Here is a 72,089-nt window from a genome sequence, read left to right on the forward strand (position 1 = left end):
TTCTTAACAAAATATCATTTTTAATATATTAATCTCTTGTTCAGCACAAGTAATACAAAAACATTTTTTTAAAACACATATACACTTCACATAGTCATATACATGTTAAAATCACTCCACCTCACAGTATCGAAACACATATGCTGAAATATTCAATCAGCACACCACACTAATGGCAACTCAATAAATCTCATTTCCCATTGTGTGAATAAGCCCAACTTATATAAGTTTCTGTCCTCTGTGTTCAAAGTAACCGGACATTCATCAGGGGCAGAAGTAGTCCTGTGCTTAAGGTAGAATCTTCCTATTCATACACCAGTTGCTATCTCCTAGGATGTCCAAGCCGAAATTCTCCTGGACACAACAATAATCAAAGATGCGGCGACAAACAGTGTCCCCCTTGTGACTTCCTGTACGTCTTCAGGTGCCTATCTCAGGCTGTTCCAAAAACCCTCCAATATGCATTCAATACAGTGCCCGTAGAAATCAGACCTCTTCCCTCTATCAAACTGATAGACCTCTCGTTCTATTTAGGGATAGCTGTACTCTCCGCAAAAAATGCAAACCGCTGGGATCCATACGCGGCAACCAGCGGACACATCCACATCACAAACCATTAAGATCGCCTCAAGCCCTACACATTTCTGAAAATTGGACATTCTAGTGAATGCACTTGTCTTTGTCCCTTAAGATGTTTTAAAACTCGTGTTAAGGGATACGTGTGCTTCTACGTCTCTAGCACAAGGTACCCAGATTCCAGGCTTATGGAAATGGCCAGAGAGGCCACAACTGTTCAGTCTTACCTCCTCCGCTCTGCTGCTGCCGGCTGTGCTGGGGGGCCGGGCCGGCTGCCTGCGGCACTGGCTGCTGCTGCTGTGAGGGTGGCCTGAACGGAGTCACGAGGTGGCAGGTGCCCATTGCCAAGCAAGAACTTGGCGTGGCGGTGGCCGGACGGGTACTATTACTGTGCTCTGCTGCACCGTGCACACTCAGACTGCCTGCTGCTGCTGCTGCTTCGCCCTCCGTGTGCGGACGTCGGCTGGATGTGCGCTCAAAATCATGCCCAGCTCCAATATCCTCTCACCAGAGTCGTCACATCATGGAATTGACCCCACCTCCCATGGCGATGGCAGCGCAGAGTCTGTCTTTGTCCTGCAGGCTCCATTTTCATTGGCCCACCCACGCTTTCGTTTCCCGGCGGCGCCAAGCCCCAGGCACAAGTTGCTTTCAACTTTGCAAGTGCAACAAATTTGTTGTTGTTATTTTGTTACTTGGCACCTGCAAAGTTGAAGGCAACTTAAATGGAGAGTGAATTTATGTGCCGCATGTGCGATGGCCCAGCCCTGCAGGCTGCAGCCCAGTCACACTAGAGCCCAGCCCAGCAGGCAGTGACAGCCAGCGTTACAATTAGCACTTGTTGTCTCTCTGCTCGCAGAGGAGCGCAGCCTGACTGGCGCCAGCCACGCCGTCGCCGGATGCCCAGGCCACACTGAGGCAGGCAGAGCGAGCACTGCATGGCGGCCCCTGGAGTGGCGGCCCCTCTATGCATGAGGATACATGCATCATAAAAATCAACAAAGCAAGGTAACGTGTGTGTGTTACCTTGCTTTCATGAATGCTGACCCTGCCAGTTCCAGTACCGCTGCTGACTGCTACTGGCGAGATGCTCGATCCGCAGACCGCAGTGGCAGCCAGAAAGTTACAACAAACATAATTTCATTTTTAAAAAACACCAAAGAAAAATGGCCCAGGGGTGGCTTGGTGAAAAACCATGCCCCAGGTCCTCAAGGTCGTTCAACAAGTGGCCGAACGACCGATAGCCCAGTCTGACCCTGGCCCCTACACACGACTGGGTGTTCCCCGTCAAACCCCCCTGAGGCACTGGGCCTCCAACTAAAGTGCTGATGTGCATAGCACAGATGGGGTTGGCTTGATGCTAATAGCCAGCACCCATAACAGTCTCGTCAACATCCTAGTAGCATGTCTTTCATCTTGTAAAGCTCCACTTTACCTTTGTACAGCATTGCACTGCTTCCTAGCTAGGCTTACCAAACATAACAGGATTGTCCAACGCCAGGCCACGAGGGCCTTAAACCTGATGGGTTTTTAGGATAGCCCTCAGTAATATTCATGAGAAAAAATGTGCATACATTTAGAATCATTATATGCAAATTTATCTCATGAATATTAATGAGGGTTGTTCTGAAAATCTGACATGTTTCCGGCCCTCGAAGGCTGGAGTTAGCCAATCCTGATATATAACTACTATAAATAGATTCATAACAGCAGGACTGTGTCAAAGGAGAGACATTGAGGACATGTAGTGATCCTTGACCCTGAAAGATCTTCATCAGTCAAGGAAGTGGATGGAGATATTGTATCAGTGAATTAATTCAACACAATCACTGCACAGAGAGTCTTACCTGATGCATAGGCCGGGTCCTTTGAAATCCAATATGGTAGAAACCCTTTCCTATGTTCTTGATGCAATGAACCCATGATACGACATGCATGGTGAAATAAAAGACCTGCATTTGCTGCTCCATAAAGGCCAGAGCAGCATGGAGTCTTTCAGCCTTCTGGAATCTGTGTCATGCAAGAGAGAACACCAGAGGAGTAGAGGCATAACATGGAAAATCATTTGAAAGGACGCCACACAATTACAAAAACAAAAGATACCCTAATACGCTGGAGGAACAGCATTGGAAGAAAGGTGCTCCTTCCCCTGAATTGGAGGAGAAAGTAATTGCTGTGGGTATGTTCTTATTATCCTAAATCAGGGAAGGGAGTGGCACTTGAAGAGATCTATTTAGCATACTGACTTCGAGGAGAGAATAGCGCTGGATGAAGGGGTTCTCAGTATCCTGAATGTCTGGAAGAGGAAAATAACTCTTTGTGAGAGGCACTGAATAACATGAGGTAGTGCGTGATGGGATATGGTTAGAATCCTGAAGGAGGTGGAAATAGAACTTAGAGTGTGGTCCGACGTACTCTGACAGCATACATTGAATTCTGGAGCCGTAGTCAAAGTACCAAACATTCTATAAAAAAAGGATGTGAAATGATTGAGCAAAAAGTCTGTGAAATTAAAGAAAGACAAAAGTTACACAGTTATTCCTTTTTTTTAAAAAAAAAAAACAAAACATGGTTTTCCCCTTTATTGTGCACTTTGGCTATTAAACAAACCTTAAGCACAGTTACAAAATTAAATATAATTCAAATTAATTTCATTTAATTCTTAAATATAAAACTTCATTCATATAAAAACAATTTCTTCTGTCAACGAAAATCGAAACAAACAAAACATTAAAATAGCTGATTAACAACAACACAAAAACAAAAAAACTAAAAATATGCAACGTTCATACATAAAACTTGAAATAACCAGAGAGACACTAAGAAAATTCCCATTGATGACCATAATTATTTGCTACATTTTTAAGTTTGTCGTAATTTAAAATGAACTTCGATGCCTCTAACCAAATATGGTGAGCTGCTGTTGTTATAACAATTGATGTAGTACCATATGTAACACTCCAAAATTGGTCGGTTTCAATATGTTCGATCTGTTCAACAAAGTTTGTATTACCCTTTAAATAGCGGGTGTGTAGTGGCAAACAAAAAGTTAATATGTGTAGAACTGTCTCAATCCAATTCCCAAAAAGGCAACATGACCTGTCCTGATGGGCGATTTTTTTCCAATCCCCAATATAGTCCAAAATAGGAAGGATATTCAAATGCAAATACACGATAAATCGTCTTGTTGCAGAAGAACAAGATTTAGTTAAATAAATTTGGGGTGCATTCAAAGAAAAACTTTGGTGGGAGAACACATGATATGACAGTCAATATTATTAACTCTGTCATGAGCTCTCGATTTTTTCTTCAGTATATCTTCTATGTTTGGCACTTCAAGGACCTTTTCGTGGGATACTTCTCTGAGGAATTCGACCATCCGCACAGGGTGAGTGCGCTCACCTGGACTTTTTGATTTTTTTGATCAATGAAAATGTATGATGAGAGACCAACCTGTGAGAAATTAGTTTGGCCATTCCACACCCATTTCATCTGCTTCCCGCATCAGGCGCTGTCTTCCCCTGTCAGATTCAGCTGGAATTTGAGAGCCCTGGGTACATCAACGCATTCCAAGAAGGGGGAAGGCACACCTTCCTCCAACCATGAGCAGCCTAATTTAAATATCAAAGCCACCATGGATCTGCATTCCTTTTGTTATCCTGCTGGTGGCAGTGCATACTAATGAGAGATAATTGAAGTAAGCCTAGCGGAGGGGCTTGGTTGTCGGACAGACAACAGGAAGGCAGGAATAACACCCCTTTGGAATGCAATCTGTCAACTTGAAGCTAGTTCCCACCCCTCTGTATGAAAGGCAGTGTAATGCATGTCTGGGTCCACTTTTTTAACATAGGCAAACCTCTGCAGACTCTCAGTGATTTCAATCCGGCACTTCACCTAAGTCAACGCCTAGCGCGTAATGCAAAACTGAAATCCTTAGTTATTTGTGTCTAAAAGTTATTTTATTCTGAACGATGTACCACTCATATCACGCCCCTCTCTTGGAACCCCCGGACACACTGAACCAGGAATCAGTCTGGTTTTCAAAGTTAAAATACTTATTTATGTAGTTACAGTTAATCACACTATGTTTAATGGGTATACAATAATCACCAATGCGGTGATGTAACACTAAACAATCTCTTTAATCACAAGGAGTAATAGTGAGCAAAACAGTTCAGCACAGAAAAATACCTTTGTGTGTGTGTTCAGAACAGATAGCAGTGTGGTTAGTATTTCCCCCTGCACGCCCCTCAACCCTCAAAAAGGCAATGTAAAGAGATAGGAGGAGTGAGAGAGCAGGTATTCAGGAATGCAGAATTCAAAAAAGATATCAATCCCAATTTCTCCCCCAGCAACACAAGAGAAAAACAGAATTGATTGGTAAGCGGTCAGAATGGTTTTAAAGTTATCTGAGAATGGATTGGGTAAAAACACTAAATATTGTTTAAATTGCTGAAATTGTTTAAATTCGTATGGGAGCCGCTTTAGATAGTTGCAAACACTAGCAATGATTTGATACTAATAAGCAATGTGAAATCTTAAAATTGAGGTCGGAAGCAATCAAAAGCTGTTTTACACATGTCAGAATTTCCCTAAATGAAAATTTGCGGCAAACTTTTCCTTACGCGATAATCGCGATTACGGGAGAACTATATGTATTTTTAAAGTTATGGACGTTTTAGTGGAGGTCGTTTTTTTCTAAGATAGGCGCAAGAATGGGAAGCAGGAATGCACTTTAAAATGACAAAAAGGATTTCTTACACTAAAGGATGACTATGAAGAAACAAATACCACACGGAAGCACAGCCACTTGATCAGGGTGACTATCTGCTGAGGAGCTCAACTTCTTCAGATGAAAAATATCAGCACAAAGATAGTTTTAACAATACTAGTACAGGAGGAAGATAGGAGGGATAAGATAGAGAGTTTAGACAATTCAAAAAGATTTCTAACAATGCAGGTTCTGAAGACAAGATAGGATGGATTAAGATAGGGATTGGACTAAACCAGGTACATATGCTAGTGACACAGTTCTATTCTATAGATACTCACTAGATATTTTTTTAAACAGAACCGTCAGGGATTCTGGTCAGGGATTCTGGTCAGGAGGACTGGGTCTGTTCACAGCACAGCACTGAACTGGATTTGGGTCTGCAATGACTCTGGTCACAGCTCGACACAGGACTGGATTGGATCTCTTGGTTCTGATGATAATTATTTTCAGCAGGCAAGCAGTACAGCACAGCCCGGCTGTCTATTTCCCCTTAGGTTTCTGGGGTTCTGGTTCTGGAATTTTAAGGCCTAGCTGAAAATGGTTCAGCTATAGAATGGGCCGTTCTGCTTTCCAAGTTTCTGGAATCATGGAGCATTGAAGAGGGATGGATTTTCTGCAGGGTGCTCCGCCAGTAATCGGTTAGTGGGTGAATGTGTGTGTTTCTGAGTGCTGAGCTGTCTCTATTTATGCTTATGATAAAGGGGTGTGTGTGCTGGTTTATCCTAAGCACGCCCCTTTTCCAGGGATTCATCAGGGACGAGATAGGACGAGAAGAACAGGGTGTCACCATGATGATGTGGGTTTACGAGGCCTAGAGTCTACCACTAGCCTCTTGAACGCCAAATCTACTTTAGGTACAGTACATATTTCCATGTGTGTAACCTCTATAACAATCATATATATAGATTACATATTTTGTGTAGCAGATTCTCCTCCAAACACCGTCTCTGTAAGATCTTGTGTCTGCTTATCACAGAATGTTGCCCTTTTTGTCCGGAACACAATGTCCAATTTCGGAGCAAATTTCTACAATTGTGCGCATTAAATATGGGCATAAGCGTAGGAAGTTTCATGCTTCTATCAAAAATACATTTTGTGTAATATCACATTTTCCTGCCGTTTCTTCCTAGAACATGTCACAGAGTTCTGGCACTTTTTAAAATGTGCAGTCAATATTTCCATTAACAATGCTGTTATTTTTGTGTTTTTAACAATTTTACACACTAAGTTATACATTTTTTTAAAATGTGTCTTTGGTCCTTGTTAAGCAACAAATGGTTGTTTGTCTCCGTCTCCTATCACCCTGCAGCTCAGAAGCAGTCTCCTCCCAGTTCCTCCTGGACCCAGGCCATTTTACGACCCTTCACACTGGCAGTTCCTGTAGCTGGAGGATGTCCATTGTCTCCTTACCCGTGCAGACCAAATTCTCCCACCCTATAATCATCAGTTAGGTGTGATTTCCTGGTGGAGGGAAGTAGAAGGGAGAGGCCCTGGCCTCTGTGGGGGAAGCTGTTATACTGGTTTGGTTGCTTTTAGTCAGGCTTAAATTCAAATGTTATTCTGTTGCATTTGTCTTTGCTTAAAATAAACTTCTAATTTCAAACAAGCAGCTAGAACACTGATTCCAGATTCTAAACCATGGGATTAAACAGTTACAACATAGGTTACTCTCAGTAACAGGCCACTTAGATTTCAGACATTAGATTTCAGTTGTACAAGTTTACAATTTTAGTGCAGGCTTCTGACAGCGGTCATTCAGGTGGCCGAGGGTACTGCGCCCAGATTTTTGACAGATTTCACAGGCAGGCAACTTTTGCTGTGGATGTTTTTATGACAAATTCAGCTTTTCAGGATATTGTACATTCACAATATAATAATAATAATAATAATAATAATAATAATAATAATTTGTGTAGCATTACAAACCCTCAGGTATCTGAGCGCTGCTTATTATTACCCACGGTGTGTGGTGCTCATTTATCGACCTCGGAAGGATGAGTGGCTGAGTTTGGCCTTGCCGGGATTCGAACCTGCGTTAGCAAGCTCTGCAGGGGTGTCAAAGCGACCGCTCTACTCGCTGTGCCACTTGACCGCGATGATTGATTTCTTGAACTGAGTGAATTGTAGCACCCAGCAAGAATATTGGATGTTTGAGGGTGTTCTGTACCGGTATTCTGCAGTTTCAGCAACCAAGAAAGAAGGATTTAAAACAAGATTTTGGATTTCTTTCAGCAAATCACTGCTTTTCCCTCTGTGCTCCCTTTTTACTTGTTGCTAAGCCCTGAGGACCAAAGGGCTGTGGACTATACTGTTTGCTGTGGCGAGTGACTCTTATCCAGGAGGAAGAGGGAATTGAAGAGGTGCGTGTGCCTGTACCTTTAACAACTGACCCAGGAGTCAGGTCACCTGACCTAGGTCATCTGGTACGTAAGGCCGCCTCCAGCGCCCTTGCGGCGCTAAGCCCTGAGGACCAAAGGGCTGTGGACTATACTGTTTGCTGTTTGGCGAGTGGCGCAGGGCGCCGGGTCACTGTAATTTGGCCTGATGGATCTAGTTACACCAGCCTTGAGGACGAGAGCCCAAGTCAAACGCTTGGCAACATATGAGGACCACCCTGTCAAGCAGGCCCGCCAAGAACAGGTGAGCCAATACTATTCATGTGGCTCATTATCAGAAACTTGTGAGGATACGACAGCTGTGCTCATTGAAGAGGTTTTTGAAGACTCCCCGGGCGAGACATTACTAGCCAATGAGCTTTTACACTCATCTACTTTTTCCGCTTCCTTATCTCCGCCCCCGCCTCCTAATCTTACCCAACCCGCTGAGTTCATGACTCGGATGGGCATCGTTGATCACACGACGGGTAATGAGTTGATGGATAACATACTGGGTGATGCGCTTGCCCCTCCGTCCACCGCGGCGGACCCGCGGGCGCTGCCTGGAGATGGTGAGAGGAGCGCGGGCTTCGCGGGTTCGCCGCGGGAGGGTGCCGTGGAGATCCGGGCGTCTTCCATGGTGGCGCCGACTCCGGCCACGAGCGATGACGCAGGTGGGCGTGGCGGCATTGTGACCGATGCGGCCGCGAGTGATGACAGCACAGACGCGGAGGCTCGGCAGCGTCAGCTGGACTTGGAAGAGGCATGTCTGGATAGCAGACTAACCGTCCTTGCTGACGCGGTAGATCCTCCATCCGCGCCCTTTCGTGACTCACGGAAAGTTGGCATGACTAAAGTGATGAAAGTAACCAAAGCATGTACGAAGTCTCAGAGACAGAATGACGCAACCACGCACTTGCACTCGCATGGCACGCCACAAGCTGGTCAAGGCGTGGTCATGAATGCTCCATCAACATCTGAAAATGTTCCTGCTACCCCCTTAGATACAATGGATCCCTATTTGCCATTACTAGCACCAAACACATTACTACAAAGTGAATGTAGCCTAGGTGCGGTAAGTGATAATGTAAATTGTAACGATAGAAGGAACTCGTTGGAGGTGGTTTCTGCGGTCTTGCAAAATCTGATCGATTTAAATAAATCACGTTCATGCAATCTGTCGGTGATGGCTACCCCAGATCCAAATGTGACACAAAAATTTTCCCAGAGTAGTCAATGTAGAACCATGACCATTGACAATAGAGATTTATGGAGAGCTGGTAACTATAAAAAATTAAGAAGTGGATCCTCTGAGGAATCAGCTCAATCATCAGAGGAAAAGGTGGTTCACTCCCAGAAAAGATTGCCCTGTCATTCTACTGAAGGTCATGAGGTTGAGAGTCAACATCAAACACATCAATCACAGTTAAGTCTAAACTCAAATAGTGATAAGCCAGCCGAGCCAATGTCAAGAGATTCATCGTTTGTGGCGCGTCCATTCCCAAAAATAAGAGAACGCGCTCGGCTCTCACGATCTGCACGCGATGCGCAGCACATTTCTGGTGGCGGATCTGTAGCCCCGTGTGTACATGTACCATCGAATGACCTACTAATGGCCCTGACATCTGCGATGGCAATCTCCCTGACACCTTTTACTAAATTGTATGAAACATTAAACGAAAATGTGAAGGATGTTACAACACCGCTGGCTCTCGTGAACTCAAAACTCGTTCACCTAGAGTTAATGCACAGAGGCCAGGTGTCAAAACAAGAGGAGATAAACCAAAATATACTGGCAGGAATGGAAGCAGCTAATGAAGCCAAACGGAATGACATGATCGATAAAAAACTGTTTGCAGAGGTTGCAAAAGAAGCGTTGGCGCTCTTCCATAAACCAAACAAACACCTAAAAGGAGAGGAGATGGGCAGAGCAAGTAACATGGATCATGTGGACATGAATGAGCAGTCGACTCTTCTCTCACTTCCAATCACTATTGCAACGTCCACAGAGCATATCGGTCAGCAAACGCCATTATCCCATAGGAAAGATCAGTCCCCTCAAACCAACTTGAACCCGACAAGCCGGCAAATGGAATCAATTGGCTTGCCAAAAAGTTCAACTAACGATGCCGCTTTCCACGAGGCACCTGGTGAAGAAAATTCGAAGAACATCTGTGAAGAATCTGAAAAAGGCAAAGACCAGCTATGCTCACTGGAATGCTCGTTCCATTCAGCGTTCATGCAAACTAAAAATATTCAAACCCCGCCTTGCATGACGGTCAACAAGCATCTGGCTCGCTGTTTATACAACAGGCGGTGGATGATGATTCATGCCTGTATGAAGCGGCTGTTGACACGACAAAGCCTGCAGGCCTATTCCCCATTTTTGGAGGTACATTGGTAGAAGGCCAAAATAAAAACACTGGGGAAGTAAGAAAAAAAAATCCCTCTCAAGCGAAAAAAGAAAAGAACATGCCTGCTCGTAAGAAGTCGAAAAAAAAAGGGAGCCCGAAAATTTCTTCGCAACATCAACATGTTCCAACTGGTCGACAAAGCGATCACATCTAGTCTAAAATTAGCAGACACAATCAAGGTGAATAAACAAGCTGAGGTCGACTTGACAGGAACCATCACGCCACGATCCGAGGCTCTACAAGACGAATCCGAGCTGGACGATCAGGAGCTACTGGAATTATCAGTTTACGAGGATCCGATTGAAGAGGTCCCTGTGGTAATACCTCTTGTCGTGCCGGGTGATCAGAAAGCAGTCACGTTGCCTTCAAACTCAGGAAGGATTTGTGAGTTCAGAATGCCAGTAGTAGGCATTGCTAATTCTCACGACCAGTTGCCGGGAAAGCAACAAGCTCCACCTAATATCTCAACATCGGAGTCCCGTGACAGGGTATGTGTGATAGCCTTACCCGTAGGAGAGGTTGTAGAGGGGGAGCAAGGGCCTAAGAGCCCGGAGTTTGTCACCTTACAAGAAAAACGAGAGCGGCTGGCGAGAAGCGCGGCAACAATGAGTCAAAACGTTGGTGGCACAGGTGTGCCTCCCTTGATAAGGATAAACGCCGTAAAAGGAATAAGTGAGCTGGCCGCTGCACTGGAGGTTGATGATTTTCCCAGATCACGGAAAACCGAGTACCAGCAGCCTGAGGTGAAGGAGATCAAACTTAAATACAGGAACGGACACGACTCAGCCCAACCGGTAGGGTTAAGCCCCGTAATTAAATTGATGCTGGAGAGGTTGGAATGTGGTTCAAAATTAATTTTGAATCGATCAAATGTGCTAAGGCTGCTTCATCATGTACCAAGGCTACGATCCTTGTGCTCTAAAGATCTGCGTATTATTGAATTTCCGGAGGAGATACGCACGGATAAGGTGATCCTACATATAAATTCCAACATAATCGCAAACGTAATTTTGGAATCTGTTGAGGAGCTATTGTCTCTAGGTTTCGACACTTATAAATTATCGGATCCTGTAAGGTGCAAAAAAGTAGTGATGAAAGACGGAACCGCCCAAGCTCAGTTAACACAAAAAGGTAATTTAGGGGTCAAAGAAAGATTAAATAGAGCTGAATCCAGAGAACAAATCCAGCAGGAGCAACTTGTCGTGAACGAGCCGGCGTCTAGAGAGGGGTCATCAGTTTCTGCGCGAAGAAGTGTAAGCGCAGGCAATAAAGAAGAGATTGCGAGAACAAGTCCAATGGCGAAAATTAAAATCACCATAAACAACGGTGGCTCTGCAGACATGACTACTCCGACAATGGTAAATAGTCCATCGGACAGAGATACGACGCAGGACTGGAAGTGGTTGGCCTCGGCGCTGAACGTTAATACTCGCAGCTAATGCCTAAAGAACAGCGCGGTGCACTTATGTTCTTTTGCCTCATGGAACACGCGAGGGTTCATACATCTGCTAAAAAATGATTGGCTGCATGATTTACAATTGATTTGCCTGCAAGAAACGTGGTTGTGTGAAACGCCAGTTTCTTCTGAATTTGAGTGTGCGCTGAACCCCGCTATCAAAGCAGAAAAGGGACGCCCTATATCTGGTCTCTTAACGAGGATCAAACGATCTTCAGGTTACCGGTTATTAAATTCCGCCAATGTTACGCCTTATATTCAAGTTTGTGAGATTGGCAAAAGCAACGCAACACGACGAGTGGGGGAGGTGATCCATATAATTAATCTATATTGGAACCATTACCGGACTGGAACATACTCATTCATCGACCAGGTGACATTAATAATTGACAATTTACTGGAGTCAAACAAAGGGGGTTGCTTGTTAGTTTGTGGCGACTTAAATGTTGATATTTGCAAGCCACAGAATGCAATTAAGAGACAACTTGCGAATACCTGGGTAGAAGAACTGAATGTAAGAGGTCTATCAATGCTAAACGGATGTACACAAGGAGACATTCCAGCTCAGCCTACGTGGCGGCGTGAATGTCACTTTTCGACCATCGACTATATTTTTGCTTCAGATATCATGCAGGCGCGGGCAAAATCCTTGAAAATCCGTACCATGAGCAACAGCGACCACGATTTGTTGGAATTAACATTCCGTGACTCAAAAGAGGAACAAAACCAAAAATGGAAATCAAAAGTGCTGGTGGAATCAAATCGACTCAGGGTGAGACTTGATGACAGTGACATGGCCAACATATGCGCTCAATTCAGATCAACTCCCGAGGAGATTGAAAACGCGTCCATTCTGTCTCAATTCAAAGCTAAAAACATCAGGATGAAAAACTGGTCTTTCCAGAAGAAACATCGCTTCGACCTGTTGGTAATGCAGCGCAAAAGACTGATGAGGGCGGAAATCCGGAAAAACAAGCAAGGGCCAGTCCATGAAATAACAGCAAAAAATCGGATAACCAAACAATCCTACAAAAACTGGATAAAAAGTCACAAATGCATATTGCTTCAGCAAGACGCAGAGGCAATGTTGAAGATCCTAATCACTAAGAACAGTAGAGAGTTCTGGCGAACTATTAATCAAATGGAAACACCGCAAGAGGCCTTGCAAGTAAGTCTGATATCTGAATCTGAGTGGGTGCAGCATTTTTCTGCTGTATACCACAAACAGTTAGTTCCTACTACTTCAAGACTTAAATCAGTACCATGGGATTTATACTTTGCGAAGGATGAGATTCGAGAGGCAATCATGAGAGCTAAAAATTCCAGAGCACCAGGCCCTGATGGCCTGTCGAATTTCATGATTAAACAGTGCCCTGATCTCTGGACTGATTTTTGTTTCGACCTATTTGGAAGAATTAATACACTAAAACAAGTGCCAAATTCATGGAAAACTGGGATTATAGTCCCCATATTCAAAAAAGGAGATAGATTATCACCAAAAAACTATCGACCTGTGGCGCTGCTGGATGTCTTGGGTAAGATTTATGCATCGTTGCTGAAAACCAAATTGCTCAACTGGGCTATAACAGCAAAGAGAGTTGACGAAAGACAAGCCGGATTCGTAAAATCGGTCGGATGCTCATTGAACCTGCTGGTCCTAAACCTACTGAAGATGGAAGCCGTCTGCTCAAACACGAAGGTGTACCTAGCTTTCGTTGATTTCTCTAGCGCCTTCGACATGATTGATCGCGAGAAGCTGTGGCAGAAAATGGAGGAGTGGGGTTGTCCAGTGGGTCTATTAGCGGCGATTAAAGAGCTTCATACAGATACCTACATTACAATTCGCCTAGATCAATCAGGCTCCTTGTCGGCACAAATTAAGACACATAAGGGTGTCAAACAGGGATGTCCGTTGGCAGCAGCAATTTTTAGCCTCTCCATTTCTGATATCGGCGAGGCTATCTATTCCGTGAGAGCGTTTCCAGCTAAACTCAATTCTTCACGGATAAGTTGGCTGCTGTATGCCGACGATTTAGTAATCTTAGACGTAACCCCGATTGGCCTTCAACGGAAACTAGACGCAGTACAAAGTTATGTAAGCTCGAACAATCTCAAGATCAACGCAGCAAAGACAGAAATACTGGTGTTTGGGAACTCAAGAACCACTCAAACTGCAAATGCGACAAAGTACGTGTGGAAACTAGATCAAGTACAGCTAAAGGTTTCAAAAAGAGTGAAGTACCTAGGTATGATACTGAATTCTAGTATCTGTGATGAGCCCTGGGTAGTAGAATCCAAGAGGAAAGGTGGCCAGCTAGCTTGACAGGGTCTAGTGATACACAGAAAGTTTGGGCGTTTTTTGATGTACCCCCTGCGTAACTTTTATGAACAGAAAGCGGTACCTATCCTGATTTACAGTGCGAAAAATGCGTTTGGATGCTCGTCAAAGCATTGGGCATCCTTGGAGCACATGTTCTGGATGAAAGCGTTAAGTCTACCGATTGGGGTATCGACTGCTTGTATAGGATACAAACTGGCGTTAATATCATTGCATGCTCGAGTCAGCTGGAATCAACTAACCTTATTTCGGAAATCCAGAATAGAGGAAGGAATCTTGCAATTCAAGATATTACACCAGGCCTCAGTAAAAGGGTGTGACATTCTATCTCAGTGGGTGAAACGTTGTGAAGATCTGTTGGCACTATATAACATCAGTATCGAAACTCTTCTAGCAAATCCAACGGCAGCAAAGGAGAAGCTCTGGCGTGCCGACTGGATTTCCACATGTAGTGAGCGAAAGTCGGCTAGCGCCATGAAAGACTCTCCGGTCGAAGCAAGAGCCTTCAACGTGCCTCAAAAGTATTTGAATTGCTCTCTAACCTCGAAAGCAAGAAGACTGTTTATGTTATTTCGGTTAAATGCCTTCAAAACAAAGGAGAGGACCAGTCATTGGCCATGCAATGTAGGTGCTAATTCCACCTGTCGCCTTTGTGAAAAAGATCTGGAGTCACTTAAACATCTTGTGCTTTTCTGTCCAGCACTAAAAGACATAAGATCAATTCATATGAGCCAGTGGTATAATGTCCATCAGTCCATATGTGCGGAGGAATCATGGCAGATAATGTGTAATGGTTTGGATATGAAATTAATATTGCCTCTGACTTCCTTCTTGGCAGTAATTGAAGAGAGACTAAATGCTCTTGATAGGCTGTGAGCTAAAGAGGTTGTGTAAAGCCATGTTTGACTCAGTGACCTTAGATGTTATCTGAGTATGCTGGCATAAGAGGTCACTAGAAGTAAACAGGATAATGTTGGAATCATGATTTCGTTGAAAGGTTGTGTTAAATGTTTGTCTTATGTGTTTGTCGTAATATTTTAAAGGTTTGACCTAAAAAAAAAAAAAAAAAAAAAAAAAAAAAGAAGCCCAGTATCATGTTTCAGGAGTGAGATCTCTGTTCCACCACTGACAACATGCATGGTAGATTTGGCAGCCATCTTTTTGTGTTGCAATACGTGATTTCCATAGGTTTTGGAGCACACAAGGGTTTTGCGGCCATTTTGATATTTCTGGCACCATCAGAACACAGGGAAGCCACATGGCAGAGCAAAAGTGGGTCAAGACATCCCACAGAGCCCCCCCTGCCGACTTAAGTTTGACCGCCCGTCAAGGGGAAGTCGGGAGATTGGGATGTTCTTTCTTTCTATTTGGTCCAGATGGAGAACGTCGTCTGCTTCTCCCATCAGTGCTGGATCGACAGGTTCTCCTTGCCGGTTCTGGATGGGAGTATGGAGCGATACTCCGGGCCCCTTGTGTGTTTCCTCCCGGTCCGCGAGTGGTCCTCCCTGGTGCTTAGAATCCATGGTTTCAGTACTATAAGACAGAACAGAGCATGGTTATGGACATTTCCCCACCACTATTCATGCAGTGGGGCAGATGCATACATTTGACATATAATTGACAATATTTCTCGGCTGTAATTCCTAATGATTTTAACAGGTGGAATGGCTTTAACGGTTGGAATTTACTAGGAATCAGAATGTCTCCCTCTGGGTTTCCGGATGGCTCCTCTATTTGCCACAGGGTATGCCTAGGATGGCAACGCTTCCGCTGGTTGATGTAGACCCACTTGTCTTCCCCTTCTGCCAAACTGCCTTTGGGGATGTGGATTTTGTAGGCGACTGCTGAGATTCTATCTACAATTTCAAAGGACCCCGCCAAGTAGGGAGAAATTTGCACTGTTTGGCCTGGTTCCATTGAAAATTGTACAAGTAGACCCGTCTCCTACTTGGTATTCTTTTTTGTTGTCTTAAGGTCATAGTGGGTCTTCATACTATCTGCAGATCTTTCTAGATTCCGCTGAGCATAGGCAAAAGCATGTTGATGGTGTTTTCTCAGACTTTCAACATACTCATGAGTTGTGAAGGCATTTATAAAGGTCTGCTCTTGGGTTCTGTAGAGCAGATGCTGGGGAAGCACCATCCTTCGTCCAGTCATCAGCTCAAACAGTGACATTTTTGTTGCAGAAGAAGGAGTAGAGCTGATAGTCATTAGGACAAGAGGTAATCGAATGTCCCAACTTGGCCCAGAATCTGCCACACACATTTTTAATATGCTCACAATTGTCTTGTTGTATCTCTCAACTCCACCAATACAGGCTTACAGGTAGGCAATGTGTAGTTTCTTTTTGACCCCAAGTATCTCCCACATCTTTGTCATCACTTCGCTAGTGTCATGATGCCCGCTCCCGGGGAGCCGGTTCAAGCCCTGCGTCCCCGAAAGCGGACATCCAGTCCCCAAGGAAGGACCCAGCAACCCCATATAGGGGCCCTTTGGACAGTGTCCTGGCGCCTCTGGCGCCAGGCTCATAAAAGACATCAGTCCTGGCGCCATATGCGCCATGCTCATTATGGGAGTGCTTGGGTGCACTTACCTGATGCAGACCATGCTGCAGGATCCCGGCCTCCTTGAGGCCTGAAAGGAACTACTTTACCTATGGGACTAATTTACCATCCGGGCGTGGTCGGGGAAGGATACATACCTGATTGGAGGAAGGATACATACCTGGAACTTCTTCCAAGGCTATTTAAACCCCACCCGAACAGCCACACGTGCTTCGCATTGTTCTGCATCTAGCAGCTGGACGCTCACCGTGTCTGCTCCTGTATCCTGACTTCTGCCACGCCTGCCAGCATCCTGGATCACCTGCAAAGGAAGAGAAGAAGAGAACAGAAGAAGGAAAAGTCCTTACCTGCTAAATCCGCATCCCGGAGACATCTCGCCGACAATCCTGAAAAGGAAGACTTTTATTTAAAAGATCATCGCGTCGATCGCTGCAGCGCCGCATTCCACTCACCTTTACAGGGCGCCTTCATGTTCAGCAGCGATCATCCGGATTCGCAGTCACACCCCAGCGCCTAGGGAGAAAAAGACAAGAATAAAAGATGAGAGAGAGAAGGGAATAAGGAAAGCTAAATCTCCATGTTAAGACTTACCTGTTGATTCATTCCCTCTTCATTTCGGGTGCGCGCCGCATCCTGGCATTTCTGGACCCCGGCCCCTAAGGGGAAAAAGAGACATCAGCGTTAATGAGCGAATGAAAAGACATTACCAAAAAACGCTCATTAAAGACTTACCTGATTTCTACAAGGATTTCACCTCTCATCTCGGGTCGGTGCCTGCTCCCCGGCCCCTATGGGGAAAAAGACACTAGCATTAATACATTAATGCATGGACACAAGGGGAACCTCTTATCAAAAAACTTACCTGGAAGCCAAGCAAGTTTGGTTCTCACCAATCCGAAAATCCAGTGAAGCAACTGGATACCAACGCGCTCCTGCATCAGAAGCAGGATGGAGAGCTCGTCCTTCCAGACCCTAAGGTGAGACGCTACGGGGAATCACAGAAGGGTTTCGAGGAGGGTGAGAGGGGAAAGCGGGTGGCCGATTGCATTACCCCGCAGACAGTTAATCCCCTATTTTCGCCTACAGAAGGATACTTCTGCGAGCCAGACAAGCCAGATTTGGGGGCCCGGTCCAGTCCGTCTTCCGAACCCTGCGCATCACCTTAGAAGAGGTCACAGCAGCGCGAACCAGGCCAGCGCCTCAGTGGGAGTCAGGTGAGCATTACAGCTAGTGAAGTGGCTACCTCGGTCTGACTCAATCCTTTGGGGTAGTCCAAAATGCGAGAAAATGTGATTGATCATCAAGGCAGCTGTTGTTTCTGCCTTGCAGTTTGGGGCCGGGAGACATTCCACCCATTTAGTGAACAAGCATGTTACAGTCAACATGTACTTGTTCCCCCTAACGGAGTGAATCATGGGCCCGATGAAATTGACTTGTAAATCTGACCAAGGCAGTGTCATCCCCCTCTTTTGGAGGGGAGCACGGTGTGTGAGTGATGTTGGCTGAAATTGTGCACACACAAGACACCCCTTCAAGTATTGGTCGAGGTCTTTCCCCATATGTGGCCAGTATGCAACCGCTCGCAAGATTTCTAGTGTCGTATGAAACCCCCTATGACCGGCTGTGGCCGCATCATAGGCGTGACTTAGGATCAGGCTTCGGAATGAGGCGGGGACCACCCACTGGTCATGGCCAGCTATGGATCTCCTTACCAACAAACCATCTTGGATTCGGAAAATTTTTGGACATTTCATCAACACTCTGAGGTCCTCTTTCCTGTGTAATCGGTATCCATCAGAGGAAAATTCTCAGGGTCCTCAATGTGTTGATAAAAATGACCAATTATTGGATCCCCTTTTTGAGCCGTAATCAAATCAGCATCTGGGGTCTCCTTACTCCATTGTGCAGTTGAGAGTTCATTGTGAGCATTTGTCTGGAACCTAGTGAAAGCAGTGACCTGGATTTCCCCCAACAGGGACTCGATTTCAAGTAGATCCCCTTGGATGGCTCCGGTTTTGGCCAGCTGATCAGCTAGGTCATTTCCAGTTTTGTCTGGTCCCTCTACTTTAGAATGACCATTGATCTTTTTCCAGTAGATGGTCATCCCATTCGAGGTGACCAGATCATCAATATTTTGTATTCATTTCCCATGTTTCAATGGTTTGTTATTAGCACATGGCATGCCTCTGGTTTTCCAGTTAACCAGGTGCTCCACGAACCTGTTCCGTACATAATTGGAATCTGTGATTATGACCAGTTCGTGGAGTTGGTGTTGGACAGCAGTGAGGATGGCTTGATGCACAGCCATCAACTCTGCCACTTGACTACTTCGGGGACCGATTTTGTACCCAGCGGAGGGTTCTGGGGCATCATTCACCCATGCATTCTCTACGCCGCCACAAGTTATTTTTCCCCGTTGTCAACATGGTAGGAGCACCCATCCACATAGACAGTGGGTATTCCCTCACACTGGACTTCTTCAAAGACTTTTTGTGGGGAATTAAGGTATGCCTCCATGTTGTCCTTGATTTTAAGACTTTCGTCTTCGAGACAGTTTTCTCTGGCACAATCATGCAAGTCAGCCAGACCTTGCACAAGGGGACTCTTCTTGTTTTGGCCATATCTGACCTCCACAGGAAAGCCTTGCATTGACAGAATCCAGGAAGTAATAAGGGAATTACTCACATTTCTGGCCCGGATTCTGTCACTCTGAAGATATTGCAAAGGTTGGTGTGGAGTCTCCACTATGATGTGTTCCCCGGATGAACAGGCGGTAATTCTTCAATACCCACACCGTTGCCAGGAGTGCCTTCTCACAATCGTTGAATTTATCCCCCACAGAGGATAAAATCTTACTCGCATAGGAGATTACTTTATTGACCTTGTCATGCTTTTGATATAATACTGCAGTCAAGCATGTATTTGAGAACCCTGTCTCCAAGAAGAACTCCTTGTTTTTGACAGGGTAAGCTAGACAAGGCGCTTGTGAGAGGCTTCTTTTGAGTTGTCTTACTGCCTCGGCTTGTTCTGGGCCCCACTCCCACTTGACCCCCCCTTCCAACGATGGATCAGGGGTCTTGTGATCTCTGCGTAATCCTCAATGAACTTTCTGCTGTAATGAGTTAGTCCAAGGAGGCTCCTTAGTTCCCGCAGAGTTGTGGGGTCATTTAATTTATGGAGTGCTTCCACTTTCTTTTCCTGGGGACAGAGAGCCTCAGGAGTAATCTCATGCCCCAAGAAATTGACACGGGTTCTGCACCACTGTGCCTTTTGAAAGGAGAGTTTTGCTCCGGCAGCCCTCAACTGTGTCAGAACATGTCGGATCTCTGCTATGTGTTGATCCACAGGTTTTGACTAGAACATCGTCCACATAGGCCAGGTTACCCCTTTCACCCAGGTCAGGCATAGCCTTAGGTAGAAAAATGTCAATTCATTGCCAGAGTTGATGTATCCGAAGCGAATCTGGGTTCAAGTGTGCTGCTGCCCCCCGAAGGTAAAGGCCAGCTTGTATTGGTCCTCCCTACTGACAGATACAGTCCAGTAACCATTGGTCAGGTCTATTGCAGTGAATACCTTTGACCCCTGGATCTGGGCCAGCCCTCGGTCGATGTAGGGAAGAGGCCATCGGGAAGTAAGGACCCGTTTGTTGAGCTCCCTTAGGTCAGCACAGAGTCTCCACTGGCCGTTAGGTTTCAAAATCCCCAGCACCGGATTATTGAAGGTGCTGTGAACTGGACGACTTATCACACGGGACTCAAGGTTCTTAATTATTTCAGTAAGGGACTCCATTGATGCGAGAGGCAAGCGATATTGCTTCACAAACACTGGAGTCATGCCAGGGTCCGTGGGAATTGTTGTTGTGTGGATGTCGGTGCGATCGCAGTCATATGAGTCCACCGCAAAGAGATCTTTCAATTTTTGCTTTTGCGCCAGAGTCTCACAGGCATCAGCTAGGTTGACTCTCTCATCAACCATCTGCCTGAAACCTGGAAAGACTTCCGGTTTGGCTATCTCAGCGGCCTCCTCCAGCTGGGTGGAGACGTCCCTGGTCAGAGTGCTAATTTGGACTGATGGCTTCAGGTGGGGAAGGCAGTCCTCGTGGACTTGAAAGATCACCTCATCCCGCCTGAAGTCACAGGTCACATCTTCCTTACCAAAAGGGCAGGAAGAGTACACCAGGACATTCCCCCCATGCCGGGTGAAGCTCAGGTCTGGTGTTGTGTCATCGTCACTATCACTGTCAAAACAGTCCTTGGGGATTGGTCCTAACAGTTCATTACCTAAATCTATGGAAAAATGTTGGTCATCAACTACCATTCCAATAATGGTGCCTGCGGCCAGAGGGATACTCTTTAGGTGGCTGTTGTCCACCTCTATTGGAATGGTGTTGTGTTCTATGTTGACTAGTGGTGTTAGGTTTACCCCCAACCCTTGCTGTTGGAAATGAGCATTGAGGTGGACATAGGTGTCAGGGTTTTTCAGTTTCTAAATGAGCATTGAGGTGGACATAGGTGTCAGGGTTTTTCAGTTTCTGTCCTCTTTTCATTTTTACTTCCAATGAGAATTGTCGGGTCCATTCTGGGATGGTGACTTCCTCTCCAATCTGAATTTAAACTGCATATGGCAGCAGTTGTGCTGACCGAAATGCTTTCTCTGGGTCATCAAAGTCCAGGGGATTACCCGCTAATCAGGACCAAGCTTTGAAGTTTCTTAGATCCAAACTAATGGCAAAGCGATTGAGAATGTCACTGCCTAAGTAAAATGCAGCAAGAACATCTCGCACGACCCAACAATTATGGACTATGCTCTTGTTGCCTATGGAAATTTTGAGCATACACCTGCTAGGCAGGAGATGTGGATCTTTTGGGAGTTTGCGGAACATGGCCTGGCTGATGAAACTCCTAACGTTGCTCACACATACTCGGGCGAGAAGAGAGTCCTTCCCTTCATTTAACTGAATAGGGATGAACAACTGCTCTCCAATTTTCTGAATATCAGCCAAGCTTTGAGCTGATTTCTCTTCATTTTGGACTACAGCAATGGAATTTTCTGATTGTGAATTTGTATAGAATTTCAGAGTGTTTCCTTCAGTGTGGAATGCCAACTTAGACTGGAAGGAAGGTTAATTCTCAGAAATAGAGATGACTCGCCATCACCAGTTTGTTGTCCTACTGCAATTACTGTCACGTCTGGGATTTGATTATTCTGGAAGTGAAATTCTATTTGGTCAGGTTTTTGTTCAACCATGTGGCATGTGCCGTTTAAACTAACATGGTTGACACTATGTTTCAATTTTATTGGTCAGCTAGTCTGAGTCCAGATGACCTTGTTTACACAATCTATGAGGGAAGACAACCTACGCAAAATGTCATTCCCTAGTAAACAAGGTGTGCCCTCTGGAGTCACAACTATGACCGGGTGCTTCACCTTGTGTCGCCCAATTTGAATGTGCAAATATGCAGTCCCCTCAATGGGAATTTCTTTCCCGTCGAAGTTCTGAAGTTGTCCAGGAAGAGGGGTGAGAGGAATTTGGTATTTCTCCCCCCCTCCTGAATTCAGTTGATGAAAGGCCCTTTTTGACAGAAGGTTGGCTTGGGATCCAGTGTCCATCAGTGCCAAAATTGTACATTGCCCCTGTATTTGGACCTGGGCATAAAATCTTCCCTCCTTTTCCTCAAGGGGGCAAAGATAATACACATTTTTGGTCAATTGGTGGGTTAATTTCCTTGCTTTGGATACTGACAGAGAGGTGATTTGGGAAGGATTCTGTTTGGGATCTTGGGAATCTTTAAGAAAAAGGTGACAGCTAGATATGGGGGAAGTTTTGGGTTCCTCTGGTTCTAATACTCGGCTGTCCCCCCTATTTGGAGGCAGTCACCAGAATGGGTTTGAACCAGGGGATTTTCGTGCTGGTCATTCTGGGTACTGATGATGGGCGGTTCTAACTCGGTCCCCACATCTAACCAATCTGTATTTGGATCCTTTGGGACCCATTTTTCTTTGGGAGGAGTTCCCCCATCCCCGAAGGAGAAGATCCTTTTCCCAGAATCTTCTGAGGAACCCTCTCCTTCAAACTGGAAGATTTGCATCTCCTCCACAAAATGGGTCTTTTTATACTCTTTATTTCTCCTACCCACCCTCTGCTCCTTCGGTTGCAGCCTTTCGGGGGCAGGAGATGTTGGTTCCAGTTCCTGGGTTTCAAGGGGCTTTTCACAAGTGGGGAAGGAAGCTTCCTCTAAGGCTTTACACCCCCCTTCCCCATGTGCCTCCTCCCTGGGAACCAGTGGTTTGTCTGGGTTCTTGCACCGTCATTGTTCTGGAGCACCAGACCCTGGATTTGAGGCATTCTGAGCCACCATGCTCATCTGAGGATTCTGTTGCGCCCTCTGCATGCGACCCAGATCCTGTGCCATGTTCTGGACCGGGCGCTGGAGTTGAGACACCCGCTCTGGCCGGTACGGGGTCCTCAAGTCTCCCCAGGGTTGATCCTGTGAAGGGTAACTATCCCTTCTCACAAAATACCGCTGGTTAGGGAAGTTTGGGTACCCCTCCACCCTTGGCCTCCCCTCTCCCAGATTGGGCTATCTGGGCTCAGAAAAGTGGGGAAAGAAGGATGGGTTGTTTTGGGGTTGAAATTTGGTGGATACCTGGCAAAGAAATTTGGTCTGGCATTTGGGGGATTACTGCCCTCCTGGGGGAAGTGCAGAGGGAAGTCACCTGGGTTTCCTGCTGTCAATGGATCCCTTCTCCCCCTTGGGCTGGAGGAGTCCACAAATAACCCAGGATGGGTCTATTTCCCTTGTAGCATAGGCTGATGTAATCAGGGGAGTTAGGAGTCCCATTTGTGGGGTTACCTCTCTGGCTCCCTGTTTGGGATTGGCCCGAGGGCCTTCTGGGCTTGGGGTTGTTTGGATTCTGTGCGGGAAGGTTTTTAGGACCCCCCCATATCCAGATCTAAAATGGGGCAACCTTCACCTCCGCCACCTTAGCAGCAGCAGGGGTGTTAGTTGTTTTGGGGCTTTTGCTACTATTTTTATTTTCCAACGGCTTCTGCACCTCATAGATGCGCATGGCTTGTTCAATGACCCAGTCTAGTGATCTTTTCTCGTGGAAGTCCCTCACTAGCTGGGTCATAATATACTTATGGAGAGCATGAAAATTCTTTACTGTCAGTGTGCACCCTTCTAGTAGTCTGCGCAAAGGCGCGTTTTAATTCCTGAACAAATTCTTGTGGGGCCTGGTCTTCCCCACATTCTAAGTTGTATGCTGCCTTGCGAGCCTCTTCGGGTTTCCTATGAATGGAAAAATATTTCAGGATGGCCACCCTATAGGTGGACCATCTGGAATGGTTCTGATCCTCCAGCCCCGCAAGAAGCTGGAGTACTCAGGAGAAAATGTCCACTTTACAAACTGAATACAGCTTTGGCTGTCCTTCAGATGGAAAGTTTCCATTATCTGTTCAAATAACTCAAGGTGCTCCCAAACTGAATATTTTGCATTCTTGTCGTAGGGCGTAATGAGGCACCTAATGACTTTTATTTGTTTCAGGTGATCCTTGAGCAAGGGCCTCTTGACTTTGTTGGCTTGTTGGCTTTTTTTAGTTTGGGTCACCCTGGTCCACTCATCCTCTGACTCAGAGGCACTGCTACCAGGGTTGGCTGTCTGGCCTTCTAGGCTCTCGCGGATTCTGCGAGCTTGGGAATGGCTGGCAGAATGTGGGGGCCCAGTTTCTAGGGACCTGTGGCGCTCAGAAGAGTCTGCTGCCTCTTCCTTGCTTCCAGGTTTGGCTTCGTACCCCACCACTGTCCTAGCTGGGAAGAGGTTTTTAGTATGCTCTTAGTGGGCCTACTCTCATGGAATTCCCCACCAAATGTCACTGTCTAATGTCTGGGTAAGTTATATTTCTGAGGATCCATTTCTCTGATCATCCCCTCATTGGAGTAGACCTGATCAGAGAAGATGGCCCTAGCATTTGGGGACCCATACGTAGATGCACGCCCATCCATTTCTGGGAGGTGCTGACATATTAGCCCCATAATCCTTATTAGGTTGAAGTCTACCATCCCCATGGCCCTTGGCTCATGTGAGCCAGTGGACATGGGATGGCAGAGTCCATGGAATTGGAGAGATTGAAGTGTCTGGTGCCAGAGTTCCTGAGGATATGCTCTTCCATCTTGGTTTTTAAATAACTGACTTCCTGGCCTAAGGTGTCCCTTTCCTGAATTAGAGTGCCCCTCTGTGCAGCCAGGTTGTCCCTTTGTTTTTTGAATGCTCCAGCTTTCTGGCGCTCTTCATCAAATACTGTTTGGGAGTCAAGGTCTTTAAGAATTAATTTATTCTTTTCTTCTTTTATCTCATCAATCTGATTTTCCGGGGCGATTATCTGCCCTGCGCAGGCCCTATTATAATTAAATTGCTGTTCCAGCTTTTGTTGGCTCTATAGTAGAGAATATAACCTTTCTTGGCACTCATTTTGCAGTGTCAGTAATTTGGTATACTGCTCTACCTTCTCTTGTTGCAGGAGATCCAGATCTTCTTTTACTTTTGTCAGGTACTATCTGGTTTCACTCTCTGATTCTTGGCTCTTTTGTAGCCTTTGCTCTGCAGAGTCCAGATCAGTTTGGGCCTTCTCTAGGGATTGTACTTGCCTTTTTGCCAGGTCTAGGTTTTCGGCATATTTTTCCTGTATTTCTCCAATATGAAGGTAGAGGTACGCCGCTATTTTAACAATTTTACATTGCTTTTCTTTTACCCTTGGGGCCATATACAGTTCACTAAGTGTCTGATGTAATGGACCCTGGTCCTGCCAGTGATTTGTTGTTTGATTGCCTGCAGTCAAACATTCTCATCCTGCTCTACCCATTCACCCCTGACAAACAATTTGTGCAGTAGATGTTCTTTTGCCATATTAATTTCCACTGGGGTCGCCATTCCGGAAATATTAATTTCCTTCTGACTTATCTCAGGGTTACTTTTACCTTTGCAAACTGGCACAGCTCCTTTGAGTGTTTCTATTGAAGGGTGTTTTTACAGTATAGCACAGTGTGGTAGCCCAAAAAGGTGTATGTACACCGTCAGTTAGCATGCTATGTTAGACTGTGACAAGTGGTATGTCTAATTCAGGATCTCGTGATGAGCCTCCAATCTTGTAAGTGATTTCAATCCGGCATTTCACCTAAGTTAACGCCTAGCATTTAATGCACAACTGAAATCCTTATTTATTTGTGTCTAAAAGTTATTTTATTCTGAACGATGTACCACTCATATCATGCCCCTCTCTTGCAACCCCCCCACCCCCTGGTCACACTGAACCAGAAATCAGGCTGGTTTGCAAAGTTAAAATATTTGTGCATGTAGTTACAGTTAATCACACAATGTTAAATGGGTACACAATAATCACCAATGGGATGATGTAACACTAAACAATCTCTTTAATCACAAGGAGTAATAGAGAGCAAAACAGTTCAGCACAGAAAAATACTTTTGTGTGTGTGTTCAGAACAGATAGCAGTGTGGTTACTATTTCCCCCTGCACACCCCTCAACCCCCCAACAGGCAATGTAAAGAGATAGGAGGAGTTAGAGCAGGTATTCAGGAATGCAGAATTCAAGCAAGATATCAATCCCAATTCCCCCCCCCAGCAACACAAGAGAAAAACAGAATTGATTGGTAAGCGGTCAGAATGGTTTTAAAGTTATCTTGAAAATGGATTGGGTAAAAAAACTAAATTTGGTTTAAATTGCTGAAATTGTTTAAATTTTTATGGGAGCCGCTTTAGATAGTTGCAGACAATCACTAGCAATGATTTGATACTAAGAAACAATGTGAAATCTTAAAATTGAGGTCGGAAGCAATCAAAAGCTGTTTTACACGTGACAGAATTTCCCTAAACGAAAATTTGCGTCAAACTTTTCCTTGCGCGATAATCGCGATTATGGGAGAACTGTCTGGATTTGGAATGTGGTTTTGGATGCAAATTGAAGCTGTGGATGTTAGCTACAATCAGACTTTTGTTTCTAGCATAAAAACTGAAGAAGTTATAGACGTTTTAGTGGAGGTCGTTTTTCTAAGATAGGCACAAGAATGGGAAGCAGCAATGCACTTTAAAATGACAAAAAGGATTTCTTACACTAAAGGATGACAATAAAGAAACAAATACCACACGGAAGCACAGCCACTTGATCAGGGCGACTGTCTGCCGAGGAGCTCGCCTTCTTCAGATGAAAAATATCAGCGCAAAGATAGTTTTAACAATATTAGTACAGGAGGAAGATAGGAGGGATAAGATAGAGAGTTTAGACAAGTCAAAAAGATTTCTCACAAGGCAGGTTCTGAAGACAAGATAGGAGGGATTAAGATAGGGATTATATGTTGTCTGGTCAGGGGTTCTGGTCAGGGTTTCTGGTCAGGACAGACTGCTGGGCACACCGGATTGGACTGGGTCTGTTCACAGCATGGCACCAGACTGGATTGGGTCTGCAATGGCTCTGGTCGCAGCTTGGCACAGGACTGGATTGGATCTCTTGGTTCTGATGATAATTATTTTCAGCAGGCAAGCAGTACAGCACAGCCCAGCTGTCTATTTCCCCTTAGGTTTCTGGGGTTCTGGTTCTGGAATTTTAAGGTGTAGCTGAAAATGGTTCAGCTATAGAATGGGCCTTTCTGCTTTCCAAGTTTCTGGAGTCTGGAGCAAAGAAGAGGGATGGTTCTGCTGCAGGGTGCTCAGCCAGCAATCAATTAATGGGTGAATCTGTGTGTTTCTGAGTGCTGAGCTGTCTCTATTTATGCTCATGATAAAGGGGTGTGTTTGCTGGTTTATCCTAAGTGCACCCCTTTTCCAGGGATTGGTCAGGGTCTCCTCTCTTCCTTGATAGGAGGAGAAGAACAGGGTGTCACCATGATGATGTGGGTTTACGAGGCCTAGAGTCCACCCCTACATCTTGAACACCAAATCTACTTTTGGTACAATACATATTTCCATGTGTGCAACCTCTATTATAATCATATATATACATTACATATTTTGTGTAGCAGATACTCCTCCAAACCCCGTTGCTGTAAAATCTTGTGTCTACTTTTTACAGAATTTTGCCCTTTTTGTCCGGAACACAATGTCCAATTTCAGAGCAAATTTCTACAAATATGCGCATTAAACATGGGCATAAGTGTATGCAGTTGTATGCTTCTATCAAAAATACATTTTGTGTAACATCACATTTTCTGGCGTTTCTTCCTAGAACATGTCACAGAGTTCTGGCGCCTTTTAAAATATGCAGTCAATATTTACATTAACAATGCTGTTATTTTAGTGTTTTTAACAATTTTACACAGTAAGTTATCAGTCTTTTTAAAATGTGCCTTTGGTCCTTGTTAAGCAACAAATGGTTGTTTGTCTCCGCCTCCTTCTATCTCTCTGCAGCTCAGAAGCAGTCTCCTCCTAGTTCCTCTTGGGCCCTTCACACTGGCAGTTCCTGTAGCTCGAGGATGTCCATTGTCTCCTTCCCCCTGCAGACCAAATTCTCCTCCCACCCTATAATCATCACTTGGGTGTGATTTCCTGGTGGAGGGAAGCAGAAGGGAGAGGCCCTGGCCTCTGTGGGGGAAGCTGTTATACTGATGTGGTTGCTTTTAGTCAGGCTTAAATTCAAATGTTATTCTGTTTTGCTTAAAATAAACTTGTAATTTCAAACAAGCAGCTAGAACACTGATTCCAGATTCTAAACCATGGGATTAAACAGTTACAACATAGGTTATTCTCAGTAACATCCCACTTAGATTTCAGTTGTACAATTTTACAGTTTTAATGCAGGCTTCTGACAGCTGTCATTCAGGCGGCCGAGGGTACTGCGCCCAGATTTTTGACAGATTTCACAGGCAGGCAACTTTTACTGTGGATGTTTTTATGACTAATTCAGCTTTTCAGGACATTGTACGTTCACAATGATTTCTTGAACTGAGTGAATTGCAGCACCCAGCAAGAATATTAGATGTTTGAGGGTGTTCTGTACGGCATTCTGCAGTTTCAGCAACAAAGAAAAAAGGATTTAAAACAAGATTTTTGATTTCTTTCAGCAAAGCCCTGCTTTTTCCCTCTGTGCTTCCTTTTGTACTTATTGTGAAGCACAGTGACATGTTTCAGGAGCGAGATCTCTGTTCCACTACTGACAACATGCATGGTAGTTTTGGCAGCAATCTTTTTGTGTTGCAAAGCGCGATTTCCATCGGTTTTGGCGCGCACAAGGGTTTTGCGGCCATTTTGATATTTCTGGCACCATCTGAGCACATGGATGCCGCATGGCAGAGCAAAAGTGGGTCAAGACATCCCACAGAGCCCCCCCTGCCCACTTAAGTTTGATCGCCTGTCAAGGGGAAGCTGGGAGATTGGGATGTTCTTTCTTTCTTTTTGGTCCAGATGGAGAACGTCGTCTGCTTCACCCATCAGTGCTGGATCGACAGGTTCTCCTCGCCGGTTCCAGGTGGGAGTATGGAGCGATACTCCAGGCCCCTTGGGTCTTTCCTCCCGGTCCCCGAGTGGTCCTCCTTGGTGCTTAGAATCCATGGTTTCAGTACTATAAGACAGAAAAGAGCATGGTTATGGACATTTCCCCACCACTATTCATGTAGTGGGGCAGATGCCTACATTTGACATATGATTGACTATATTTCTTGTCTGTAATTCCTAATGATTTTAACAGGTGGAATGGCTTTAACGGTTGGAACTTTCTAGGGATCCGGAATGTCCCCCTCTGGGTTTCCGGATGGCTCCTCTATTTGCCGCAGATTATGCCTAGGATGGCAACACTTCAGCTGGTTGATGTGGACCCACTTGTCTTCCCCTTCTGCCAAACTGCCTTTGGCGATGCAGATTTTGTAGCCGACTGGTGAGATTCTATCTACAATTTCAAAAGGACCCTACCAAGTAGGGAGAAATTTGCACTGTTTGGCCTGGTTACTTTGGAAATTGTACAAGTAGACCTGGTCTCCTACTTGGTATTCTTTTTTAGTTGTTGTATGGAAGGAAAGGGTCTGTAAGACCCCCCCTCCCCTGCATTGCCCACCTACGTGAGGCTGATGACTCGTCGGCAGCCCCCCATGCACCTGGGCCCGTGAGGCAGGGCAGCTGCGGATCGACACGTCAGGCTGCACGGCCAGTAGCCTGGCATAACATAGACACCATTTTGTAATAAGCAAGACTCCATTTTAAGTGTACTGAACCCAGGCCCATGCAGAATAGCTGGCGTACAAAACTGCAGCTTGGCGCCCACTTGACCGCACACGGAGAGGGCTGCACTTCCCCCAGCCTCCACTCCATGGCAGATCCGCTGAAAGCCCATTCTCACGAGCAACTAGACAAGAACAAGTAACAGAACAAACACTGTATCATTTACCTTCCGCAGTACATCATCGCCCTAGTAATGACCGGACTCGTAGTTGGAGTCTGGAAAAGAACAAAAACCACCCCCCTCAAACACACCCCGACCCCGCGCCTAACTCCTGCACAGGTAATATATGGTGTCCCTGACCCCCCTGCCCAGTTCCCCAGATAAAGTGTTAACCAGACATACTAAACCCTTGAGTCTCTCAGCCTTATTCCTGTTGCTAAAGAGTAGGTAGTAATTAATGGCAAATATATAATATAAACTACTTATGTTAAAGCAAAGTGACCTCAAGATCCCTTCATGTTCCAAGACAAAATGTATAACTACTCGATATATTGACCCTGTACCAACCAATGTTTGCTGCTCTTGTAAAAAGGATAATTGAAAAAGCAATATATAAAATGCTCGTGTATGATGTATGTATTACATGAAAACTATTTAGGGTATCAAATCAGTTTGTAGTATAATTGAACCGTTAGATTAACATGTTGCTTTCATGCTCCTGAGTGTTTGACCTAACCTGACTCTACCTCACGTTTTGTTATTTGTCCGCCTTTCTCATGAATTACAAGTATTAAGACCGACTAATATTATGTACTGCATGTGCTATTGAAAACCCCCCATTGTCATGAACTTAGTAATGTATACAATGTTAACCAGACATACTAAACCCTTGAGTCTCTCAGCCTTATTCCTGTTGCTAAAGAGTAGGTAGTAATTAATGGCAAATATATAATACAAACTACTTATGTTAAAGCAAAGTGACCTCAAGATCCCTTCATGTTCCAAGACAAAATGTATAACTACTCGATATATTCACCCTGTACCAACCAATGTTTGCTGCTCTTGTAAAAAGGATAATTGAAAAAGCAATATATAAAATGCTCGTGTATGATGTATGTATTACATGAAAACTATTTAGGGTATCAAATCAGTTTGTAGTATAATTGAACCGTTAGATTAACATGTTGCTTTCATGCTCCTGAGTGTTTGACCTAACCTGACTCTACCTCACGTTTTGTTATTTGTCCGCCTTTCTCATGAATTACAAGTATTAAGACCGACTAATATTATGTACTGCATGTGCTATTGAAAACCCCCCATTGTCATGAACTTAGTAATGTATACAATGTATACGCCAGAAATGTGTAAATTCCCTAATGCTCCCAGCTTCAACATTCGTCCCCTCCAATGGTATAGTGTGTAGCCCCGTGGATAGAGAGTTGCTCAGAGTTACAAGGTCCATCTCCCCCTCCTCCCGCCAAGGCTGGGGCTCACTGGTGTTCGAGCAGCACAGCCTCACCTACCCTCATTCGTGCTGTACCCGCTTCAAGTATTTACCTCCCCCATAGCAGAGACTGCCATGGCCAGGCAAAATGAATTATGAGCTACCTGGTCCTAAATCCCACCGCCTTTTAGGTGCCAGCCTGGTGCCCCCACTGACCCAATGGTATCCCAGTTCGCCCCAAATCCAACAGACCACAAAGGCAGTTAACCGTCCCCTGTGCAAAAATCGCCCAGAGTCATCATTTACTGCATCAAACAGAGTAAAATGATGAAGATAGCCTGACCCATGTCCCCTGAAAAGACACCCAGACCCACGAGACTGGACCCCTTGCTACTGACAACTTTTATGATGATGTATGGAATCAGCCCCGAATTGCATATTGTTTTCCTGTGTCCCTACCTGGGCATTAGGTTAATGTGTTGGAAGTTTTAAAACAACAAGTTGGTATAAATGAGTGTGATGAATGGGTATGAAAGACCACAAGAGCAAGTTTCTAGAACTATAATGGTGAATCTCCACTGACAGCCCACGCCAGAGAGTCCCACTTCGATGAGCCCAGCTGACCTAAGCACATTGTGATGCCACCACGTGGATCTCTGCCAATTATGGAGCACCGAACCTATAGTCTACATAATAGCTAGCCATCGCCATCCAATCCCCAAGACTGTGTGGCCCCTATAGCTTACCTCATGCATGACGTGTATTTGTAATATAACTGACTGTCTTTGCTATTGTCAGGCAGAGCGCTCTCGGAGTTTGCAGAGTCCTTTGCATGCCCTATTTTGATTTAGATAAAAACCTTTTAACTTCATCCGCACTTGGTCATGGTCTCATTCTCTCCTGGGGTGTGTCCTTTATTGCCTCTCATTACGGGGGGTTTTCTACCTCATTGGGGCACGCTTACTTTCAGTGGTGACCCCATAGACGTGATTCGTCTTAATTGTCCCCTTTTGACACGAGACGACCTCGGCCGCAGTGGAGACGCCCGGCGCGCCCGCTCACGAGAGCTGCCCACCTACGGCAACTGGTACGCTTAGACGTACGCACGCAGTAGGGTGAAAGGGTACGGGTACCGCTCCAAAAAACCCTTAGTACCGCTCGCCGGGGGTGGTCATTGAGTGTGAGGCAGCGCCGCTGGACGGACCAAGTCTGGAGAGTCTCGGATCAAGACGGGCACATGAATATTAAGTGCGAGTGACAATAAAAGGAGTGGGAGGGAAACCAGAGTATACGAGGTCAGGTGAGCTAATGAAGAAATATTTTCTTAGGGGCAAATTAACGGGTACTTCAATACATTAATACTATCCTCTTTCTCTGCATATGGCCATTAGGATAATAAGGTGAAAAAGGAAAAGACAGGAACCTAGCTCTGCAAGGGGGTAGAAGACGGCGCCGCATAGTGCTAACTTGACTTGTACTTGGAATAAATGGAATAGTGGAAATAGAAATAGAGGTGTCTCAGAAAAGGGAGACACGGTGTATAAATTAGAAAAAAGCTTTTTCTCTTCTTTTCTTCTTTCTTATGGGTGAATTAATGTTAGGCAACTGGGTGAGGGACACAGAGTATTTTCAAAGAAAGATTACAGGGCAAGAAAAGGGAGGGTCTTTGTTACATGTTGTACGTTAAGTGTTTGTTAAATGTCTGTTTTGTGTTGAATATACTATGCCATTTATGTTAAGAAAAATTGCACTGCAAAATAATAATGTTGGATAAATGATATCAAGGGGGGGTCCTGTGGTACGGTCATTGTAAGTGTGACCCAGTGAGATTCAAGACAGATATATTGTGAAAAAGCATTTTAGTATTTGAGGATTCTAAGTGCTAAAACACGCACACACACACACACTTGAGGGACCAGCAATTGTCCCAGATAACACAAGAGGGTGAACGACTAAAAAGACAACATGGGGGCAGAAACACCTCTGGCCCATATTTGTAAAAATCTACATGGCTATGCAGAACGTATAACCAAGTATCATGACCAGTGGGTCACAGAATTAAAAGGAGCGTGGCTACCCCAGGTATGGCAACAAGGAGGGTCGTTTGACAAAAGTGTCTTGGACAAGATTGCCACATGCAGATTCATAAAACAATTCCATAATAGAAGAGGGATACTCGATCTGTGGAGACTGTTTGAAGAGGTCCCCACACTTAAAAGAAAAGATATGGCACCAGAACATCCCACTACTACCAACATCCCACTGGCAGCAAATGAGAGTGAAGGTGAGGTTAAGGGGAAAGAAGGGTCAATAGAGGTAACACGGCTGTACCTTCTCCTAAACAAGCCAGTGCCCGCCGAGGGGGTATAGTGATCCTGTGTATGTGCCCATCCCTACCCCCGCAGCTACCCCACGGCCAACTGCACCGCCACCATACGATTGCCCCAGGACTAGTGGGCTGGTCAGTACTCCTACAGTAGACATTGAAAACTAACAGAAGAATTAGATTCCCGACACTCTATGGCCAGAAATGAGCTATCTAAAATACGAAACATATGTGAACAGAGTGGAACGAGTGTAACATATCGGTCCCGCTCCCGCAATGCCCGTTTAGTTTCCAACAGGCGGGGCTCGTTTTCATTTCTCCAATGCTGGAGGTTGCCCTGGAGACGCAGGACGCATGTCTCACAGCTCCATACCGTGTCACGTGTCAGGTCAGGTGATCGCGGCACGTCAAGGGTCTGCCCACTGGCAACACAGTCATAACACTGCTTGCCGGAGAGGGCGCTGCTTCTAATCAGCGTTTACTTACCTCAATTCAAGCTAATTCATCTTTTGTGTATCAGACTTCAGAATTCCACCTGACACTGCTGCTCGTCTGCTCCTTTGAATCTGGTGATTCGGACCCGGTCTCCATACCAGTGTTTCTTTCTTCCCTCTGCAGCATCCCGTGAATCCGCCCGCTGTACTACATGGATTCCTCGTCCGCTGCAGACCCTTGTTGGGTGTTCATATTAGCAGCACATTCCCTCAATTCAAATCGTACTTGTTGCAGTTTCAACAGTAGGGGATTGCCATCACTTCCTGTTGTTGAACACACAATACTACTCTGCTTTTTTCTAAGGTGAGCTCTGTCCACTCCCTGTTTATCATTCCTTCTTTCACCGCTCCTATCTGAGGGGGATTAGAACAGTGACATCTTTTGCTACTCACTTCCTAGAACTTTCTACTCTAAGTATAGAGGACTCTTGGCCTGCATAGAGACTCATCCTGTGTGGAACTGTGTTTTCATCTTTGGAATCCTAGTGCACTGTGGACGCTATCCTGGTTAGTGCACCATCCTGGCTCTAGTTGCGTACCGCTTGCCGTCCAGGGTACTTTCCTGTACTAACCTTCCTGTTTGTTATTTTTTCCTGTCGTTGTTTCCCTTTCCTTGAAACCATTCCTGTCCTCCATAGGGTAAGAATTCACCAGTTGTTCCGATTACTATTCTGTATTAATTTTGGGAACCCCAGGGTAATTGCTGTTTTTTCTGCCTTTCATAGTTGGTAACTATCATTGAGAAACATCCCTATCATTGTTTCATCCCTGGGTTGATTCAGGTAGATAACTTAAAGGAAAGAGTAACTATTCACTATTCCTTTCTGGTTGACTAACGTATTCCTTGGTTTCCTTACAGCCCTGTCATAGCAGTGGTGGTATCTCCGCTCTTTTGAGTAATCCATCAATATGTCTGTAATCTTTCACAGCAGAGGGGTATATTGCCTAAAGGAGGTCCTCAAGTTGAGGAGGCCCGGTTCTGAGTGTTTCCTTGTTTAGAAACACACAGCTTGGGCTGAACTATTATCTGGAGCAGCTCCCTCTTATTTGCGGATTCGAGGTCGAGCAACGCCCCAGCATGTTCAGCTATTGGTGAGTTACAATGAGCATGTCAAGAACAGAACAACCACCGAGGGTACAAACACTCGACAGGTCCTCCGAGGAAGGGTGGAAAAAGGGGGAAATATTATTCCCAATACAGGAAGAGCCAACTAGAATAATAGAATTGGGACCACGTGATATTGAAGAAAACCCAGGGGAGGAAGGGATGGCCACTGGGGGAATGGAAGAGCTGTGATGTGATATAGAGGAGGATGAGCAGGAAGATGGAAGACTGGGGTAGCAGCAGGAGGAAGATCAGGGAGGATGGATAAGACACCCCTGGGAAGGGCCATGGAAGAAGAGTGGACAGGGAGGCTAAGAAACAGGATGGGAAGAATGGCCACACTGGGGAGAAAAGGGTTGACGGTAAGTACCGGAAAAGGAACCAAAAATAAACTACAGCTTCCATTGATACATAGAGGAGGAGGGAGGCCGAACTACATACCCTGGGCTCAAATGGATAAGGCAAATTTACTAAAATGATTGCCCCCGCTGTCAGGAGGAGCAAGTAAGTGAATAAATGCATTCAAGAAGCATACAGCGGGAGTGCCATTAGCTGTGGGTGTCAAAAGGTTGTTGGTAAAGGCCTCCTTTAATACAGTATGTGCAAGAATCTGGGAAGCCTTAAGAGAGACCTTCCCAGACATGCCAGATTTACAGTGAGTAATGCAATGTACTATGAATGATGGGGAAAATGCTATGGATTTCATTTTTCGAGTGCAGGAGATGTGGAGAGCGGAGACGGGTCCGGCCTGGGATCAATCAACGTCCCTATTTTACTTTATAATAAAGAGGGGGCTCCCAAAAGAAGTTCAAAAAGCACTCGACAAAATAGCAGGGATTGAAGCAAAAGGCTGGCCAGAAATTCAAAGTACAATAGTGCACCACTGCAAGAGAATTAAAGAAAGAGAGAAGGAGATAGCACAGAAAAGGTTGGCAGATGAGGCGAAATTAATACAGACGAAACTGGTGAAGGTCGCCGCAGCCGTAGCAGCACTCCCCACAGAGAGGGATGCAGAGGGGGAGGAGGAACTAGTAGCAATACAAGGAAGGATGGTAGCAAATTGGGCAAGCACTGAACAGACACAGTGGAATGGACAGGAGCAGTACGGAGGACTGCAGTGGCAAGTGTGGAGTCCCCAGGGAGGAAGAGGTGGGTACAGAGGGCGCAGAGGGGGTGGTCAGGGATACGGAGGAAATGGCAGGTACGGGGGGCAGGGACCTAGAGGAGGACAAGGGAACTGTTGGAACTTTGGGAGGTGGGGACCCTTCTTACGTGAATGCAGGAGCAGACCAAACAACAATTATCAAGATGATCAATCTTATGGTCACCCGCATCCAGGAAGTCCCTATGGGTTACCAATGAGAGGGGGGCAGGGTAAACAGGAACATAGATGCCCAGAGCAACACAGGGAGCAACCATACAATATCCAGCAGCACCCACAGTGCAGCGAACATATACCATATACACATGGCAATCCCTTCGCTACAACACCAAATGGTGCACCTGCACCGTGTGGGGGAGTGGCGGTAGTATCAGGAAATGTTTTCAATCAAGGGGGGACCACAAGACACCCAGCATAGGACAGCCCACAGAGAGCACTTGCGTGTCCATTACTATCGACAACCCTCAATACAGCAGAGGAACCATTGATAGGGGCGGAGATAGGGAACAAACAATTCATTTTTATGGTGGATTCGGGAGCTGAGAAGTCATGTTTGCATGAAGCCCGGTTTCCGCTATCTAATCATAAATAGGAGACGCAGGGGTTCTCTGGGCGGTGGTCGAAGTTCCTTACACAGAAGAATTAGATGTCACAGTGGGGGGTAAACAGTAAGGGCACCCCTATTGTGCTATGAACAGTCACCGATTAACTTACTGGGGAGGGATCTCCTCAGTAAGCTCAACATGACCATATCCTTCAAGGAGAGAGGAATAGTTTGCTCAACACCAGGGATTTGCCCTATGCGAGTAATGCTGGTAGTGCATGCACGAGCAACAGCACCAGAAGTGCGCGGCATACCAGTGGACCCTGACATGTTTATTCAAGGAGTGAAAACATTGACAGGGGTGGTCCCAGAATTGAAGAATCTAGAATGGAGGGTGCCCACAGAGTCTATTTTCCGCCCCATTGCACGCCCGGAGATAGTGCCTGGGACAGTGATGTCATTGGCTTTACATGCACTCCAGATCTCAGCCAAAAGAATAGCAGTCATTGCAATGGACATACACGGCTGTGAGTGGCGCACAGTTCTGTGCATCAATGCCGACATCGCAATAAGAGATTTGTCAGACGAAGACCTCTTCACAGACTCAGATAGTGATGGGGAAATAATTATGGAAATAGCAATCCCTTGTGACATCATGATACAGGAAAGACAAGTGCCAGTGCAACTAATGGCTGTGGTGGGGGCACCACCTTCTTTCTTTGATAATGACATGCAATCTGTGCCGAGTAACCTGTGGACCACCGGCCCCCACAAGGTGGGACTATTGCATGGGTTGACACCAGTTAAGATAAAGCTCAAACTGGGAGCCTTGCTGCCCAGAGTGAAACAATATCCCCTGTCCCAGGAAGCAGAAGAAGGGATAAAAGAAACAGTTAGTGTATTATTACCACAAGGAATAATAGTGCCCTCAAACTCACCATGTAATACCTGTATTTACCCCATTAAAAAAGCGAAAGGAGGGGCATGGAGGATGATCCAAGATCTACGCCCATTCAATGATGTCATCCAAAAAGAGTTCCCTTTGGTTCCCAATCCTGCATCTATCCTATGCAGCATCCCAAAAGATGTGTCTCACTTCACAGTGGTAGATTTGAAGAATGCATTCTTCTCAATACCACTTGCAGAAGAGTGCAGATATTTAACAGCATTTACCTTGGGATGAAAAAGATACCAGCAGTGCAGATTACCCCAGGGTTACTGTGAGAGCCCCAGCATATTCAACCGAATTCTACATGAAGATCTAGGGAATATGACAGCAGACAGTGCAATTATTTAATAGGTGCATGATTTGCTGATCTGCGGAAACAATGAGGAGTGTAGAAAATTAGCTCTATTAGCCTCCTGACATTGTTGGCCAACAAGGGTTACAAAGTTGACAAAGAGAAATTGCAGTACTGCCAACAAGGTGTGTTATACCTGAGTCAGCTAATTTCAAAAGACGGCAAGAAAATAATACCAGACAGAGTAGCGGCCATTACAGCAGTAGGAAGACCAAAAACAGTGAAGGAAATGCAAATATTTCTCGGTATGTGCAACTACTGCCGAGCATGGATCCTAGATTACGCAGCACAGACGAGGCCCTTATTGCAGGGACTCAAAGAAGCGCTAAGAGAAAACACTGAGATACAATAGTCTGCAGAATTAGATGATGCTTTCACCTCACTCAAAGAACTGATTTCAAGCGCACCAGTACTCGCGAACCCAGATTATGTATGCAAGTTGTATCTGTTTTCACATTGTAAGGGGTCCCTCATGACAGCAGTACTGACACAAAAGACATTGTTGGGACACAAGCCCTTAGCCTATTACAGTGGCACACTAGATGCAGTAATGCAAGGACACTTCGCTTGCAAGCAATCTCTCGGAGCCACAGCGTTCGCCATTGAAAAAAGTGCAACAATAGTGATGGGATGTTCTATGACACTGTTCGTGGAGCACTCAGTATTCGCAATCCTGGAACGATCAAAAAGCACACTCACAACACAAAGAGCCACTGCGTTTGAAATTATTCTGTCTAGTGCAAACATACACATAGTAAGATGCAAAACAATGAACCCAGCAAGATTCATTACAGAGCCATGCACGTTAGAGGACATGCAAGCACACGATTGTGTAACATACAAGGGTGAGGAGGGTGAAATCACCATGGTTAGTGAAAATTCACTGAACGAAGGGGAGGTATTCTTCATAGAGGGGTCAGCATCAATAAATTCAGAGACAGGAGAAAAACACATAGGGATAGCTGTTGTAAGGTTAGAAGAAGGTGAGTACGAAGTGTTAATACAACAACGCCTACCTGCCCATTTCTCAGCACAAGCAGCAGAGTTATTAGCACTCATTGAGGCATTGCATGCAGCAAAGGGGTGTGCAGTCACAATATATACAGATTCAGCCTATATGACTACCGGGCATGGGGGATTGGGAAGATGGGGATGGAGAGGGTTTCACCAAGCAGATGGGTCACCTGTACAGCACGCAGAGCTCTTAAAGGAACTGATGGAGGCATTAAAAGACCCCACCGTGGTAGCCATAGTGAGGTGCCTGGCCCATACGAACAATACGGATGCGATCTCTTTGGGAAATGCGGCAGCAGACGCTGCTGCCAACAAAGCTTCTTACCTAGTAAAAGAGAGAATAGGTGAGTACCTGATACAAAAACAAGTAGAAGAGGATCTCCCAGACGGCTATAACGCCATGCCCATATCATAACTACTTGAACTGCAAGAAGAAGCAGCAAAAGAAGAAAAGGAATTGTGGGAAAAAAGAGGATGTAGCCAGTCAGCAACAGATCTCTTATGGTGTCAAAACAACACCGGAAAGGTGGTGGTGCCAATCAAACTATTGGAAATAGCTTTCCAACAACTTCATTTCCCAGCACACAACGCGAAACAGCATATTGCTGCAGAGATCCAGGAGAATTGGTTCATACCAGGGTTACAAGAGCAACTCTAAAAAATGGCAATGGAATGTACACGTGCCAAATATATAATTCAGGAATGACATTAAGAACACTGCGGGGAACAATACCAAAACCAACGGTTCCCTTCAGAAAGCTGCATATTGATTAAGCAAATATGAGAGAGAGGTGCAATGGATCACGGTACATGAGAGTGGTAGTTTTCCCATTCTCAAGGTGGGTCGAAGCAGGGCCCTGTGCACATCCGGATGCCAGATGTGCTGCAAAGTTCTTGGTGAAGTAAGTATTCTCTCGCTGGGGAATTTGCAACGTAATTCACTCGTAAAATGGCACACATTTTGTCAATGATCTTTTCAAGGAAGTAACAGCATTGCTAGGAATCAAACACAAATTGTGCCCAATTTATCATCTGCAAAGTAATGGCATGGTTGAGGAAATCAATGGCCTCCTGAAGGGGAGTTTGTCAAAATTATGTTTTTCACTGAAAAAGAACTGGGTGCACTGTCTGCCCTTGGCCTTGTTCGAGCTGAGAAATCAGCCTAGCAAGGACCACCATCTGTCACCACATGAAATAGTGACAGGAAGGTGCATGCACACAGCACATTCCCCACTCCGCAGACATTCAAACTCCCATAGAAGCGCCACGGTACTAGGTGAAGAGTTTAATGAATACTTGACAAAGCTCACCAAAGCAGCTTGTATGATAGTAAGACAGCTCGTGCCCCATTCACACACGAGGAAGGAAATGAAACAACAAAATTCACAGAAGAGAACCCAACAGCACAGCTAATGCCAGGAGAGATGGTGTATGTGAGGAGTTTCGTGCATAGGTGGAATGCCCCAAGGTTTCATGGCCCGTACGAGGTAGTGTTTTGTACACCAATGGCAGTGAAGGTAAAGGGCCTGAGATATTGGATACATTTAACAGACGTACGAAAAGCCTATGACAATATCACACAGAGAGAGGAGGAAGGGGTACAACAAACAGAACAAGTGTAACAGGAGATGAATTGAAAGAAATGTAGCCGCATCCTACCATTAAATAGTGGTATAGATTGAAAAAGGAGTAAACTGAACAAAATGACTGTGTAGCATGGAAAATATATATATATATATATATATATATTGAAAATTTAACATGCAGCTCTCAATCTCTCTCTCTCTCGCGTCTATATATGGTTGCTTAATACACTTTTATGTTTTAATGATAGGAGAAACCATGGCAACGAACAGGTAGCCCGCACAGAATAATGTTAGGGCAGACAGAAATGGCAACGAGAATTTTGTTTTGCGCAGATATTCATATGAGTGTGGTCTTTTGTGTGTGCAGTTATATTCTTTACAATGATGTTCGGACTAACCTTCTATTGGGCAATTACATTCATCTCTATCGAGATGAATGAGGGAGGAGGGAATGGAACCAACAATGGATCAAGCATGGGGAATGGGACAAGGATGGTTAAAGAAGGGGCTTATTTAATATGGGATGGCTTCCAGCTTGTATGGGGTTATGACATTCACCCTGATCATGCACAGCACCCAAATGACACCAGTACCCCACACCCAACTCTCCCACACAACGCTTCTGAATATAGTATTCATGGGTTAAATGATCAAAACCCCTCTGTTTTATCATGGTTATACGACACCACCGCCACCCCGCCCTCACCAACAATCACTTCACTTATACAAAACGAATCGCCCATAGATAGAAAGGAAGAAAATGATGAGATGTCCGAAAGATTCCTGACCCTATATAATGAGTGGGGAAAGGGGGGGTGGCCAAACGGGGCACAACACTGCAAGCAGCAAGAAGTGCAAAGAGTAACCTCAATAGCAACCGAAGAAGGAGGGAGGTTGGGAGGAGAAAATATGATGAGTATTCTGGCCTGGGACTAGACACAATAGAAGACCCTAGACACCCACATCAGTCAAATAAATGGTATGCGGATATGAGCTCTACCGCAAAACAGACAAATAATTAGTTGTTACGTATGTTCCTTGATTCCCCACGCCTCAGGCACACCTAAGGTACTACTACCTCAAGAATTGCCTCTTGCAGACGCCCAGGGTCTCCTTCATCTCACCCTATGTAGAATTAAGGACACCTTCCAGGCACACACAGTGTCTTTTGAAATGCTGCAAAATGAAAAGACTTGCTACTCAAGAGCCAAAGGAGTGATATGTTTGAAATAACCTTTTTTCGTGGTTAAAGGAACATTGTTTTCAGAAAATAAATGGAAAGATGAAGTAATAACATGCAAAGCAGAAGCACTACGAGGATTGCCAGCAGAAAAACTACAATAGATCAAGAACACCTGCACGCCTGTTTGGACGGAGCATATCACAAAATTAACATGGGTGACAGCCATAGAAAAGCCGTTCAAACTACAAAAAGAAGTATCCTACGAACCTTCCATGGTCCGGGGAAAAACAACATGGGCACAAATAAGAACTGCAATCAAACATTTACTATCCCAGACATGAAGAAAGGGACAGCAGCCCTTATGCACACTTACTGGGTCTGCGGTAAACAGGCATACTTGCACCTCCACAATCTTGGAGGGGCACATGTTCTCTGGCGACGCTGCACTCGGCCCTGATGGTGATCCCAGAAAGTCATATCGAAGGAGGAAAACAATTAAAAACCGCCCGTCGCCCAGAAAATCCACAACCAGCAGAAGAACCACCACTGTATGCCCTGTCAACGGACAACGCACAAGGTGTGATATCACAAAAGCAGAGATCATCCAAGTACATATCCAAAGCCTCCTCAGATCTGTTGGCCACAGATCCCTGGCAAGTACCGGCTGTTCAACACCACTGAAACATTCTTTGCCTCCCTTGTCCCGAGAATCCAGGCGCAAGCCAACGCAAAATGGCTGCAAATAACGCGCTGGGAGCTGATCCAACTGGCCAACGACACTGAAGAGGGGTTCAACGTGATCAAGGTGGAGCTAAGGGCTCTAAGGCTAATGACAATGCACAACAGGTATGTCCTAGACCTGTTAACGGCGATGGATGGAGGTGTTTGCCGAAAAATCGGTAGCGCATGCTGCACATTTGTGCCTTCTGAAGACGCAGATAATGGAACACTATCACACATCATCGCAGCAGTGCACAACCTGGGGGAACGGATGAAGAAAGAAGGTGGAGTGGACCCGAGCTCTTGGTTTGACAACATTTTTTCCTGGGTACCATGCTGGCTGGGATTGACTATCAAGATGCAGATACACATCGTTGTATTTTTACTCCTGATTTTTTGGGTGTTGTCGGTGCTGCTTAAACGCAGTCCCTAATGGTGCAATGATGATGGTGACAATGGGCAATGCTAGAGGAACAGCACAGATCATGCAGGAGGCGCAAGTACAGACAGGTGAAGATCCTGGACCAAAGTATAGAATGGTGCTGTTATACTATGACAGAGATATAGTGGATAGATTATACCATACAACAATAAAAGAGCCCCTGGAACGAGAGTGGTATAAAGAGGTATGGGTAGATTTGGAGGGAGATGGGGGATGTATATACATGACCTGCATGCCAGATGACTATTCTAAGAGGGGGGAAAGTCTCTGACGGGTGGGCAGAGCGTGGATGCCAACAAAGGGGACACCGCATGGGATGAAGCGGTTGCAAATGAAAAGGAACGCCAGAGGTGGGCGAGTTGCAGTATTGATTACTTAAGTAGCGAAAGGGGGGAAATTTATGGAAGGAAAGGTTTGTACGACCCCCCATCCCCTGCATTGCCCACCTATGTGAGGCTCATGACTCGTCGGCAGCCCCCCATGCACCTGGGCCCAGGAGGCAGGGCGGCTGCGGATCGACACGTGAGGCTGCACGGCCAGTAGCCTGGCATAACATAGACACCATTTTGTAATAAGCAAGACGCAATTTTAAGTGTACTGAACCCAGGCCCATGCAGAATAGCTGCCGTACAAAACTGCAGCTCGGCCCCCACTTGACCACACATGGAGAGGCCTGCACTTCCCCCAGCCCCCCCCCATGACAGATCCACTGAAAGCCCGTTCTCATGAGCAACTAGACACAAACAAGTAACAGAACAGTGTATCATTTACCTTCCGTAGTACATCATTGCCCTAGAAATGACCAGACTCGTAGTTGGAGTCTGGAAAAGAACATAAACCATCCCCCTAAAACACACCCCGACCCCACGCCTAACCCCTGCACAGGTAATATATGGTGTCCCTAACCCCCCTGCCTAGTTGCCCAGATAAAGTGTTAACCAGACATACTAAACCCTTGAGTCTCTCAGCCTTATTCCTGTTGCTAAAGAGTGGGTAGTAATTAATGGTAAATGAATAATACAAACTACTTATGTTAAAGCAAAGTGACCCCAAGATGCCTTCATGTTCCAAGACACAGTGTATAACTACTCGATATATTCACCCTGTGCAAACCAATGTTTGATGCTATTGTAAAAAGGATAATTAAAAAAGCAATATATAAAATGCCTGTGTATGATGCATGTATTACATGAAAACTATACAGGGTATCGAATCAGTTTGTAGTATAATTCAAACGTTAGATTAGCATGTTGCTTTCATGCTCCTGAGTGTATGACCTAACCTGACACTACCTCATGTTGTGTTATTCGTCCACCTTTCTCATGAATTACACATATTAAGACCAACTAATATTAAGTACTGCATGTGATATTGAAAAAACCCCACTGTCATGAATTTAGTAATGTATACAATGTAAACGCCAGAAATGTGTAATTTCCCTAATGCTCCCAGCTTCAACATTCGTCCACTCCAATGGTATAGTGTGCAGCCCCGTGGATAGAGAGTTGCTCAGAGTTACAAGGCCATCTCCCCGTCCTCCCGCCAAGGCCCGCAAGAGCTCGCTGGTGTTTGAGCAGCAGCCTCACCTCCCCGCATTCCTGCTGGACCCGCTTCAAGTATTTACCTCCCCATGGCAGAGACGGCCATGGTCAGGCCAAATTAATTATGAGCTACCTGGTCCTAAATCCCACCACCTTTGAGGTGCCAGCTTAGTGCCCCCACTGACCTAATGGTATCCAAGTTCACCGCAAATCCAACAGACCACAAAGGCAGTTAACCGTCCCCTGTGCAAACATCCCCCAGAGTCATCATTTACTGCATCAAACAGAGTAAAATGATGAAGATAGCCTGACCTATGTCCCCTGAAAAGACGCCTGGACCCACGAGACTGGACCCCTTGCTACTGACAACTTTATGATGATGTATGGAATCAGCCTCGTATTGCATATTGTTTTCCTGTGTCGCCACCTGGGCATTAGGTTAACGTGTTAGAAGTTTTAAAACAACAACTTGGTATAAATGAGTGTGATGAATGGGTACGAAAGGCCACAAGGGCAAGTTTCTAGAACTATCATGGTGAATCTCCACTGACAGCCCGCGCCAGAGAGCCCCACCTCGATGAGCCCAGCTGACCCAAGCACGCCGTGATGCCACCACGTGGATCTCCGCCAATCATGGAGCACCGAACCTATAGTCTACTTAATAGCTAGCCATCACCATCCAATCCCCAAGACTGTGTGGCCCCTATAGCTTACCTCATGCATGACGTGTATTTGTAATATAACTGACTGTCTTTGCTATTGTCAGACAGAGCGCTCTCGAGTTTGCAGAGTCCTTTGCATGCCCCTTTTTGATTTAGATAAAAACCTTTTAACTTCACCCGCACTTGGTCGTGGTCTCATTCCCTCCTGGGGTGTGTCCTTTATTGCCTCTCATTACGGGGGGTTTTCTACCTCATTAGGGGACGCTTACTTTCATTGTCTTAAGGTCATAGTGGGTCTTCATACTATCTGCAGATCTTTCTAGATTCCGCTGAGCATAGACAAAAGCATGTTGAAGGTGTTTTCTCAGATTATCAACATACTCATGAGTTCTGGAGGCATTTATCAAGGTCTGCTCTTGGGTTCAGTAGAGCAGATGCTGGGGAAGCACCATCCTTCATCCAGTCATCAGCTCAAACGGCAACATTTTTGTTGCAGAAGAAGGGGTAGATCTGATGGCCATCAGGACAAGAGGTAATTGAATGTACCTATTTGGCCCAGAATCTGCCACAAACTTTTTTGATATGGTTACAATTGTCTTGTTGTATCTCTGAACTCCACCACTAGAGGCTTACCGGTAGGCAATGTGTAGTTTCCTTTTGACCCTAAGTATCTCCCACATCTTTGTCATCACTTCGCTAGTGAAGTGGCTACCTCGGTCTGACTGAATCCTTTGGCGTAGTCCAAAACGCGAGAAGATGTGATTGATCATCAGGGCAGCTGCTGTTTCTGCCTTGCAGTTTGGGGCCGGGAGACATTCCATCCATTTAATGAACAAGCATGTTACGGTCAACATGTACTTGTTCCCCCTAGTAGAGCGAATCAAGGGCCCGATTAAATCGACTTGTAAATCTGACAAAGGCAGTGTCATCCCCCTCTTCGGAGGGGAGCACGGTGTGTGAGTGATGTTGGCTGAAATTGTGCACACACAAGGCACTCCTTCAAGTATTGGTTGAGGTCCTGCCCCATGTGTGGCCAGTATGCAACCTCTTGCAAGATTTCTAGTGTCGTATGAAACCCCCTATGACCGGCTGCGGCCGAATCATGGGCGTGATTTAACATCAGGCTTCGGAATGAGGCGGGGACCCCCTCATTGTCATGGCCAGCTATTAATCTCCTTACCAACAAACCTTCTTGGATTCGGAACATTTTGAGACATGTCATCAACACTCTGAGGTCCTCTTTCCCTATGTAATCGGTATCCGTCTGGGGAAAATTCTCAGGGTCCACAATGTGTTGATAAAACTTACCAATTATTGGATTCCCCTTTTTGAGCCGTAATCAAATCAGCATCTGGGGTCTCCTTACTCCATTGTGCAGTTGAGAGTTCATTGTGAGCATTTTTCTGGGACCTATTGATAGCAGTGACCTGGATTTCCCCCAACAGGGACTCGATCTCAGGTAGATCCACTCGGATGGGTCTGGTTTTGGCCAGCTGATCAGCTAGGACATTTCCAGTTGTGTCTGGTCCCTCCACTTTAGAATGACCCTTGATCTTTTTCCAGTAGATGGTCATCCCATTCAAGGTGACCAGATCATCAATATTTTGTATTAATTTCCCATGTTTCAATGGTTTGTTATTAACACATAGCATGCCTCTAGTTTTCCAGTTAACCAGGTGCTCCAGGAACCCGTTCCGTACATAATCCGAATCTGGGATTATGACCAGTTTGTGGAGTTGGTGTTGGACAGCAGTGAGGATGGCTTGATGCACAGCCATCAACTCTGCCACTTGACTACTTCGGGGACCGATTTTGTACCCAGCGGAGGGTTCTGGGGCATCATTCACTGATGCATTCCTTACGCCGGCCACAAGTTCTTTTGCCCCGTTGTTGCCAACATGGTAGGAGCACCCATCCACATAGACAGTGGGCATTCCCTCACACTGGTCTTCTTCATAGATTTTGTGTGGGGAATTAAGGTATGCCTCCATGTTGTCCTTGATATTAAGACTTTCGTCCTCGAGACAGTTTTCTATGGCACAATCATGCAAGTCAGCCAGACCTTGCATGACGGGACGCTTCTTGTTTTGGCCATATCTGACCTCCAGAGGAAAGCCTTGCATTGACATAATCCAGGAAGTCATTTGGGAATTACTCACATTTCCGGCCCGGATTCTGTCACTATGAAGATATTGCATATTTTGGTGTGGAGTCTCCACTATGATGTGTTCCCCCTGGATGAACGGTCGGTAATTCTTCAATGCCCACACCATTGCCAGGAGTGCCTTCTCACAATCGTTGAATTTATCCTCCACAGAGGATAAAGTCTTACTCGCATAGGAGATTACTTTATTGACCGTGTAATGCTTTTGATATAATACTGCAGTCAAGCATGTATTTGAGAACCCTGTCTCCAAGAAGAACTCCTTGTTTTTGACAGGGTAAGCTAGGCAAGGCGCTTGTGAGAGGCTTCTTTTTAGTTGTCTTACTACCTCGGCTTGTTCTGGACCCCACTCCCACTTGACCCCCCCTTCAAAAGATGGATCAGGGGTCTTGTGATCTCTGCGTATTCCTCAATGAACTTTCTGCTGTAATTAGTTAGTCCAATGAGGCTCCTTAGCTCCCGCAGAGTTGTGGGGTCTTTTAATTTCTGGAGTGATTCCACTTTCCTTTCCTGGGGACAGAGACCCTGAGGAGTAATCTCATGCCCCAAGAAATTGACACGGGTTCTGCACCACTATGCCTTTTGAAAGGAGAGTTTTGCTCCAACATCCCTCAACTGTGTCAGAACATGACGGATCTCCGCTATGTGTTCCTCCACAGTTGAGGTTTTGACTAGAATATCGTCCACATAGGCCAGGTTACCCCTTTGACCCAGGTCGGGCCTTATGTAGAAAAATATCAAATTAATTGCCGGAGTTGATGTATCCTAAGGGAATCCGGGTCCAAGTGTGCTGCTGCCCCCGAAGGTAAAGGCCAGCTTGTATTGGTCCTCCCTACTGACAGGTACAGTCCAGTACCCATTGGTCAGGTCTATTGCGGTGAATACCTTTGACCCCTGGATCTGGCCCAGCCCTTGGTCAATGTAGCGAAGAGGCCATCAGGAAGTATGGACCCGTTTGTTGAGCTTGCTTAAGTCAGCACAGAGTCTCCACTGGCCGTTAGGTTTCAAAATCCCCAGCACCGGATTATTGAAGGTGCTGTGGACTGGACGAATTATCCCACGGGACTCAAGGTTCTTAATTATTTTGGTAAGGGACTCCATTGATGCGAGGGGCAAGCAATGTTGCTTCACAAACACTGGAGTCATGCCAGGGTCCGTGGGAATTGTTGTCGTGTGGATGTCGGTGCTAACCCCAGTCATATGAGTCCACCGCAAAGAGATCTTGAAAATCAATTACATTTTTGCTTTTGCTCCAGATTCTCACAGGCATCAGCTAGGTTGACTCTCTCTTCAACCATCTGCCTGAAACCTGGAAAGACTTCCGGTTTGGCTATCTCAGCAGCCTCCTCCAGCTGGTTGGAGAAGTCCCTGGTCAGAGTGCTGATTTGGACTGAAGCTTCAGGTGGGGAAGGCAGTCCTCGTGGACTTGAAAGATCACCTCATACCTCCTGAAGACACAGGTCACATCTTCCTTACCGTAAGGGCAGGAAGAGTACACCAGGAAATTCCCCGCAAGCCGGGTGAAGATCCTGTTTGGTGTTGTGTCATCGTCACTATCACTGTCAAAACAGTCCTTGGGGATTGGTCCTAACAGTTCATTACCTAAATCTATGGAAAAATGTTGGTCATCAACCGCCATTCCAATAATGGTGCCTGAGGCCAGAGTGATACTCTTTAGGTCGCTGTTATCCACCTCTATTGGAATGGTGTTGTGTTCTATGTTGACTAGTGGTGTTCGGTTTACCCCCAACCCTTGCTGTTGTAAATGAGCCCTTAAGGTGGAGATACGCATCAGGGTTTTTCAGTTTCTGTCCTCTTTTAATTTTTACTTCCGGGTCCGTTCTAGGATGGTGACTTCCTCTCCAATCTGAATTTCAACTGCATATGGCAGCAGTTGGGTGGACCGAAATGCTTTCTCTGGATCATCAAAGTACAGGGGATTACCCGCTAATCGGGACCAAGCTTTGAAGTTTATTGGGTCCAAACTAATGGCAAAGCAATTGAGAATGTCACTGCCTAAGTAAAATGCAGCAGGGACATCTCGCCTGACCCAATAATTATGGACTATGCTCTTGTTGCCTATGGAAATGTTGAGCATACACCTGCTTGGCAGGAGATGTTTGGAATTGGGTGTTTCCAGGTCCATTTATCACTTGTCTAACAGTTTAAATGTGGGAATGGCTGTATCTTTTGGGAGTTTGCGGAACATAGCCTCGTTGATGAAGCTCTTGCCGTTGCTCGCACATACTTGGGCGAGAACAGAGTCCTTCCCTTCATTTAACTGAATAGGGATGAACAACTGCTCTCCAATTTTCTGAATATCAGCCAAGCTTTGAGCTGATTTCTCTTCATTTGGACTACAGGAATGGGATTTTCTGATTGTGAATTTGTATAGAATTTTAGTGTTTCCTTCCAGTGTGGAATGCCAACTTAGACTGCAAGGAAGGTTAATTTTCAGAAATAGAGAGGACTCACCATCACCAGTCTGTTGTCCTACTGCAATTACTGTCACATATGGGATCTGATTATTCTGGAAGTAAATTCTATTTGGTCAGGTTTTTGTTCAACCATGTGGCATGTGCCGTTTAAACTAACATGGTTGACACTATGTTTCAATTTTATTGATCGGCTAGTCTGGGTCCAGAGAACCTTGTTTACACAATCTATGAGGGGAGACAACCTACTCAAGATGTCTTTCCCTAGTAAACAAGGTGTGCCCTCTGAAGTCACAACTATGACCGGGTGCTTCAACTTATGTGGCCCAATTTTAATGTCCAAATCCGCAGTCCCCTCGACGGGAATTACCTTCCCGTTGAAGTTCTGAAGTTGTCCAGGAAGAGGGGTGAGAGGAATTTGGTATTTCTCCCCCCTTCCCGAATTCAGTTGATCAAAGGCCCTTTTTGACAGAAGGGTAGCTTGGGATCCAGTGTCCACCCGTGCCAAAATTGTACATTGCCCATGTATTTGGACCGGGGCATAACATCTTCCCTCCTTTTCCTCAAGGGGGCAAAGATAATGCACATTTTTGGCCAACTTGTGGGTTACTTTCCTTGCTTTGGATACTGACAGAGAGGTGATTTGGGCAGGATTCTGTTTGGGATCTTGGGAATCTGTAAGAAAAAGGTGACAGCTAGATATGAGGGAAGTTTTGAGTTCCCCTGGTTCTGTTTCTGGGCTGTCCCCCCCTTTTTGGAGGCAGTCACCAGGATGGGTTTGAACCAGGGGATTTTTGTGCTGGTCATTCTGGGTACTGATGATGGGCGGTTCTAACTCAGTCCCCGCCTTTCCACTCCTTCCCCCAGAAGCTCATGGTATCTCAAGCTCTGGTTCTCTCTAGCTTGGACTATTGTAACAGCCTCTTTCTAAATCTACCTGCCTCTATTCTCTGCCCTCTTCAACTAATCCAGAACAGGACTGCAAGACTTGTCCTTGGCCTCAAGCCCTGGGATCGTATCTCTCCAGCTCTGAAATCTCTTCACTGGCTCCCAGTGGATGCAAGGATTAAATTCAAAACCCTCTGCATTGTCCACAAGGCTTTCTGGGGCCTGGGTCCAAAATACCTTCAGCTATCCCTCCGCAAATATCTCCCCTCTCGAGCTCTTCGCTCCCCTACCTCCAACTCACTCAGGGTCAGTCGTTTTTCTAAGAAACGAGCTGGGGGTAGATCTCTGTCTTTGGCTGGAGCCTCCCTCTGGAACAGCCTCCCTGCCACTCCAAAACTTGAGGAGAACCATCTCCGGTTCCGGATGCATCTCAAGACCTTCCTGTTTTCTTCAGCCTTCGCTCCCCCTCTCCCGTGCTGATCTGTTCTCTCTTGGCACCGTGCACCTGGCCATCCTCTGCTCTGTCTTTTGGGCCCAGGTACCTGCTCATCCTGTCACCCTCCCGCACTGCCTCTGGGCCACCCCTTGCACTGGGGTCTGTATCTGTACCTATACAGCCCCCCCTTTTTCTTCCTGCACTTATCGGACCTAGCCTGTCTGCTGCCTTAAACCTAGCACTTGCAAATTGCTGGCTGCATTACCACTGTTTGTTGCCTTTATTATTTATTTTGTGTTATTTATCTGTTTCTCCTCTGCTTCGCACTTTCCATCTCTCCCCCTTCCATGCACCCCCCCCTCTCCCATGCACTTGCGCATTCTCAATGTCACTGGGCCTAGTAAGATCGCTGTTTTGTTCTCCCCTGTTCCCCTCCCTTGCCTGTCGCGCTCTGAAACACTTGTGTACGAGCGCGATAGAAATAAAATATCAATCAATCAATCAATCTACCCAGTCCGGATTTGGATTCTTTGGGACCCATTTTTCTTTGGGAGGAGTTCCCCCATCCCTGAAGGAGAAGATCCTTTTCCCAGAATCCTCTGAGGACCCTTCTCCTTCAAACTGGAAGATTTGCACCTCCTCCACAAAATGGGTAATTTTATGCTCTTTATTTCTCCTACCCACCCTCTGCTCCTTGGGTTGCAGCCTTTCAGGGGCAGGAGATTTTGGTTCCGGTTCCTGGGTTTCAAGGGGCTTTTTACAAGTGGGGAAGGAAGCTTCCTCTAAGGCTTTACACCCCCCTTCCCCTTGTGCCTCCTCCCTGGGAACTGATGGTTTGTCGGGGTTCTTCCCCCGTCATTGTTCTGGAGCACCAGACCCTGGCTTTGAGGCATTCTAAGCCGCCATGCTCATTTGAGGGTTCTGTTGAGCCCTCAGAATGCGACCCAGATCCTGTGCCATGTTCTGGACCTGGCGCTCTAGTTGGGACACCCGTTCTGGTGGGTACAGGGTCCTCAAGTCTCCCCTGGGTTGATCCCAGGAAGGGTAACTATCCCTTCTCGCAAAATACCCCTGGTTAGGGAAGTTTGGGTACCCCTCCACCCTTGGGCTCCCCTCTCCCGGATTGGGCTGTCTGGGCACAGGAAAGTGGGGAAATAAGGATGGGTTGTTTTGGGGTTTGGAATTTGGCGGGTACCTGGGAAAGAAATTTGGTCCGGCATTTAGGGGATTACTGCCCTCCTGATGGAAGTGTGGAGGTAAGTTCTCTGGGTTTCCTGCTGTCTGGTTGGATCCCCTCTCCTCCTTGGGCTGGAGGAGTCCACACATAGCCCAGAATGGTTCTATTTCCCTTGTAGCATGGGCTGATGTAGTCATGGGAGTTAGGGGTCCCATTTGTGGGGTTACCTCCCTGGCTCCTTGTTTGGGATTGGCCTGAGGGCCTTCTGGGTTTGGGGTTGTTTGGATTCTGTGCGGGAAGGTTTTTAGGCCCCCCCATCTCCAGATCTAAAATGGGGGCAACCTTCACCTCCCCCATTTTAGCAGCAGCAGGGGTGTTAGTTGTTTTGGGGCTTTTGCTACTATTTTTATTTTCCAACGGCTTCTGCACCTCATAGATGCGCGTTTCTTGTTCAATGACCCAGTCTAGTGATCTTTTCTCGTGGAAGTCCCTCACTAGCTGGGTCATAATATACTTATGTGGAGCATGAAAGAAGGTGTTCACAAATTCTTTACTGTCAGTGCCTACCCTTCTAGTAGTCTGTGCAAAGGCACGTTTTAATTCCTGAATAAATTCTTGTGGGGCGTGGTCTTCCCCACATTGTAAGTTGTAGGCTGCCTTGCAAGCATCTTGGGGGTTCCTATGAATGGAAAAAATGTTCAGGATTGCCGCCCTATTGGTGGACCATCTGGAATGGTTCTGATCCTCCAGCCCCGCAAAGAAGCTGGAGTACTCAGGAGAAAATGTCCACTTTACAAACTGAATACAGCTTTGGCTGTCCTTCAGATGCAAAGTTTCCATTATGTGATCAAATAACTCAAGGTGCTCCCAAACTGAATATTTTGCATTTGTGTAGTAGGGCGTAATGAGGCTCCTAACGGCTTTTATTTGTTTCAGGGTATCCTTGAACAAGGCCCTCTTGACTTTGTTGGCTTTTTTAGTTCAGGTCACCCTGGTCCACTCATCCTCTGACTCAGAGACACTGCTACCAGAGGTGGCCGTCTGGTCTTCTAGGCTCTCCCGGATTCTGCAAGCTTGGTAATGGCTGGCAGAATGTGGGGGCATAGTTTCTAGGGATCTGTGGCGCTCAGAAAAGTCTGCTGACTCTTCCTTGCTCCCAGGACTGGCTGAGAACCCCCCCCCACTGTCCTAGCTGGGAAGAGGTTTGTAGTATGCTCTTAGTGGGCCTACTCTCATGGAATTCCCCACCAAATTTCACTGTCTGATCCCTGGGTAATTTATATTTCTGAGGATCCATTTTTCTGATCATCCCCTCATTAGAGTCTCCCTGATCAGAGAATATGGCCCTAGCATTTGGGAACCCATACATAGATGCCCGCCCATCCATTTGTTGGGAGGTGCTGACCTATTAGCCCCATATTCCTCATTGGGTTGAAGTCTACCATCCCCATGGCCCTTGGCTCATGTGAGCCAGTGGACATGAAGTGGCAGAGTCCATGGAATTAGAGAGATTGAAGTCTCTGGTGCCAAGTTTCCTGAGGTTATGCTCAGGGGTTTCCCTCTCCCATCTGACCTCATCTCTGTTAGCCCCTACTCCCTGTTGCCATGCAAGAACCTGACCCTTTTTTTCTTCTATTAAGGCCTTACTGGTCTCCATTAGTTGTTCCTGCATGGGTATTTGTCTATGGAGCCTGTCATTTTTTTCACAGAGAGCCTCAGTATCTCTGTGTGCTTCCTGTCTGATTTGGGAGTATTGGGCCCATTTTTGCTGCAGGAGGCTCACCTCCTGTGTTCTGTCCTTACTGGCCTGGTCATTCTTTGCTAGAGCCTCTTCCACCCTCCTGGTGTGCTCTCACAGTTTTTCATAGTCCATTTTGAGTTCACCCAGTCCCTGAAGGGCCAGGTTATTTTCTTCCATCTTGGTTTTTAAATAACTGACTTCCTGGCCTAAGGTGTCCCTTTCCTGAATTAGAGTGCCCCTCTGTACAGCCAGGTTGTCCCTTTGTTTATTGAATGCACCAGCTTTCTGGCACTCTTCATCACATTCTGTTTGGGATTCAAGGTCTTTAAGAATTAATTTATTATTTTCTTCTTTTATCTCATCAATCTGATTTTCCAGGGCGATTATCTGCCCTGCGCAGGCCCTATTATAATTGAATTGCTGTTCCAGCTTTTGCTGGCTCTGTAGTAGAGAATCTAACCTTTCTTGGCACTCTTTTTGCAGTGTCAGTAATTTGGTATCCTGCTCTACCTTCTCTTGCTGCAGGAGATCCAGATCTTCTTTTACCTTTGTCAGGTACTGTCTGGTTTCACTCTCTGATGCGTGGCTCTTTTGTAGCCTTTGCTCTGCAGAGTCCAGATCAGTTTGGGTCTTCTCTAGGGATTGTACTTGCCTTTTTGCCAGGTCTAAGTTTTCGGCATATTTTCCCTGTATTTCTCTGATATGAAGGTACAGGTACGCCGCTATTTTGTCAATTTTACATTGCTCTTCTTTTACCCTTGGGTCCATACACAGTTCTCTAAGTGCCTGATGTAATGGACCCTGGTACTGCCATATATCTAATCCTATGGCAGTGATTTGTTATTTGATTTCCTGCAGCCAAACATTCTCATCCTGTTCTGCACATTCATCCCTGACAAACAATTTGTGCAGTGGATGTTCTTTTGGCATATTAATTTCCACTGGGGTCGCCATTCCGGAAATATTAATTTCCTTCTGACTTATCTCAGGGTTACTTTTACCTTTGCAAACAGGCCCAGCTCATTTGAGTGTTTCTATTGAAGGGTGTTTTTACAGTATAGCACAGTGTGGTAGCCCAACAAGGTGTATGTACCCCGTCAGTTAGCACACTGTGTTAGACTGTCACAAGTGGTATGTCTAATTCAGGATCTCGTGATGAGCCCCCAATCTTGTAAGTGATTTCAATCTGGCACTTCACCTAAGTCAACGGCTAGCGTGTAATGCACAACTGAAATCCTTATTTATTTGTGTCTAAAAGTTATTTTATTCTGAACGATGTACCATTCATATCACGCCCCTCTCATGGAATCCCCCCAGTCACACTGAACCAGGAATCAGGATGGTTTTCAAAGTTAAAATATTTATGTAGTTACAGTTAATCACACTATGTTTAATGGGTACACAATAATCACCAATGGGGTGATGTAACAATAAACAATCTCTTTAATCACAAGGAGTAATAGTGAGCAAAACAGTTCAGCACAGAAAAATACTTTTGTGTGTGTGTTCAGAACAGATAGCAGTGTGGTTACGATTTCCCCCTGCACTCCCCTCAACCCCCCAACAGGCAATGAAAAGAGATAGGAGGAGAGAAAGCAGGTATTCAGGAATGCAGAATTCAAAAAATATATCAATCCTAATTTACCCCCCAGCAACACAAGAGAAAAACAGAAATGATAGGTAAGCGGTCAGAATGGTTTTTAAGTTATCTTGAGAATGGATTGGGTAAAAACACTAAATATGGTTTAAATTGCTGAAATTGTTTACATTCTTATGGAAGACGCTTTAGATAGTTGCAGACAAACACTAGCAATGATTTGATACTAAGAAACAATGTGAAATCTTAACATTGAAGTCAGAAGCAATCAAAAGCTGTTTTACACGTGTCAGAATTTCCCTAAAAGAAAATTTGTGGCAAACTTTTCCTTGCGCGATAATCGCGATTACGGGAGAACTGTATGGATTTGAAATGTGGTTTTGGATGAGAATTAAAGATGCGGATGTTAGCTACAATCAGACTTTTGTTTCTAGCATAAAAACTGAAGACGTTATGGACGTTTTAGCGGAGGTTGTTTTTTTCTAAGATTGGTGCAAGAATGGGAAGCAGGAATAAACTTTAAAATGACAAAAAGGATTTCTTACACTAAAGGATGACTATGAAGAAACAAATACCACACGGAAGCACAGCCACTTGATCAGGGCGACTGTCTGCCGAGGAGCTCGCCTTCTTCAGATGAAAAATATCAGCGCAAAGATAGTTTTAACAATACTAGTTCAGGAGGAAGATAGGAGGGATAAAATAGAGAGTTTAGACAATTCAAAAAGATTTCTAACAATGCAGGTTCTGAAGACAAGGTAGGATGGATTAAGATAGGGATTGGACTAAGCCAGGTACATATGCTAGTGACACAGTTCTATTCTATAGATACTCACTAGATATGTTTTGAAACGGAACCGTCAGGGATTCTGGTCAGGGATTCTGGTCAGGACAGACTGCTGGGCACACCGGACTGGACTGGGTCTGTTCACAGCACAGCAACGGACGTGATCGGGTCTGCAATGGCTCTGGTCACAGCTCAGCTCAGGACTGGATTGGATCTCTTGGTTCTGATGTATTTTCAGCAGGCAAGCAGTACAGCACAGCCCGGCTGTCTATTTCCCCTTTTTCTGGGGTTCTGGTTCTGGAATTTTAAGGCATAGCTGAAAATGGTTCAGCAATAGAATGGGCCTTTCTGCTTTCCAAGTTTCTGGAGTCTGGAGCAAGGAAGAGGAATGGTTCTGCTGCAGGGTGCTCCACCAGCAATCGGTTAGTGGGTGAATCTATGTGTTTCTGAGTGCTGAGCTGTCTCTATTTATGCTTATGATAAAGGGGTGTGTGTGCTGGTTTCTCCGAAGCACGCCCCTTTTTCAGGGATTGGTCAGGGTGTCCCCTCTTCCTTGATAGGAGGAGAAGAACAGGGTGTCACCACAGTGATGTGGGTTTACGAGGCCTAGAGTCCACCCCTAGCCTCTTGAACACCAAATCTACTTTTGGTACAATACATATTTCCATGTGTGCAACCTCGATTACAATCATATATATAGATTACATATTTTGTGTAGCAGATACTCCTCCAAACCCCGTTGCTGTAAGATCTTGTGTCTGCTTTTTACATAATTTTGCCCTTTTTGTCCGGAACACATGTCCAATTTCAGAGCAAATTTCTAGAAATGTGTGCATTAAACATGGGCATAAGTGTATGAAGTTTCATGCTTCTATCAAAAATGCATTTTGTGTAATATCACATGTTCCGCTGTTTCTTCCTAGAACATGTCACAGAGTCAATATTTACATTAACAATGCTGTTATTTTTGTGATGTTAACAATTTTCACAGTAATATCAGTCTTTTTAAAATGTGTCTTTGGTTCTTGTTAAGCAACAAATGGTTGTTTGTCTCCACCTCCTTCTATCTCCCTGCAGCTCAGAAGCAGACTCCTCCCAGTTCCTCCTGGGCGCAGGCCATTTTACGACTCTTCACACTGGCAGTTCCTGTAGCTGGAGGATGTCCATTGTCTCCTTCCCTCTGCAGACCAAATTCTCCTCCCACCCTATAATCATCAGTTAGGTGTGATTTCCTGGTGGAGGGAAGCAGAAGGGAGAGGCCCTGGCCTCTGTGGGGGAAGCTGTTATACTGGTTTGGTTGCTTTTAGTCAGGCTTAAATTCAAATGTTATTCTGTTGCATTTTTCTTTGCTTAAAATAAACGTGTAATTTCAAACAAGCAGCTAGGACACTGATGCCAGATTCTAAAACATGGGAATAAACAGTTATAACATAGGTTACTCTCAGTAACAGGCCACTTAGATTTCAGTTTACAGTTTTAATGCAGGCTTCTGACAGCTGTCATTCAGGCGACTGAGGGTACGGCGCCCAGATTTTTGACAGATTTCACAGCAGGCAACTTTTGCTGTGGATGTTTTTATGACAAATTCAGCTTTTCAGGATATTGTACGTTCACAATGATTTCTTAAACTGAGTGAATTGTAGCACCCAGCAAGAAAATTGGATGTTTGAGTGTGTTCTGTACCGGCATTCTGCAGTTTCAGCAACCAAGAAAAAAGGATTTAAAACAAGATTTTGGATTTCTTTCAGCAAAGCCCTGCTTTTACCTCTGTGCTCCCTTTGTACTTGTTGTGAAGCCCAGTGACATGTTTCAGGAGTGAGATCTCGGTTCCACCACTGACAATATGGATGGTATATTTGGCAGCCATCTTTTTGTGTTGCAAAGCACGATTTCCATAGGTTTTGGTGCGCACAAGGGTTTTGCAGCCATTTTGATATTTCTGGCACCATCAGAACACAGGGATGCCGCAATGGCAGAGCAAAAGTGGGTCAAGACATCCCACAAGACCTGACCCCTGTCAGAGGGGAGACTCATGTGGTTTGGGAGAGACAGGAAGTCTGCCCAGCTCAAATGTCAAGGGGAACAGTGTGTTTTAATCAAGATACACAGAGGGCTCAGTTATCCAGAGAGGCACTTTGATCTCCAACAGACAGGGAGATGGGTGGGACTTAGGTATAGGTTGTCACCCCTTTGCCTGTCCTGTTAAAGAGCATTCTGGTATTGACCTCATGTATAACAGAAGATTGTTGTTGGGGACCCAGGATTGGTTAATTAAGGTGGGCTTAGCCTGCACCAATCACTGGGGACCATTTGCCTTTAAAAGAGGGCTAAACTCCTCACTTAGCTGAAGACTTCAAAACGAGTAAGAAGAAGGACTCCTTTGGACCCGAGCTGAAGGTACAGTCTACCTTACATCTTCCTCCAGAGAAGGAAGGCCAGGAGTTCCAAGAGGGAAGCAAGATCCCTCTCCTAAACATCTCCCAGGGAACAGAGGGAGATACTGGACTCACAGGACCTGTCCAGCAGCTCCAGAACCGGTACCCAGCCAGCACACTTCGTGCCCTGCTAGGTTCTGCCATCAAGCTTATAGGTGGGAAATGCCAGAGAGTCTCTGGACAAAGGACAAGGCTGTTGCCCGCAAACACTCTCCTGAGCTTTGGGCTGTCATCCATGAAAAGACACGAGCCCTGCAAAAAAGCTAGGAGGAGTGCCACACAAGCATCATCCAGCGTCCATCTTTTAAGGACATTTTCGAGACAGTCGAGTACTCGAACCACATCCGGCTGCACCATTGACTGTTGTCACACTGCAGTCACCAGAGCCATCCAAGACACTTCTACCAGCATTCCAGATCCACCAACCACTACAGAGACAACGATTCTTGGCCACAAGCTGCCGCACTGGTCAGCTTGAAGACGTCCATCCAGCCTTGCTTGCCGAACTGCCTGCTGACTCGTGCCCGCAGCTGTGTCCCGCCACTAACTCTGTTTCAGGGACTGCAAAGTGCCCTGGATCTGCCTCGACACTGTCGAGCACCAACAACTTCTAAGCGCCAGGTACATTGTGGTTCTGCCCCCCGGGTCCTTCTCCAAAGGCCTCTAGAGACAGTTACGACCCTTTGCCCCCTTGGTGCTGAAACCAAATAATCTTGAACGGTAAGTCTGATTACTTTACCAACTACCCTCCTGTCAGTATCCAGAGTGCATCCCTTTCCTTCTTGAAACTTTTTGTCCTCTCTGTTCCTTTACAGGGTGGGTTGTATTAAGTAGTGTGCTAGAACTGTCTGTTGTAGTAATAATAAAGTAGATATGTGTATACAATCTTGACTGGACAGTCCTTTTTACCATTGGGTAATAATTGTAGTTTTGGTGTGCTGTAACAAACCAATGATCCACGACCTTGCTACGATAAGTCTACCATTCCGTCCACGTTACCAAAATCAGACAAGGAGGTCTTATCATTCACTTGTATTCCAATCTGTTCGGATCCCTTCTGGTCTACTAAGTGTGTGGGGTTTATTTATAGTTTAGAAACCGATATTCATCCCTGGACCACTGGTGCCCCGGAAGTTGATTTGTCACAATGTCCAATGTTACCAGATAAGAAAGGGCCGTGTGTTCTAGTTCATGGGAAAACATATTATTTTGATCAATAGGTGGTTACTTACCAATTAATCTCAATAGTTTTTTCAGGTCGGGGCAAAATGAAGTTGTCTTTAGTTATAACAAAGTTATTTATAAGTACCATATTTAGAGAAGAGAGGGAAGTCCAAATTCCATTCCCAGTGCCTCCACTGGAACACAGTTTGGAAGATTAAAGGACGAAGCATTTTTCCCTCTACTTTCATCAACCATGTGATGTATCTATATAGTGAACCAGAAAGATAGTACATTAATCTTGGAATAATACTGACACTGTAGATTGTCAAAAGTTCTTCGAGGTTGTTTATCCCTCGGCTGGCAATGTATCGCTTCACCCCCAACCATCTTTTCCAGATTTTAGGAAAAATGCAGCTACTATAGTATTGTGTGGTGGGTTTCATTTTTATCGAAACACTCCCCAACCCCCAAAATGTAGTAATCTACTATTGCAAGCTTTGTATTGTTTAGTTTCCAGAAAAAGGTGGGCTTTCTGGGGAGACTACCTCCTATGCATATAATTTGGGTTTTCGTGTCGTTTATAACCATATGATTTTTTTCTAGCATAGTTTGCCAAAGCATCTATGGAGTATTGTAATCCTACGGGAGTCAGGTCAAATAAGATGGTGTCATCTGCGTAAGATAACCATGACACTGGCTCACTTTTGATTTTGGGGGGAATGTTTTGGACAACCTTTAGTGATTCTGGCATGTCGGCCACATATAAGTTAAATAGTAGGGGTGCAAGAATGCACCGCTGTTTAAGGCCTCGTTGGTATGAAAATCATCAGTAGGTTCTCCTTCTTGTATCAAACGTACCGTAACTGATGTATAAGTGTGCAAGATTTTTATGAAGTACAGAAGATGTGTGTCAATTCCCCATATCTCTAGTTTGCGCCAGAGAAGGGAACGACAGACTAGGTCAAAAGCCTTGCTGTAATCAAGGTAACAGCAGTACAGATTTCAATTAAAGCAGCGCGCAGTCTCGGCCATCAAATCATGTATGGCACTTATATTTTGTAGTGTGCAATTGGCCGTTCTGAACCCAGTCTGGAATGGTTTGAATAATTCCTTTTCTTGGACCCATTTAGTAAGTCTGCTCAAAAAACTGGTTGAGAATATTGTTTGGCTAGAGCCGAGCATCGTGAGCAGGCGGTATCAGAATGGATTTCGGCCAGCTATTCAGAATCTCGCCACTACCCTCCATACCACGAAGTAAACCCAATAGAGTTTTGCCCAAAACAGAGGATTTGATTTAATAAGAATAGTTGATATCCCATCTAGCCCCGGAGCTCGGTAAGCCTTAATTTTTTTTAAGATGAAAACAATGTCTTCGCGTTCACAACCAGTTATAATGAGCTTATTTTTGGGAGGAGTAATTCGTCTTTCAAACCTTTATGTCTTTGACATCAAAATAAAGTTCAGCAATGTAAAATACCCAGAAGGTGGCTGGCACCGGGTTTAGTTCCAAAGGAGTAGTCGTTATTTGCAAATCTCTGTAACAGGACCAAAACATTTGGTTATCTTTGGATTTTAGCAAACCAAACATCACTCTCCAGTTGGTGCTGCTTAATGAATTCTTATGTTGACGCAACCAATTTTTATAGACAGTGGAAGAATGGTGTTTTGTGCTTCTTTTTCTTCATGCAAGAGTGAGAACTGCCTTCTGACCGTGGATATACTGTTCCGATAAGCTTACTTTTTTTGGATGTATCAAAATGTCGAAGGGAGCCAATCGGTCTTTGTGAAGTTTTCCAAATGAAGTAGACTTATTTAAATGGAAGCGTTGCAGTATGTTCTTAATCATTGTTTCGATAACCCAATCGTTCAGCGCCAACCAAGATTCAAGTGGCGATTGATTTGCTACTAGGATGCTGTTTTCTCTCATGATCTTTTTACCTGTCCATGATGTACAATTGCCACAGAGATTTACTTAACGCGCCCATTTTTCCATGTGTAATTGACTTCTTTTTTTTCTAGTGTTTTACATAGAAGACAAATCAATCCATACGTAGCTAAACATTTGTTCCAATGCCGGTCAGAATTTCTTGGTATGGATTGATTACGGTGTAGATCTTTAGCGTTTAGATCGCAATTTGTACAGAACCTTTACAATAGGTCTCAACCCAATTTATGAGAATATCCCCAATTCATTTTGGATCCTTTTAGAATGGATTCTGTTTGTCAGATCATAAAAATTAATGATAAATGTTCGAAGTGTAAAATTCGATGGGTCAACAAGCATAGCTGATGGTATGATATGATGGGTTATTTATAACGTGCTTAAAACCTGGAGGTTTCAAAGCGCGGATCCGGGTATCGAACCTGTGTGGTTGCGTGTCGTCTTGCTTCCAAGGCAAGCACGTTGCCGCTGAGCTATCCTCCCGAGACAAATCGCCCTTAGTACATAAGGGGAACTAGTTTTGCCCCAACATATTTCAAACTGGTATTTAGCCATTGTTACAATCGGCAAGCCTCTGCTCAGCCATCCCCTAAGAGAAGAAATAGCTGGGTTATGTACAATGTGGTAACCATCAATATTAAAATTCTTGGTGACCTAGGTTTCCTGCAGCATAAAAAGGTCAGAGGCCAGAATCATGGAATGGCCCAACGGATGAACAAGAAAAGAATTAAAACCATGCAAATTCCAGGATCTCCAAGTCAGAGTGGAATTATGGGCTGGATGTCAATTGCCATTAGTAGAAACTGTTTAAGAGATCCATTGTTGAGTCTGCATGATAGCCTTAACTTTATTTGCTATATAAGGATGAGATGAGAACAGTGTAACGGGTTTGTGTACGAGATCAGAAGATGGGTAAACTGTCTGCGCGACATCCATTATGGATTTAGGCATGTCCATTGACATTGGTTGTTTAGTGACTTTTTTAGCATATAGTAAATTGAAAGCTCATCTGTTCCAAAACGGCAGCACATGATTTTAACAATATTACCATTAGTGAAGAGGTGAATTCGTTAATGGTCCAGTTGGAAACATTTTTTATCCCATGGAGCTCGACATGAACAATGTCATCTGTGCTGATCACTCTCAGTTGATTTATCTTGGTGAATAGGTCTAATAGGTGAGTACGATTTAGGAATGGACTGGAGTGGGTAGGAAAGAGTTCCTCCAGCTTAGCCGATTTCCACGAGAGGCGTGTATCGCCATCAGGCAAAGTGATTTTTTTTCTGTACATTTATTCTGTGCATTCTGCTTGTGTAAGTTAGAACTAGGGGCACAGGATGGTAGATGGTTGCAGGGACTTGGTTCCACTGATAAATATTGCTAAAAGTCTGTGGGTTACCCGTCGTTAAGGGCCAATCAGTTGACTTGGTACTTGCATTAGAGTTAGAGCAAGCCTTGGTTTGCAAATAGAACTGCGTTGAAGCAGGTGCAATAGGAGGCAGGGGCAACGATCGATCCAACTGACCTGGCAACTGAACTAGTCTAGTTGAACCATCAATAACTGTATGTGTTACCAATGTTTTTGGAATCGAATGGTGAACTTTGTTAGCACAAGAACACTGGGTCACTGTTGTTCAAAGCTTATCTGCCGTATTTAGTTTTTGTTGGCCTTTTTCCTTTTGTTAAAGTTTTGTCTGATGTTACAATTTGAAGATCTAGTAGCTGGTTGTCGGCTCCCGTAGGCTGTGGTATTTCAAGCCAAGGGGGAGGAATACGTATTTCTTCATAATCCCAATCTGAGAGCGGAGCAGGCGGCAAGCCAACTACAGCGATTTTGCTCACTCTATGCTGCTCACCTTCAGTGGATAGCACTTCTCTGGCCTTCCTGATAGTATGAGCAGGATGTCTGGAGGTAGGATACACATTTTGATCCGCTGACGCAATGTGGTTAAATAAAATGTCTGTGGCATCCATAGTGCCAACTAGTTCAATGGAGGTGTAATTAGCTTGGATCACATCAACTACCTAAACCAGAATCTATTTGAAATCCTGTTGTTCTTTCTCGATCAATGAGCATAAAGCAAATAGGGCTTTGATCTTAGATGCTATTTCGTTCAATGCAGTAGTGGGAGTTGGATCCTAGATCAGAGAGGTTGTAGCAGAGCATAGTGAAACAGCGTTCTCGCTATCACCCTCCGAATCAGAAGAATCCGATTATTCAGAAGAGGAGACCAGTATGCTTAGGTTAGGAGTGGCTGAAGGATCCTGTCAATTAAGATCTCTCAGCAGTCACTCATGGAAAGTATAGACCCTCCGTCAAGTGGGTCTTGCTGTAGTCCTATGCACATGTTTAATAAATGATTATTTTTGTCAATTGTGGGGGAAATACACTGTCCAATGTTTTCACTTTGGGCCTCATTACGACCTAGGCGGTAACCATGGCGCTATTAGCGCCATGGTTGCCGCCGGAACCTTACCGATTCCGCCATGGTGAATGGAGCAATTACCGCCCCATTCCAAGGTTGGCAGGGGCGGTAATTCCCCATTCACCATGGCCCTTCCCCATTCCCATTTTTGCCTCCATAGGGCTCAATGCGAATGGGGAAGGCGGTAATAACGGTACCGCAAATTGTGGTACCGTTATTACCTCCAAAATCCTGTTGCGGGTCCTGTCCTTAACGCCTGGTAAAACGGAATAGGGCGGTAAGGGATTACCAGCAGCAGTGCCCTTACCGCCCGGGTCGTAATAAGGCCCTTTGTGTCTGCAAATGCGATATTTCACTTTGGGTCTCAGTCATAGAAGAAGATGGTATGGCAGTGAAGAAGCCAGTAATAATCGGCTGAGTTCCAATGCTCTTATCTAGTCTTCCTTTTTTGGTGCAACAGTTTTTATTGCGAAAGGTATTTGAAAGCTCCGGGCTCCTGGTTCTCTTGCCGATTTGAATGGCTACACTGAGTAGCCCATATCGGCACAATTTGCTCTGGAGCTTATACAAAATGTTGAAGACTTAGAGCGCTCACATCTCTCCCCACGCAACACTCCTCACACTCTTCCCTCTTCACACTCTTCACCACAAGGGCGAGTAGATTTTCAAAGCGGGGATTCCAGGCTTGGAGCACAGCTCCGAGAGGATGAATTGAATGAAGACCAGATGCCACAATCTTAGAGTGCCACAGACAGGGTTTCAGGATACTTCACTGTAGGCAGGGTCCAAGGGAGAAACAAACACTTTTCTCCACTCTGCAAAACGATGCACCATTAATCAACAGCTTAATTAGAACAGTAAAACGAAACGTAGACATCTTACGTCTATTGTAGAGGCAGCTAAAGCCAATCCAAATTGGCATATATCATCTCCCCTACCTATTTTTCAGCGATTTTACACTTGTTAGTCAGTTTTAGAGAGGCTTTTTTTATCTTTCACAAAGATCATACTGCGCACACGCAGTGTACAGAATACAAATTAATTATAGCTGCTCCTGCGGGGGCTAGAAAGAGAAAGGGGAAGAGGCACCGCCTTTATGCAGTTCACACTCACTCTGACCACGTGAAACTTCACCCAGCATCTGTGCCACACCACACACAAACCCCACCCGAACGGGAGAAACGCAGGGCAAGGCTGAGCAGTGGTCACAGGGCTCATAGAGCTCAACGTTCATAGTGTTACTTCACAATCCCTGCAACTCTCGGCTCTGGTGGTCGCCGGTGAGCACACCAGGCGCCACTGCTCTCAGCACCTCAGCGCCTTTCACCAACCACACCATTATTTTGTTGAATGTTCTCTGCTCACGGCGAACACCGTTCAATGCAAACCTCCGAGGAAAGGACCACGGTACGTGTCAAGCAGCACTGCAACAATGCTACAACCCCACAGCCACTTCCGACACAAATCTGAGACACATTTTGAAAATCTGATGGCGCTCTGGTAACAGTTATTCTGAGGTGGGGACAAAGTGAAAATACTAAATTGTATATTCTAGAACGAAATGAATACCGGTGTATGCAAGTCTGGAAGAGGAAGCCTTAGAAGATGGACTCTAGATCTTGCCATAGAACAAATTATGTGCTACAAGAAGATGTCCTATCTTCGACATAAGGTATGCTAAATAAAATGTGATTGGAAGAAAATTACTTTGTTTGATAAATGTCGAAAACTATTTCAAGACTTTGAGATGTTATTAACAGTCAGCCCATCATAGACCATATGATGAGAACCATTGTAAAATATTTCTTTCTTTCTTTATTTCACTCTCCTTTGAGATGAGGACCGTAGCTGAAAAGCTATGTCACTATCAAGACCATTTTTAATAACAATTGTGTTAATAGTTTACAAATACAACTTGCACAAAACAACAACGAAATAAAATAAAATTGTTGAAACAATAAGAAACATCTACATCACAGAAGTCGTTACATTGAAATTAAAGAATTGATGACCCATTAAATCAGAGACACAGCCATAAAAGAAATGGGTTAATACTAAAAACAAAAGTCGAAATTATCTTGTTATAAAAACATCAATTACGTCCTTCCTTTAAGTCAAGTTTATCCTATACATAAAATGCAACAGTGTCAAAGTCAGCGAAATTGAATTACCGGTGAAAAGTCTCTACCACAAGGACTCACTCATGACAAAGCCAACATTATTTATGAAATGATCAAAACCCAACATTCTTAAGTTATTCACTGTTTCACAGTAAAGAATCTAATGCTTTAGGTGTTCTGTTTCCTTATCACAGAATCTACATTGTGTGTTTGAATCCTTCTTATTTCCCCAAAGCCAAATGTTCTCTGTCATTCTGAGGCGATTGAATCAATATCTCATTAGAACAGATCTCAATAGCGAGGAGGGAAGAGAATCAAGTATGGGTACAAACACCCTCATTCCTAATATGATATGATATGATATGATATGGTATTTGTAACGCGCCTATACACATGTGTTTCAAGGCGCGACGAGGCAGGGGGGGGGACAAGGGGAGACAGACAACGATCTTACTAGGCCAGGTGTCATTCAGATCGCGCAAGTGCAGGGGTAAATGCTAGATCAGACCTACGTTTATATTTATATAAACGGTCACACGTTTTGCAACAATCATTTTGTCACAATTTTTTTTTTTTAGGTTGCTCATGTTGTCAATACCCTCGCCACCTCACAATGTGAGCATTCCCTTACATTGGGTTCCACTTCACCTTTCTTTACAAAAATGTTCTATGTCCCCTGTCCCCCATGTTCAAAAACCTAATGTAAGGAATTTAGTGGTGGTGTAATACATTTTTGCACATCAGATGTTTCCAAAGTATCCAAATGTTTAGGGAGAGTATTGCCAACTCAAAATAAATTGCAGACATCGGAGTGCGTTTGGGTACTGATAAGACATGTTTCCGTATCCAGCCTTAAAAAAAAAAGTTCAATCCACACCTTGAAGTTTGACTCTGAGTACTGTGTTCAACAGTGTTGCTCCTCGAAGAAGGTGGAGAGTACAGCTGTGGCCTTCCCATATCTTTCTTCGACTTCCCTCCAGGTCCAGCATGTACATTCCATCTTTCAGTAGTTTGCGGATGTCTTCCAAGATAGGGTATCTATAGACCTACCGCCGCATTGACCAGAAGACTGCGTTATTGACCTAGTTCTAGGTTCCTCAGTTCCTTTTGGATGCATGTTTTCACTTACCATACCGGAAAGACAAGCCTTAACAGCATACCTGGATCAAAACCTGCAAAATGGACTAATAAAACCCTCCAAGTCCCCAGCAAGGGCGTCTTTGTTCTTTATCACCAAGAAGGATTCCAGTGAACTACGTCCTTGTATAGACTACCGGTGCCTGAATAACGTCACAGTGCGAGATTGCTACCCGATGCCTTTGATAAAGGACATACTGGAGGCAGTCGAGGATGCGGTAGTGTTCAGCAAGCTGGACCTTAGGGGTGCCTACCACCTCTTAAGGGTCAAATGAGGGGACGAATGGAAGACCGCATTCAGCACTCCATTTGGGCTGTTTGAATAGAGGGTGATGCCATTCGGCCTAGTCAACGCCCCTGCAGCCTTCCAGAGGTTCATGGACCGTTTATTTGCAGATCTTCTGTTTGTCTCAGTAATCGTGTACTTGGATGACATTCTGCTCTTCTCTCAGCACCATCATCAGCACAACGCTCATCTCACAGAAGGCATGGAACGCTTGAGACTCCATCACCTCTTTGCTAAACCAGAAAAATGCCTCATAGCAGTTTCCTCCGTGCCCTACTTGGGATTCATCCTTTCCAAACAAAGGGTTGAGATGGACCCTAAAAAAGTCTCAGCTATTCCTGCTTGGCCCCCTCCTGCTACTGTAAAGGAGGTACAGGCTTTCCTGGGGCTATCCAACTTTTACAGAAAATTCATCGTAAATTTCTCAGAGCAAGTGCTGCCTATCACGGCTCTGTTATGATATGATGTGATATGATATTTTATTTGTATTGCACTCATACACAGGTGTTTTGTTTGGGATACCAAGACCGAGCAGGCTTTCCAGAATCTGAAAGAGGCTTTCTGTGCTGCTTCCATCCTAAAACAACCCGACCAACGACAGCCTTTCATTGTTGAGAATGGCGCCTCTGCAGGAGCTTTGTGGGCGGTACTCAAACAAAGTTACAACGGAGTGGAACACCCGATTGCCTATCTGTCTCGCACCCTAACTCTGAGTGAAATCAACTGCTCGGTAATCAAAAAAAAATTACTGGCTATCAAACAGGCCTGCTCTGAATGGAGACATTTGCTACGAGGGTCTAGACATCCATTTGAGATACACACCGATCACAGTAATCTGAAGGTCTTGCAGCAGACGGAGTGCAGAAACCCCCGTCAAGCCCGATGGGCGTATTTATTTGCTCAATATGACTTCTTTATAACATACCGTCCTGGCAACAAAAATATCCTGCCAGATAGCCTGTCCCGTAGCCCACTTATGTTTACCAATCAACCATTTAAGGGGCAGGATCTGTTTCCGGAGGTTCGTTTTGTCCATGTGGTATCAAAATTCCTCCAGGATTTTAAGAAGGTCACCCCAGAGGCTCTGAAAAAACTCTTTCCCAGACCCAATTCGAGACAGACTATACTCAAAAGAAGGATTATGGTTTCATCAAGGTTGACTGTTTATCCCGGACACCAAACTTCAATTCCTGGTTCTCCACTGGGGTCATGAATCACGGATTGCAGGACACATGGGAATCACTGCCACCACCAACCTAATACGGCGCATGTTCTGGTGGCCTACTATGCTTTCAGACATCAGGCTGTATGTCGTGTCTTGCCCTGTCGGTGCCAGGAGTAGAGGGCTTACCTCTAAGCCTGCAGGGTTGCTACATCAACCCAGATTACCCACCACACCTTGGTCACATGTCTCCACTGACTTTGTGGTAGACCTCCCCATGTCACAAGGTTGCACTGCTATCATGGTCACGATAGACAGCTTCAGTAAAATGGCACATTTTACACCTTTGAAGGGGGTACCCTCGGCTCCTGAAACTGCACACATGTTCCTGAGAGACATTGTCTGGCTCCATGGCATTCCATCCTCGCTCCTTTCCCTTGGACACCCATGCCATCTCATATCTACCCACAGTGGACTCTCTCTTAGAAGACATCTCTCGGATGCAAAAGACCTCACTAACCAATTTACAGGAGAGCAGGGAGCACTATAAACATCAAGCCGACTCCCATCGCATTCCAAGCTCTGGGTTGGCAAGTAGGGGACAGGGTCTGGCTCTTAACTTACTATCTACCCCGATGGAATCACTCCTTTATATTGGCTCCGAAATACTTGGGTCCCTTCTCCATTCTCGCCTGCATAAACCCTGTAGCCTTTCGTTTAAAACTTCCTCAACTCAGTTGGGTCCACCCAGTCTTCCATTCTTCATTGTTAAAGACCTATTTTCCAGACCCTCATCGTCGGAAAAGAACCTTCAAGCTTCAGGACAAGGATCCAGAATCAGAAGTCTATGAGGTAGAAATAATTATAAACTCCCATTACCACAGAGGCATACTTCAATACCTGGTCAGATGGAAGGGTTACTCCCAAGCAGAAGATTCTTGGGAACCTGTATCCAACATCGCAGCTCCTAGGTGTGTCTGACAGTGCCATGCCCTACATCCGGGCAAACCCAGGGTTGGTACCCCAAGAAGAAGGCATACTGTCATGAGGACAGGGGATTGGAAGATCTGGTCCCTCTGGAAACGCAATTGATTGACCCATTACGGCAGTGGTATAGTCGTTACGTTCCTCCTTCTATTTACACTGGGAGGCCATGACCCCCTCAACGCGGTGCAACTGTTCTTTCGTGTCTTCGCTGCTGGTTCGCTTGCGACCCAGTCTCCCTCTGTGTGGTTTCGTCCTCCTCTTACTGCTTCTCTCCTTCTTCTGTTTTGGAACTTCCCTTTCATTTGTCTCTCCTGTGTACTTTAGTCAGTATCTCTTTTGGTTTTCTGTCTTCCCTGCTTATTTCTTTTTTCCCGCCCTCTGCTTCTGCTTTTTTTTTCCACCGCCCTCAGCTCTGCTTTTGCTTTTATCCCTAGTGCCGCTCTCTGGCCCTTTTCTCTGTTTCCTTTCCAACTCCCCATTATAATTCTTGCACCTTCAGCGCTTCCGCTCCGCTCTGTCACCTTTCGGCTGGTTCTTCTCGGGTTTCAGTTAGAGCTGTTCTCTTGTCTTTCCTACCGGCGTCCTTGCTGTCTTATTGCTTGGGCTAGTTCTGGGCAGTGTCCTTTTTTGTTACCGCTCCCGATTGCCTTTCTATCATTTAGGTTGTTACCTTTCCGTACTGCCTCTTCTTGGCCTAAACACTTACCTGTCGTGTTTACAATGTCTACTCAGTCTTCTCTTGTTTATCCCACCACAACTTCTTTGCTGCCTACCAGATACCTTCTGCATATCATTGATGTCCTTACATGCCAGTATCTTGGGGAATCACATGTTCATCTCTGCTTTCCACAAAGGAAGGGACAAAGAGGACTTCATTACTCCCACGACATTACAGAAAGAGGAACTAACAGGGTTTTTTTGTGCCATCTGCTTTTTCCCCTCTCTGGGCTGCGCAGGGGGATCGTCATTTTTGTTGCGGACTGTGTTCCAACGCAACGACAGTGACAAGTTCCCGGAACAGACCCTATCACTTCACCAAAAAAGGAACTCCTGACAAGACCACTAAAGAACCTTCTGGATTGGACATATCTTCCAGTGAATCTGACACTGAGACACAGGTGAGCCCTGCTATTATTGACACTTCAGTTCTTGCGAGGGCGAGGCATGCTGTTTTCAGAGAGGGGGAGGGCTATGAAGGTTTTTTTTTGGTTGAGAAGCGGTTATGGGTGGGTGGTTGCGGTAGGGGGGGTGGTCGAGAGGGAGGGGAGTTCTCAGAAGGGTTAGGGGAGGGATTGGGGGCCATAGGGGAGTGAAAGAGAGGGAGGGATGTTCATTGGAGGGTGCAAGGATGGAGTGGACTGAGAAGTGGGTTTGCACTGTTTGGCATGCCAGCGGGCTCATCTGGCTTGGGAGTTTGATAGGGGGCATGGTGTAAATGTTACAAGTTAAACCTGGATAATTCTCAGATTTTGGGACTGGGAGAATGTTGCACAGAATATCTAAGGATCTAAGGTTTACTATATAGATGTGAAGCACGCTGCTAGAATGATATCTCAGTGATTGGGACCGATAGAGTCCCAGAAAGCAGCATCTTGGTGCACTATTTAGATGCGAGACAGGTTAAGGGGAACAATTGAAGGTGCATGTGACAGGCAGAAACAATACAGTAGTCTCTTGGGCACACTATCTAGATGCGAGACAGGCTAATTGGAGCAATTTTAAGTGTGTATGACAGGCAGAAAACAACACAGTAATCTCTTCGGTGCACTATCTGGATGCGAGACAGGCTAACAGGAACAATTTATAATTGTTTTGTACTGGCAGAATATAGAATTTTTACACAGGTCGGCCTGAATTGCTCAATAAGGTGTGACGTAAGCTAACATTTATTGAGATTGGATAGTTTGCAGGTGGGTGCCACCTAGGCACACTTGCCGTACTAGTTGCTGCTGGTTGACGGCTGGCCACTGGCGACACCTGCAGACACGATATGCAGCCGCCTCTTGTAGGAGCCGCCCTTT

The sequence above is a fragment of the Ambystoma mexicanum genome, chromosome 9 (assembly GCF_040938575.1).
Source record: "Ambystoma mexicanum isolate Mex_15411 chromosome 9, UKY_AmexF1_1, whole genome shotgun sequence".
NCBI classification, from domain to species: Eukaryota; Metazoa; Chordata; class Amphibia; order Caudata; family Ambystomatidae; genus Ambystoma; species Ambystoma mexicanum.